The sequence below is a fragment of the Neoarius graeffei genome, chromosome 1 (assembly GCF_027579695.1).
Source record: "Neoarius graeffei isolate fNeoGra1 chromosome 1, fNeoGra1.pri, whole genome shotgun sequence".
Taxonomy (NCBI): Eukaryota; Metazoa; Chordata; class Actinopteri; order Siluriformes; family Ariidae; genus Neoarius; species Neoarius graeffei.
In genome coordinates this window covers 130,038,208-130,104,487 of record NC_083569.1, presented here as the reverse complement: position 1 = coordinate 130,104,487, position 66,280 = coordinate 130,038,208, and the positions used below count along the sequence as shown (strand labels likewise).

Genomic DNA, 66,280 nt, shown 5'->3' with positions numbered 1-66,280 from the left:
ACCATCCTTCCTGCTGACAAAGGAAGATGCACAGTGATGTGAAACACAGTGGACTACCACTCAAAGATGACCAGTCTCCTCAGCGACACAACCACCTATGAAACCTTGAGGCGGGATTCAGCCAGTTGTTACAAAAAGAAAGTTGTTAGCTGCCTGCAACAACTAGAAAAGGGACAAGCCATCAACCGATCTCTGTACTACAGATTGTACCCTGGGGAAGCTGTTCCTCTCATATACAGACTCCCCAAGATTCACAAGGAAGGAGCTCCACTCAGACCTATCATCAGCAGTATAAGCTCTGTCACCTATAACATTACCAAACGCCTAGCCACCATCTTGGAAACACGCCACATCACGTCAAAAACTCCCAAGATTTTGCTACTAAATTTGCAGGCCTCAAACGAGACTCAGATGAAATCTCTATTCACCTGCATTCCCACCACAGAAGCAGTCGAATCTGTTAGAAAATGACTCCTTCAAGACAGAACCTTACTGGATAGAACAAACCTCACCATGGACCAGATTTGCACCCTGCTTGACCTCTGCCTGACCACCACCTATTTCCAGTTTAATGAAAGTTTCTACAGACAGAAGCATGGGTGCACCATGGGCTCACTGGTGTCCCATAATGTGGTCAATCTTTACATGGAGAAAGTGGAACATAAAGCTTTGACCACTTTTTCAGGAGTTGCTCCCAGCCACTGGTTCAGATATGTGGATGACACCTGGGTTAAAATCAAAGCCCATGAGGTGGATATCAACATCAAGTTCACTCAGGAGGACGTCAGTGGGAATAATCTAGCCTTCTTGGATTGTGATGTACACATTAGACAAGACAGAAACCTTAGCATCGAGGTCTACCGGAAACCCACACACACAGACCAGTACCTACTCTTTGACTCTCACCATCCACTGGAACACAAATTGGGGGTCATTAGGACCTTGCAACACAGGGCTTAGAATATTCCTACAATGGTAGAGGGAAAAGAGAAGGAGCAGAATCACATCAAGAAAGCACTTCAGAACTGTGGGTATCCCAACTGGGCTTTCTTCAAGAGCAGAAAAAGGAACATAACGGACAAGGAAGATAACAGGAACAAAAACAAGAACATTGTCATTCCCTACATTTCTGGTCTATCTGAGAAATTCAGGAGGATCTTCTACAAACACAACATTCCGGTACATTTCAGACCCAGCAACACCCTGAAGTAGAAACTGGTCCACCCTAAGGACAGAATACCCAGACACAAACAGGACAACGTAGTGTATGCAATTCATTGCAGTGAAGATTGCACAAACTCATATATTGGGGAAACAAAACAACCGCTTCACAGGCGCATGGCTCAACACAGGAGAGCCAGTTCCTCAGGCCAGGACTCTGCTGTCTATCTTCATCTTAACAGCAAAGGACGCTCATTTCAGGATTGCAACGTATGCATTTTAGCCAGAGAGGATCGTTGGTATGAGCGAGGAGTTAAAGAAGCCATTTTTGTCAACCTGGAATGACCATCACTGAACAGAGGTGGTGGTCTAAGACATCATTTATCAGCCACCTACAATGCAGTCCTTGGCACACTTCCCAGACAACTGAATGCACACCAAAACCCAGCTGTTTTCAGTGACTCACAAGAGGACAGAGAGAATCAACAACCCATTGATCACCCCAACAACTTTCTAGGCCATTCACACCCAGCCCCCAGTGACCCACACCAACAGGATGACTCAACGACACCTTAGGATTGCTTTTCATCCATGAGAGGATAAATACCTGATACTCCCTATTAGTCAGACAGAACTGAAGAAGCCTTTTGGATGAGAGGTGAAACGTCTTCAAGAATCTTCAAGCAAGTCCAGTTGCTCTCTTTTACCATCCACAGAGATGGAGTAAAGGTTCACCACAGGACAAAAACAGGATATTCCACCTCCTACAGCCGCAGAAGCACAGGGCTTACACTGCTGATGAAGGGTGTGTGTGTGTGTTGTGAAAGGCTAAATGCTTGACTAAAGACAGCACACCTCTTCACTGTGACTTTGGAGTTGGCTGATTGGACTGGACTTGTTATTATTTCTCTCATTTACTTAATTCAAATAATTTTATTGTATTCATTAAAAATATAAAAGTAATATCCTCATACTCGACTGAGGAACAGTGCAGTGCATTGTGGGCATTCTGTACTTGCTCAGCTCACAGGAGCATGCCCTCCATCCAAGACCTATACTTGTCCGGAGTCAGGAAACGGGCAGGTAACATCTCTGCAGACCCATCACACCCTGGTCACAATCTGTTTAAACTTCTCCCCTCAGGGAGGCGATATAGATCACTGTATGCAAAAACAACCAGACACAAGAATAGTTTCTTCCCTCAGGCTGTCTCTGTGATGAACAGCTAAAATCCAGATTCATATATCAGTAATATCACTTGCAAAATATCTGGACACTCATACTGTCATTCTGTGCTCACTGTTACTTATATTTATACTTATTTATATTTACTGTTTCATCTTTGCGCTATGCCCCATATTGCACCAAAAGGGAAATCCTTTCTGTGATGAACAGCTAAAATCCAGATTCATATATCAGTAATATCACTTGTAAAATATCTGCACACTCATACTGTCATTCTGTGCACACTGTATACTTTATATTTATCTATTTCATACTTGACTTACTTGGATTACTTTGCACTATGCACCTATTGCACCATTTTTTTTGTGTGTATACGCTTTTTATCTGTTTTGTACTATGAGAGCTAAGTGAAACCGGAGTCAAATTCCTCATGTGTGTCCACATACCTGGCAATAAAAGTGATTCTGATTCTGATTCTGATGGTGCAGTGCATTGTGGGTATTCTGTTGTTTTTTTTCTTTTGTTTAAATCAGGGATAGTAAATGTTTAAATTGAGGATCAGGGATAATTTCTGATAATTTTATAGATGAGACAATCAATCAATCAATCAATCAATCAATCAATCAATCAATCAATCAATCAATCAATCAACAACTTTATTAAAGTGTCAAACTTATAACTGGCCACAAGTAGCCAACTAATTGGGGACACTAGCTATAAATAAATATAAATAAAATCTGAAATATATACATCTATCTATAATCTTAAATAAAAATGATGAATCTTAAATCTTAAATGTATACTATAAAACTTAGAAAGTCCTAACTGTTATTCTCAACAAAAAGAAAAAAGAAAAAAAAAGATCCTTGATTAAGGTAGACTGCCTTTCAGATTTTTCAAGTGTAGGTCATAAAAATAATTTTCCCGACACCCAATTATTTTTGTTTAGTGGCCCGAAAGCTACTAAATTCGAATCACAGACTTCCAATTTTATTAGGTTTTTAAAATAGAATAATTAATGAGTTTAGAGTCACGTGGCCCTAAATTCTCTGCTATTTTTTCCTGCTTCACTATAAACCAATTCAAGATACTACGTCATGAGTCACGTGGTGGGCTTTCCCTGTTCGCACAAGGCATTGTGGGATACAAATTTGAAACAGGAGAGAAAAATGGAGGATGTGAGTGTGTGAATGAAATGTGAAAGACCGACTACAGCAACGGAAAGCAAGAAGAAAAGATATGTTATATATGAAGGAAAGGAAAGACAGAACCAAACTAATAAATATCAGTGGTCAGCGAGCACCTCGGTGTGATCAGCTGTTCGTTTAGCGACAGAATGATGGAACTGTCAGTGCACGCTCAAAGGGAAACCTGTAGATGGCAGTAATGCAGCACTGTGGATGCCAGCTGCCGTAAAACCCAAAAGAAGAAGAAGGTAAACCTGCGCATGCGCACACGGACTTCCTCTGTCTGCTTGACTGCGCGAAGCGAGCGATTTCGTGCACATTATTTGCTTTAATTCCCTCAAATTAAATAACTTCCCAGCCACAGAATGGCCTGATATTTTGTGAGATATTACAGAAATAAACAGATATCACAAGGACCACACTTCAGAGGGAACTAAATTTCACCGATTTTATGAAATCAAAAGGCCGTCTCTCTTTAGAATGGAATATAAATAAATAGATATTAAATAAATATATACTCAGTTCTATGATGTTAAATATCTATACGATAAAGTCTTAATTCTATATTAAAATGTTCAATATATATTCCAAGTAAAGCTCATCAAATCTTCCAATGTAAATCTCAATATTAAATTCTATATTAATATGCCGAATGTTATATATTCTAGGTCGTGGTATCTGAACTTTGACATGCAGAGCGTGAAGCACAGCTTCCTTGTGCTATAGATATAAGCTCCTTCTTTCTCATGAGTGATTTAAAGTGCCATTCCACCATTGGATGTATTCTTTGGCATAAAATACAATATATTTTGACAACATATATAAATGGTATCACTAGATAGAGAAATCTTTTAGCTTCAAAATGATATATCAAACATAATTTTTTGACAACGACAAGTATATTAATTTTGCGACCAAAGTCACCTACCCTTTTAATTTCCGCGCGTGATGTCATCGGCAGGTTCCCCTTCTTGTGTACCACGTGACATGGCACATATTATCAGCAATGGCGGATAGAACGCGATAAAATTAATACCAATAAATCTAGCTAACTGAAAGATTAACTCAAAATTTTTCGCAATTTTTTTGGCCCCCATATACGAGGAGAAATGACTCTCTCACTTTGGGGGTTTCCTGGTCTAAAAATAGACCGACACGTGGTACACAAGAAGGGGAACCTGCCGATGATATCACGTTTCACTACCGCGCGGAAATTAAAAGGGTAGGTGACTTTGGTCGCAAAATTAATATACTTGTCATTGTCAAATTATGTTTGATATATCATTTTGAAGCTAAAAGATTTCTCTGTCTAGTCATGTTGTCATAAAATATATTGTATTTTATGCCAAAGAATACATCCAATGGTGGAATGGCACTTTAAAGGAAGATACAGAATTTGCTTTTCTATCATTACCATCTAGTTTTGACCACAAATATGGGCCAAAGGATCTCAGTGAATGTTTCTCATAACACACAGTGTTGAATCTGTTGATGAAATAGTCTGAATTTCTGAGACTGTAGGTACATGGTGATCTTGAGACAGTGATTTTGTTTTTTGAGGTTGACATTAACAATAAACACACCAGTATTTCTGAGTAAGACTCACTCAGAGAACAGATTTATCAAAATGCTCAAATGTTTACACCCCCTTCACCTGCTCTATTCATGTATTTGACATGACAGACGAAATTGATGCAGAAGAGAAATAAAGTGGAATAACATTCCTCCTTTACATCACATTTAGAAAGATCTGTTGTATTATTCTTGGGTTAGTTAACCAGAACCCTAACCCACACATTTACACTGTTTATTTTAGCTGCTTGTGAAAAACAGGAATATCTGAGAAACTGAAACGTGTTTCATCAAAACTTTTGCACTCATCTGTAGCTATAGAAAGCCAGAATCCACTTTTAAAAATAATTAAAAATTAAAAATAATTATATTAGCATTGTATAATTATACATACAGTGCTATATAATGTATATAATTAAGGATTCCATAAAAGTAGTGCCCTATGTAGTGAGCACTGTGTGATTTGGGACACTTTTGAAAGCACTGTCGCTGCTTCCTGCTTCAACACCTGCGTATTCTCATGTCACGTGGCGTTTTATGAGCCAATCGTGAAGGCGCATCCTGGTTGCCTGGAAACGGCTGCACCAATGAGAGTCGGGATTAGTGTTTATGAGGAAACGGAGGATTTCAAACGGACCTGTGTGACGGAGTGTAAACACCTGTAACTCGCGGATTAACAGAATAAAGAAATAAAAGCGTAATATAACAGTTTTATTTTAGTATAACAGGTTTATTTTAACGTGTTTCTGTGGATATGATAATCTACGGCGCTCCATCTTCATGGAGAAATAACTGAAGGTGAGGCGTACACCTGTGTGCTAATGCTAATGCTAATGGATTAGCAGTGCTCATGGACTTCAGGGAGGTGATGTGTGGCAGCTGTGTGGGATTCAGTGCTCAGTTTAATCAGTGTTCATTATAAAACCTGTCCTGCTGAATAACAGTGAGTCCTCTGTGATAGTGAGCGTCCTTAACCCGTTTAGCACTTCCTGTTTCCGGTTATAATCGGTGCTAAGATCGCAGCAGGTCCACTGAAACAACAGCCACAGCTAATCTCACTTAGCTGCGACACACTGGGTGCGCTTATCAACTAGCACACACACAGGTCAGGGTAATCAGCGCGCATGCGCAAGTGTTAATACAATATTCAGTATTCAAACTCATCTCATCTCATTATCTGTAGCCGCTTTATCCTGTTCTACAGGGTCGCAACATGCAAACTCCGCACAGAAAGGCCCTCGCCGGCTACGGGGCTCGAACCCGGACCTTCTTGCTGTGAGGCGACAGCGCTAGCCACTACACCACCGTGCCGCCCCGTATTCAAACTTTTGGCTAAAATCGCTCTGACGGAGCTCAGGTGTGTCCTGTTTATTTTGATTAACTTGAGATGTCGCCAGAACTTGGCATGAGTCCACCTCTGGCAAGCTCGCCTGTCGGGATGTGATGTAGAAAGGCGCACACCTGTGTGTGTGTGTGCGTGTGTGTGTGCAGGGGCGCCGCTAGAAATCTTGGGTCCTATGAAAGATTACAATTTAGCGCCCCCCCCCGGTAAAATTTTCAAGCTCAAGCAACTGAATTTGAAGTCTGTTTTTGGCTGCACTTCTACTTTACTATGCATGTGATCAGCTACCTAGCAAGTTTGGGTGATACAATTATTAGTCGGAGCCATGGGGTCGGACCCGGAATTTTTGGTTAAAGTTTTTTTTTGCTTTATCTTATAGATTTGAGGTAGCTCTTCAAGATTTAAGAGGGTGCCCGGTGATATCCCTTGGGCAATTTAATATATTAACCCTTTAATGCCCTATATGCCCAAATAATGGAAGAAAATACAAAAAAAAATAATATCAGTGTAAATACTGATATTAAATGCACCAAGTTGGCTGTATCTGATAGGCATTCACATTTTTCTCTATATTTGTCATTCAAATACATCAAATGTGGATTAATTAACCCTTTCATAACTTTTCCAAATTAGCGATTTTTATACAAGTATTACATAAACTCTACAGTTAATACAAAATAATGATCAATATCTATGTAAGAACTATACAGCATGCAAAAGAACTATATACAGCATGCACACACACACACACACACACACACACACACACACTAATGACCAATAACTATGTAAAAGAACTATATACAGCATGCATACACTCACACCAGTGATCCACTATGTAAACAAACTATATACAGCATGTATACACTCACACCAGTGATCCACTATGTAAAAGAACTACAGCATGCAATAGAACTATATACAGCATGCATACACTCACACCAGTGATCCACTATGTAAAAGAACTACTGTATATACAGCATGAAATAGAAATATATACAGCATGCATATACATTCACACCAGTGATCCACTATGTAAAAGAACTACTGTATATACAGCATGAAATAGAAATATATACAGCATGCATATACACTCACACCAGTGATCCACTATGTAAAAGAACTATATACAGCATGCAATAGAACTATATACAGCATGCATATACACTCACACCAGTGATCCACTATGTAAAACTACAGTATGCAATATATCAAGCATGCAAAATGGCATATACAGCATGCGCGCACACACACAAGAATAGCAAAAGATACTGATTTTCAATTAACCAAATTGGCTGTACAGTATTCACGCTTTACTGTCATTCAAATTAGTCAAACGTGTAATTGACCCTTTCATAAATTTGCAAAATTAACAATTTTGATACAAGAACTACAGTACATAAAGCATGTACGTGCATGCATGCATGCACACGCACACACATACACATGCACACACACTAATGAGCAATAATTATGTAAAATAATTACATACAGTATGCAAACACACACACAAAACACAAAAACTATTTAAGGAAAGAACTAAGAGTTCAGATGAAAAAAAAAAAACCTCTAAACCCTTTGCCATTGCTTAGTGTCTGTAAAAATATGCTTATGTACTGGATGCCAGCTAGTACAGAGGAGAATGTTGAGTAAACCTTACTCCCCAACGTTTTAAAAGTCGTGCTAGTCAGTGGAAGAGCAGTGTGGTTTGGAGTGGGGGTGAATCGGGGACAATGCCCTGAATTTTACTAGGGAACCAGGAACATTACTATTTCAACAGTCAATATCGTAAAAATAAGCAATCTATTAGCTTAATGTATTAGCTTAAGGAAACCTTACTGCCCAACGTTTTAAAAGTCGTGCTAGTCAGTGGACTGGCTAGTGCACATGACTCTCAGTCCACAAGCAGTGTGGTTTGGAGTGGGGGTGAGGGTAAGGTTAACAGACTTTTGAGATGATAATCGGGGACAATGCCCTGAATTTTACTAGGGAACCAGGGACATTACTATTTCAACAGTCAATATCGTTAAAATAAGCAATCTATTAGCTTAATGTATTAGCTTAAAAAAATCAGTGACTAGCATTTACTAGGTGAGAGTTGGGTGTGCTAGCCAGTGTTGTGAAACTATGGGTCTAGTTCACTGGTGAGCAGTGAGTACATGTCACTGCTCTTTCATGATTACAGTCAAATAGTTTCTCTGCTTAGCTTATGCGTGCTGTGATCTTTTGGGGGCAGTGTGATTGACAGAGTTAGCAAGATAGCTACACAAGTTGGCTTGAATTAGCTAATTGTGTCCCTCATATGCCCCTGCAGAAGTAAACACAAGGATGACAATGGAGTGTATGCCTAATAATTTAAGGCTCGCATTAACAACCAAAGTAATAGAGTAATAAAGGGCTTTTTGGTATAAGCCCCGCCCCCAATTGCATGGCCACACCCCCAACCATGGCTGGAACCCCACCCCCAGGCCTTAAACTCATCCTATTATGTTAACAAACACAAAAATAAGTATGATATATAGACTTTGGTGAACATAAAGTGAAGAATGTCAAAATGTCAGAATTTAGGCTATGACTGCAGCACATCCAACAATAAAGGGCCAATATCCGGAATTGCCCAAGGGATATCACCGGGCACCCTCTCTTATCTTAATGAGTAGACCTTGGACAACAACAAACAGCAAAAAAAAAAAACTTTAACCGACGAAGCCAGGTTCAGCCAAATTTGGGCCTTTGGCTCCCGGACTATATTTGGTATATGAACATTTTAAATGCAGAACTGTCAGACTGAATAGACTGTTGCCTTAAAATGAAAATTCCATGATATATATGAAAGATATATTTTTTTCTTTTATGAGCAACTATTATTAGGCCACTCAGTAGCCTATGGAGTTCATTCAATCCAAATGTCTGTCTCGTCTCGTCTTCTTCCGCTTTATCCAGGACCGGGTCGCGGAGGCAGCAGTCTAAGCAGGGAAGCCCAAACTTCCCTTTCCCCAGACACCTCGGCCAGCTTCTCGGGAAGAACACCGAGGCGTTCCCAGGCCAGCCGAGAGACATACGCTACGTTCACACTGCAAGGCTTAATACTCAATTCCGATTTTTTTGTGAAATCCGATTTTTTTGTGAGGTCGTTCACATTAACAAATATATGCGACTTGTATGTGATCCTCAGTATGAACGAAAAGCGACCTAAAAGTGTTCCGCATGCGCATTGCAGGATACGACGACGTCACACGCAGTGAGCATGGCCAGTGTTTACGGAAGTAAAACCGCCCGGTTGCGGTATGACTCATCCAATCTAGCTTGAATAGCTGCATCCCCCCAAATGGAAATCAGCTCCCTAACCTCTGCGTCCTTCCATTGAGAAGATTCAGAACCTTCACAGCCCGAAGCGTCCCTCGCATTGATGTCATGCGCAGGGGCGCAGATACGTTTTTTGAACTGGGAGGGACAAAAAACTGGGGGGGGGGGCAAAGCTGCCAGCAAACCAACCCCAACCCCGATATGCCTGTCAAACTTGTTGTTAGTAACCATAGCAACCAAGCTCGAGCTCGCAACCTGTGCAGTCTGCGCAGCTCAACCAACCGAATATCAGTCTTTGTTTTATGTGAGTTGTTGCAACTATGTATACACTGCCGTGCACCTCAATAAACCGAATGGTAATTAGTCTTTTGATTTTTCCGTGAGGTTTGCCTTATGCAAAGAAAGACAGCATAGACGTTTTTTCCTCCCTATAAGTGGGGGGGGGCCGAACGAGGTGAATTTAAATCTGGGTGGGACGAATCCCACCCGTCCCACCCTCTATCTGCGCCCGTGATTATGCGCCATGTTGTTGTAACTTTTTTGAGACCCGCTGCCTACTTCAGTGCAGAATAGTGACGTTTGTGGCTTGTTGATGACGTGTAAGTCGGATGAATGCGACCTGGCGGTTCAGACTGAAGTTGCATATGAAAAGAGCGGATAGGAATCAGAATTAGGACCACATATCCAAACGGCCTGGGTCGGATTTGAAAAAATCGGATCTGTGTCGTTCATATTGTCAATAAAAGATCGGATACAGGTCACATATGGGCGAAAAGATCGGATTTGAGTCACTTCAGCCTGCAGTGTGAACGTAGCCATAGTCCCTCCAGCGTGTCCTGGGTCTTCCCCGGGGCCTCCCCCCGGGGGGACATGCCTGGAACACCTCCCCAGGGAGGCGTCCAGGAGGCATCCGAAAAAGATGCCCGAGCCACCTCAGCTGATTCCTCTCGATGTGGAGGAGCAGCGGCTCTACTCCGAGCTCCTCCTGAGTGACTGTGCTTCTCACCCTTCTCTAAGGGAGCACCCAGCCACCCTGCGAAGGAAACTCATTTCGGCCGCTTGTATCCGCGATCTTGTTCTTTCGGTCATTACCCAAAGCTCATGACCATAGGTGAGAGTCGGAACGTAGATCGACCGGTAAATTGAGAGCTTCGCCTTTTGGCTCAGCTCCTTCTTCACCACAACAGACCGGTAAAGCGACCGCATCACTGCGGAGGCTGCATATCCTAGGAGCTATGTTGTCGGGGGCATTATGCCCCTGTCAGGGTTTCCCAAGGCAGACAGGTCCTAGGTGACAGGCCAGACCAAGAGCAGTTCACCAAAACCCCTATGGAGAAAAAACTGAGGACCGTGACGTCGCCCGGTATGATGCAGCCAGGGCCCCACCCTGGAGCCAGGCCCGGGGTTGGGGCTCGTATGCGAGCGCTTGGTGGCCGGGCCTTTGCCCATGGGGCCCGGCCGGGCTCAGCCCGAAGAGGTGACGTAGGCCCGACCTCCTGTGGGTTCACCACCCACAGAGGTAGCAGTAGGGGACTGGTGCAGTGTGGATTGGGTGGCAGTCGAAGGCAGGGGCCTCGACAACCTGATCCCCGGACACAGCGGCTGGCTGTTGCCAAATGTTTGTGTTGAGAGAAATTGCATGCATCACTGTATCAGTATGGATTTATAACATTCTGTATGCACATTATGGAGACTCCAGAGCCCTCCAGCAAACATCATCAATAATCAGGATTACAAAATGTATTCCTTTGTTTCCTCCATTTATTGACTTATTGTATGTGATCAAATGTATGCCTTGATGAATAACTACACTAGTTTTTTGATACAGTTACAGAGTGCACTGCAAGAAATCCACTGTGTTTTTGGTTTCTTTTAGGCATCACACATTTATTAGAAAACACAGCAAATGTTCAAATATTCAAGTTAAATACCGTATTTTCTGGACTATAGAGCGCACCTGTATATAAGCCGCATCCGCTCTATTTTTAAAAAAAAATTAAAAAAAGATATACAAGCCGCACCGGGCTATAAGCCGCAGATATCTATGTTGAAAAATTAGATATTTACTGCATGTACAGAACGATTTTGTACTGTAAATGTACATGTATGTACCTGAACAGATTCTTTCCGAACAGTGCCTTTTAACACGGCAGCAACTTTGCTGATTAAAACGGAACAGAACCAAGAGAAAATAACCGGTATTTATTTACCTTCATTTCTCCTGTGTTTGAAACCACAAGTCACTTTAATCATCTTCGCTGGATTTGAAAATAATTACCAGTTAGTAATTTGTCGTGCGTGTTCTATCTGCTAAAGATCTGCTAATTCTTCTTTGCATTGATTTTTCGTCTCTTATTTTTGATTCTACTTCCGGTTAGAGCGCCCCTAGCGGTGGAAGAAAAATCCACAGAATAGCCGCACCTTTGTATAAGCCGCATGGTTCAAAACCTAGGAAAAAAGTAGCGGCTTATAGTCCAGAAAATACGGTACCTAGCAACAGTATCAATAAATCCACACATGAACAATAGCAATGATATCTCAGCTAATGACCAGCTAATGTGCAAAATATTAAAGTTAAATACTTAACAATATCAACAAATCCACACATGAACAATGGCAAAACATCTAGACTTAATTATACAATAAAGATACCTATGAAAAAAGGTGATTTTTTTTTTTTTTCACACACAGTGTGATATCCGGACTTCATAATTTATCACACCTGCTCCTGCTTAGCAACTTCTAGAATGTTCACCTCTGCTGCGCACATAGAAAAACTGACAGCTGCTCTAAGCTCTGTGCACACACGGAGCTACACATTTCACTGTCCCGCTCCCAGAATCAGACTGTACCATTAGTAATATCATAAATATCAATATCATAAATAATTCAAGAAAAATGTTATAGCAAATCATAACCATGTATAATTTGCATATTTTAACAGATGAAATGAAATATTTTATTTCAAAAACTTACACAAGGCAATACTATTAAAATAATATTAATATCCCTCACAGGCCCCCCTGTCAGTGCCAGGCCCTTAGAATCGTCCTAACTACCCCCCCCCCCCCCCCCCCCCCCCCCCAGCGGTGCCCCTGTGTGTGTAAGGTCTCACGGTACAGGTCAGACCAAAACCCAAGCCATTCAGTCCAAGGAACACTCTGTAGACTTTCACGATCATGTTGTACGGCAACGTACAGTCCCTGTCGAAAGTATTGGAACAGCGAGGCCCGTTCTATTGTCTTTCCTAGGCACTGAAAATGTTTGGATTTGAGATCAAAAGATGAATGAAATTTGATGTTAAAAGGGATAAACCAGCATGAAGCTCACATCCAGCTTTCTCAGACACCCTCACTGTTCCACTGCACTTTTACAGGGACATTACTACACAGCCATTACACTCCTCCTGAGTATGACTCCCCATGTTTCGTGTGTGTTTCAGGACTGCTTTGGGTGTGTTGGAGATGGGAGATCAGTGGACCCCACAGATGACCGTGATGTCAGACCCATGTCTGGGTACACACACACACACACACACACACACACACACAGTTATGTTTCCTCTGTAGAGTGTATAATTTTCAGTGCTAAGGCAAATCTGAATCTGTGGCTTTGTTCTAAACATGCAGTATAGTGTGCTCCTGTATTTACAGTATAATTGCAGAATGAATATTCATAACCTCTCAGGATTTAGTGAATATTCTTACACTCATTAATGATTCATTAATATTGGGTGTGTTGGAGATGGGAGCTCCTTGGGTGTGGGTTGTGAAATCTCTAACACTGGATCTAATGATTTCCATCGTGATTATTTACTTTATCACAGTAATTGCAAAATTAATGGCAGTCGCTCTATTCAAATTAAATATCATACTACAAAAACATTTAGTTTTCCATTCTTCCTTCACCTTTATTTACTTATTTATATTTGGTTCTTTAGTTGCTTAAAATAGATTTTTTTTTAAAGCAGTGTATTCCTTGTTTATGTGCAGAAATGTTAGTAAATATTTCATACATTGCCATGCATAAATATTCACCCCTTAAAGGTAACTTCAACAAAAAAAGCTTCCCTTTGTTGGAGTGTCCACCCCCTTGTTAGAGCCACCTTTGTTTCTGGTTACAGAGGAAAGTTGTCTAGCATACATCTCTGTCAGCTTTGCACATCTGGAGCCTGATGTCTTTGTCTTCTTGGCAAAATTACTTGAACGCTGTCGGATTGGACAGAGGGCATTATTAGTGAACAGCAATTTTCAAGTCTTGTAACAGATTCTCCTTTAGCCTGAGGACTGTAATGTTCTAACACATTCATGTTCTTGGTGTTGGGTTACTCCAGAGTAGTTTTGGTAGTGTGCCAAGGATCATTGTCCTGTTAAAGGGCACTGGTACAGCATTTAACCATGATTGCTATCAGTAGTGTAAGTCCTAATTATAATAATGCACACAAGTCCAGCCATATGATTAGATATCATAAGTAGCTTTAAGTGCTGAAAAGTCCAAAAGCACGTCAGGCTTTTTGCACATGGGCAACCAATATGGCGTCCAGGGTGTGGTATCAAATCATTGATAGCCAGGTGGCGGAAGTTTAAGTGTTGCTGATCTAGACATATTTGTTGGCCTGGATTTAATTTTGCTCAGTGTAATGTACAAAGTCTGAGGATTTTTTTTTTAAATAAACCAAACCCTGATTGCTATTTTTCCTGAACTTTATCCCAGTATGATTTTGATCACGCCTTGGTCTTTATGATACTGTGTGTTGTTTTAGATATGTTTTTGAACTCTGGGTTCTTCCAGGAACAGGTGAAATAGTGGGGGTGAAAACTTATGCAACCACCACCAGGCTTATAAAACACTAGTCCAAGATTAATATTATTAAATGAGCCATAATTCCATCTGTATAAATATTTTATTATAGAACTTGCAGTCATAGATGTAGCACAAACGTGTGTGTGTGTGTGCGTGCTTGTTTCAGACCCAAAAGACCTGTCAAGCATTTCCCACATCAGTGTGTCCCATCATACTCATGTGTGTACACATCCTTCCACACACTCCTACAGTGTGCTGAGCGCCTTCTGTACTGAGAAGAACATTCTTCAGTGCATCACCTACATCAATCAGGTGTGTGTATGTGCACAGACAGGTACAACCCCAAATCAGAAACAGTTGGGATGGTTTGTTGAAATTAAAACTGAAAACAAGGATTTATAAATAATCTTTGGCCTGTCTTTCACTAAAAACAATACAACAGCACATTATTTGATGTTTTAGCTCATGAATTTAATTTTTTTCAAAATAAACACATTTCAGTTTTGATTCTTAGAACAGATTTAAAAAAATCGGGCAGGCGGAGAGGAGAGGTGGGGAGAGAGGCAGGCAGAGAGGAGAGGTGGGCAGGCAGGTGGAGAGGAGAGGTGGGGAGAGAGGCAGGCAGAGAGGAGAGGTGGGCAGGCAGGTGGAGAGGAGAGGTGGGGAGAGAGGCAGGCAGAGAGGAGAGGTGGGCAGGCAGGCGGAGAGGAGAGGTGGGGAGAGAGGCAGGCAGAGAGGAGAGGTGGGCAGGCAGGCGGAGAGGTGGGGAGAGAGGGGGCAGGCAGAGAGGAGAGGTGGGCAGAGGGGGGCAGGCAGAGAGGAGAGGTGGGCAGAGGGGGGGCAGGCGGAGAGGAGAGGTGGGCAGAGGGGGGCAGGCGGAGAGGAGAGGTGGGCAGAGGGGGGCAGGCGGAGAGGAGAGGTGGGCAGAGGGGGGGCAGGCGGAGAGGTGGGCAGGTGGAAAGGAGAGGGGGCAGGCGGAGGGGAGAGGCGGGCAGGAGAGGAGAGGCGGGCAGGCCAGGGGGAGAGGCAGGCAGAGGCCAGCAGGCGGAGAGCAGAGGGGAGAGGCGGGCAGGCGGAGAGGTGGACAGAGGGGAGAGGCGGGGAGAGGAGAGGCGGGCAGAGAGGAGAGGCAGGCAGGCCAGGGGGAGAGGCAGGTTGGCAGGCCAAGGGGAGAAGCAGAGGGGGAGAGGAGGGGCGGGCAGGCCAGGGGGAGAGGCAGGTTGGCAGGCCAGGGGAGAGGTAGGCAGAGGCCGGCAGGCGGAGAGCAGAGGGGAGAGGTGGGCTGGCGGAGGGGAGAGGTGGGCTGGCGGAGAGGAGAGGAGGTGGGGAGAGGCTGGCGGGGAGGAGAGGAGGTGGGGAGAGGCAGGCGGGCGTAGAGGAGGGAAGAGGCGGGCGGGCGTAGAGGAGGGAAGAGGCGGGCAGGCAGAGCGGGAGGGGGCGAGAGGCGGGCAGGCAGAGCGGGAGGGGGGCGGGCGGAGGGGAGAGGCGGGCAGGCAGAGCGGGAGGGGGCGGGCGGAGGGGAGAGGCGGGCAGGCAGAGCGGGAGGGGGCGGGCGGAGGGGAGAGGCGGGCAGGCAGAGGGGGAGAGGTCGGCCAGTGGGAGAGGTCGGCCGGCCGGCCAGTGGGAGAGGTCGGCCGGCAGGCAGGCAGAGGGGGAGAGGCCGGCCAGTGGGAGAGGCCGGCCGGCAGGCAGGCAGAGGGGGAGAGGCCGGCCAGGGGGAGAGGCCGGCAGGCAGAGGGGGAGAGGCCAGCCAGGGGGAGAGGCCAGCCAGGGGGAGAGGCCAGCCAGTGGGAGAGGGCAGCCGGCAGGCAGGCAGAGCGGGAGAGGCCAGCCAGGGGGAGAGGCTGGCCAGCAGGCAGGCAGAGGGGGAGAGGCCGGCCAGTGGGAGAGGCCGGCCAGCAGGCAGGCAGGCAGAGGGGGAGAGGCCGGCAGGCAGAGGTGGAGAGGCCAGCCAGGGGGAGAGGCCAGCAGGCAGGCAGAGGGGGAGAGGCCGGCCAGTGGGAGAGGTCAGCCGGCAGGCAGGGCAGAGGGGGATAGGCCGGCAGGCAGGGCAGAGGGGGATAGGCCGGCAGGCAGGGCAGAGGGGGATAGGCCGGCAGGCAGGGCAGAGGGGGATAGGCCGGCAGGCAGGGCAGAGGGGGATAGGCCGGCAGGCAGGGCAGAGGGGGAGAGGCCGGCAGGCAGGGCAGAGGGGGAGAGGCCGGCAGGCAGGGCAGAGGGGGAGAGGCCGGCATGCAGGGCAGAGGGGGAGAGGCCGGCATGCAGGGCAGAGGGGGAGAGGCCGGCATGCAGGGCAGAGGGGGAGAGGCCGGCATGCAGGGCAGAGGGGGAGAGGCCGGCATGCAGGGCAGAGGGGGAGAGGCCGGTTGGCAGGCCGAGGGGAGAGGCAGAGGGGCGGACGGAGTAGAGACGCGTAGAGACGCAGGCGGGTGGGCAGGCAGGTGAGCGGGTGGAGGGTAGAGCCGAGTGGGCAGGTGAAAGGGAGAGGTGGGCAGGCAGGCTGGCGGAGGAGAATGGTGAGCAGGTAGCCGGCTACAGGGGAGATGAAAGCAGTCAGGGGAAACAATGGGTGGGCAGACAGGAGAAGCAGGTAGTGTAACATAGCATATAAACAGTTGTCAGTTAGTTTCCAGGTGACCTGAGTGTGTATATCTGTTTGTGTATGTAGGAAGCCAGCTCTCTGGGCCTGTGTGGTGTGTGTGTCGAGTCCAGGAGTGGTTGTAATGCTCTGAGTGCTGTGCCTGCCTTGAACCTGCTGTATGAACTTCTCCAGCTGCACAGGAAACAACTGCGTACATTACAGGAGCTAGAACACTGTCAGCTGAAGAGCTGCAGTGACCTGCAGCACCTGCAGCACAACAACTCCCGCCTCAAAGTACACACAACTACACAACACAAACTGTCTACAGTAATCTACAGCACATCATCATGACAACAGACAACAGGGAACCACATGGAGCCATAGAATGCTGTGTTGATCCAATCCACTGGAGAATACAGAGTTGGGCTTGAGGGTCAGGGTCATGTGGTCAGATTATTCTGCATTTTTGCCCACTTGATGGCAGGAGCAAGTCAAGTCAATTTATTTGTATAATGCTTTTAACAACAGCACACAAAGCAGCTCCACAGAAAATTAAAGACTTTAAACATATGAGCTAATTTTATCCCTAATAAATGTATTTATCGCTGATGAACAAGCCTGTGGTGACGGTGCTGAGGAAAAATTTCCTCAGGCGACATGAGAAAGATTGCGCTTCCAAGCGTGTCTGTCTGCAGCGACTGCCTCCCAGGTGTTCATGCCAAGTGCCTTGAGGTCGTGTTTACAAGTGGTTTTGAAGCACAGCTGGGGTCAGAATTTTCCTTCTCCTAGGGGGACTGCCTTCCCAGGCTGACGAGCTCCGCCTGCCTGAAGCAACTGGTTTTAAGGTGCCAGAGACCCGCCTTTTGCCCCTTCTCCGGTCAGTAAGAGCAGTTCTGCTGGGCTTAGAGGCTAAGCCACATGAACAGGCCAGGAGTTGGACTTTGGTTGTCAGAGGCTATTTGAGTCGCATGCCGAATGGGAGCACTTCTTAGACAGTGGGAGCTTATAAATAACTCCCTTCTATAACTGTGTCCTGTAGAGTCACAAAGCACAACTGTGTAACCAGGAAATTCATTCCAGTTTAACATGAAGTCTGTTTTGTTGAACTTATAAACTGTTTATTGACAGAGACTTGAGCATAAAGCTGTTCATGACAACTGCAGTCCTACAGTTATCATGATGGTTGTAGTCCTCAGTCATCATGGCAAATCTAAGTGTCCAGAGCGTCTTCTAAGTGCAACTTTCGACTGTCCATATGGGACCATTTTCCACAGGAGCAATGCGATGAGACTCCAGCCAAAAGTAGAGCATCAGGATGGATCAGGCAGGTCAGAAGAGCAGGAGAGGTCCGCACCACTGGTGTCTGAAGATTGACCTGTAACTTGACGGGGGGGAGGGGGGAACACGGGTTGTTGGGTATGCCCAGTGTCACCTAATGGTTAAGAACAGTGTACATTTTGCACTGAGTGCAAGCAGGGACTCTGGCAAGACTAACTATGATGGTATAACTAAAAGGGAGAGCCAGAGAGCCTTCTATACCTCAAGTGCCCTTGACTGCTTATTTGCTCCAATTTATGTGTTTTTTATACTGTTTTATATTGTTTTTCAATTTATTCTATTTTTATTTATTGCATTGCCTATTTGCACCATGGGTCAGAGAGGTCTGAAATTTCATCTGTGATGTATGTCGAGCATGTATAGCATATTTGACAATAAACTTGACTTGACTTGACTAGAAGGTGTAACAGTCATGAGGGAGCCCTGGGACATACATTCACTGGCTAACTTATTAGTGACACCTGTTCAACTGCTTGTTGATGCAAATATCTAATTGGCCAATCACATGGCAGTAACTTGATACATTCAGGCATGTAGACATGATCAAGACAATCTGCTGAAGTTCAAACCAAGCATCAGAACGGGGTTAGGGTTAGACTTTTTGAACATGGCACGATTGTTGGTGCCAGATGGGCTGGTCTGAGTATTTCAGAAACTGTGGATCTACTAGGATTTTCACACACAATCATCTCTAGGGTTTACAGAGAATGGTCCAAAGAAGAGAAAATATCCAGTGAGCACAAAAAGGGTTCAAAAAGGACCCTTATGAAAGGTGCCTGTCGTGGCGGTAATCCCCAAACCTATTGGTGGACACCTGTGGTGAGGGGAGCAGTCAAGGTCAAGTCAAGTTTATTTGTATAGCGCTTTTAACAATAAACATTGTCACAAAGCAGCTTTACAGAATTTGAATGACTTCAAACATGATCTAATTTTATCCCTAATCTATCCCCGATGAGAATGCCCCGGTGGCAAGGAAAAACTCCCTCAGACGACATGAGGAAGAAACCTCGAGAGGAACCAGACTCAAAAGGGAACCCATCCTCATTTGGGCAACAACAGACAGCATGACTGTAACATTAACAGTTTTAACATGAAGTCAGTTTCGTTGATGTTATAAACTCTTCATTGATGGAAACTTGAGTACAAAACTGTTCATGACAACTGCAGTCCTAAAGTTAGCAAGTCAACTGTAGTCTTCAGCCATAAAAGCATTATTGTAAGAGTCCAGAGCGTCTTCCAGGTGTGACTTTCAACTGTCCATATGGGGCCGTCCTCCACAGGAGCAATGTGATGAGACTCCAACCAGACACAGAGCACCAGGATGGATCAAGCAGGTCCAAAGGAGTCCTATCGGGCTTGGTTAGCCTGTGGGTCTCCAGAGGCAGCTGACAGATACTGACAGGCCAAGCGGAATGCGGCTCTGACAGTCACTGAAGCAAAAACTCGGGTGTGGGAGGAGTTTGGAGAGGCCATGGAAAGTGACTTTTGGTCGGCCTCGAAGAGATTCTGGCAAACCGTCCGGTGGCTCAAGAAAGGAAAACAGTGCTCCGTCGCTATTGTTTACAGTGAGGATGGAGTGCTGTTGACCTTAACCAGGGACATCATCCAATGGTAGAAAGAGTACTTTTGAGGATCTCCTCAATCCCACCTTCATGTTGTCCGAGGAGGACGCAGAGTCTGAGGGTGCTTGGGAGGACTCTCCTCTCACAGGAGCTGAGGTTGCCGAGGTGGTTAAAAAGCTCCTCAGTGGCCGGGCTCCGGGGGTGGATGAGATTCGTCCTGAGTTCCTGAAGGCACTGGATGATGTTGGGCTGTCTTGGCTGACACGCCTCTTCAACATTGCATGGAGGACTGTGCCTCTGGGTTGACAGACTGGGGTGGTGGGTCCCCCTTTTTAAAAAGGGGGACTGGAAAGTGTGTTCCAACTATAGGGGGATCACACTTCTCATCCTCCCTGGGAAAGCCTATGCTGGGGTGCTGGAGAGGAGAGTCCGGTCGATAGCCGAACCTCAGATTCAGGAGGAACAATGCGGTTTTCGTCCTGGTCGTGGAACACTGGACCAGCTCTTTACCCTAGCAAGGGTACTGGAGGGTGCGTGGGAGTTTGCCCAATCGGTCTACATGTGTTGTGGACCTGGAGAAGGCTTACGACCGTGTCCCTCGTGGTGCCCTGTGGGGGTTGCTTCGGGAGTATGGGGTTCAGGGCCCATTACTGCAGGCCATTCGGTCCCTGTATGACCGGAGCAGGAGTGTGGTTTGCATTGCCGGCAGTAAGTCGGACTCGTTCCTGGTGCATGTTGGACTCCGCCAAGGCTGTCCTTTGTCACTGGTTCTGTTCATATAACTTTTATGGGCAGAATTTCTAGGCACAGCCAAGGGGTGGAGGGTGTCTGGTTTGGTGGCATCAGGATCATGTCTCTGCTTTTTGTGGATGATGTGGTCCTGTTTGCTTCATCAGCCTGTGACTTGCAGCATGTGTTGGGATGGTTTGCAGCCGAGTGCGAAGCGACTGGGATGAGGATCAGCACCTCCAAGTCCGTGGCCATGGCGCTGAGCCGGAAACAGGTGGAGTGCCTACACCAGGTCAGGGGGGAGTTGCTACCTAAAGTGGAGGAGTTTAAATGTCTCGGGGTTTTATTCACAAGTGAGGGTAAGGGGGAGCGGGAGTTGGACAGAAGGATCGGGGCAGCGTCAGCAGTGATGTGGACGCTAAACCGGTCTGTTGTGGTGAAGAGAGAGCTAAGCCAAAAGGCAAAGCTCTCAATTTACTGGTACATCTCCGTTCCCGCTCTCACCTATGGTCACAAGCTATGGGTAGTGACCGAAAGAATGAGATCGCGGATACAAGCGGTAGAAATGAATTTTCTCTGCGGGGTGGCTGGGCTCTCCCTTAGAGACAGGGTGAGAAGCTTGGTCATTCGGGAGAGACTCGGAGTAGAACTTCTGCTTCTCCACATCAAAAGGAGTCAGTTGAGGTGGTTTGGGCACCTTGTTAGGATGCCCCCTGGATGCCTCCCAAGAGAGGTTTTCTGGGCGTGCCTCACCGGGAGGAGACCCCGGGGCAGACCCAGGACACGCTGGAGAGTTTGCATCTCTCGGCTGGCCTGGGAACGCCTCGGTATTCCCCCGGAAGAGCTGGTGGAGGTGGCTGGGGAGAGGGAAGTCTGGGCTGCTCTGCTTAGGCTGTTTCCCCTGCAACCCAGATCCAGATCAGTGGTAGAAGATGGATGGATCCAGTGAGCAGCAGTTCTCTGGGTGAAAATGCCTTGTTTATGCCAGAGGAGAGAGGCCAGACTGGTCTGAGATATGAGAGAGAGAGAAAGGCAACAGTAACTCAAATAACCACTCATTACAACCAAGGTATGCAGAAGACCATCTCTGAACACACGTTGAACATTGAAGCAGATGGACTACAGCAGCAGCAGACCACACCGGGTGCCACTCCTGTCAATTAAGAACAGGAAATTGAGGCTACAGTTTGCACAGGCTCCCCAAAATTGAACAATGGAAAATTGTTGCCTGGTCTGATGAGTCTTGATTTCTGCTGCGATGTTTGGATGGTAGGATCAGAACTTGGTGTAAACAACATGCAAGCATGGTTCCATCCTGCTTTGTATCAACAGTTCAGGCTGGTGGTAGATGTTTTCTTGGCACACTCTCCTTAGTACCAGTTAGCATCATTTAAAGGCCACAACCTGAGTACTGACCATGTCCATCCCTTTTATGACCACAGTACACCCATCTTTTGATGGCTCCTTCCAGCAGGATAATGCACCATGTCACAAGGTTTAAATCATCTCAGACTGGTTTCTTGAACATGACAATGAGTTCACTGTACTCATATGGCCTCCATAGTTACCAACTCTCAATCCAATACAGCACCTTTGGGATGTGGTGGAATGGGAGATTCGCATCATGGATGTGCAGCTGACAAATCTGCAGCAACTGTGTGATTTGGTATTCTGTCAGTATGGACCAAAATCTCAGAGGAATGTTTCCAGCACCTTGTTGAATCTAAGCCACAAAGAATTGAGTCAGTTCTGAAGGCAAAAGGAGGTCCAACACAGTACTCTCAAGGTGTACCTAATAAAATGGCCAGTGAGTGTAATGCAGCAGCCACTCCACCATCAACAAACCTGAGTGAACGTGGGGTGGTGCCATTCATCCATCCGTTTACCAAAACACTCCATCTGAGAACCCTCCAGATCTACTCCTTTATGTAATGCTTGCTTATGGTGGTCCGTCGTGTTTGACGATGACGTTTGCTACTTGTGTTGGGGTTGGCAGGACCGCTGATGGCTCCGAAGTCCAAATTCAGACTCGCATCTTTTGCCACATGTGGGGCAGGGTATGCCATCACCAGGGCCTAGAGGTGCTCTTTGTAGTCTGGCATGTCTTACACTTCATCTTGGAGTTCTGGCATTGGTCCTTTCCTCTTCAAAGTGCAAGACACCTTGATGTGTGCTGGAGTGTGGTCTGTTGCAAGGTGTTCAAGTTGGTCTAGTCGTATGTTGCATGCATTTACATTTCTTCTGAGGTTGTCCTTATCTTTTTTTCTGTCCTCTAATGGAACGACGTCCGTCCCCCAGTTCTCTGTACAGCAGGCGCCTCAGGAGCCGGTCTTCTGGCATGCATATGATGTGGCCCACCCAGCAGAGTTGTTTGTTTGATTAGCATGGCTTCAATGCTGGTTGTCTGGGTTCTTTCCAGGATGGTGGTGTGTGGGATTTTGTCTTTCCATGCGATGCCTAAGATGGTTTGTAGGGATCAAACGTGGAAAGCTTCCCATCTCCTTATCTGGTGCCTGTAGGTGGTCCATGTCTTTGAGCCATATAGTAAGATGGAGAGGGTAATGGCTTCGTATACCTTAACTTTGGTGGTGGGGGACAGGTCTCTGTTTAAGAACACCCTGCCACTCAGGCTGCCAAAGCTAAAGGAGGCTAGGCAGATGCGGTTCTGGACTTCGTCTTCCGAGCTGCAGTCGGATGAAGGTATGCCTCATAGGAACCTCTCTGAAGGAACGCTTTATAGTTCCAAGTTGCCCATTTGGAATATTGGTAAGAGGTCTGCATCCTTTGGGATGGTGTGTATATGGGGTAAGACCACAGTCTTGTGGGTGTTGACCATAAGTCCGCCTCTGGAATAAGCGGAGCTGATGGTGTTGGTTTAGTTGCATCACTTGAGGAGTGGTGGTAGGGTAGCCTGCATCATCTGCATACTGGAGGTCAAATATCGTGTCTGTGGATGTTAGGGTCTGTGCTTTCAGTCTGGAGAGGTTGAAGACACTACCATCCAAGCGGTAGCAGTAAGTAATTCCTTGGTTGATGTTCATGTCTTGTCTCGCAAGGAGAGTAATGGCAGCCATATAGATGTTAAAAATGACCGGTGCCAAAACACAGCCTTGCTTAACACCTACCATTACTTCAAAGGAGTTCGAAAGGGTGCCACCTATGGATACTCTTACTGACATTCCTTCATAGAAGGCTTGTAGGATGGTCATGAACCTTGGTGGACACCCAAATCTTGTGAAGATGGTCCAGAACATATCTCTGTTTACTGTATCAAATGCTTTTGCTAAATCAACAAAAGCGACATACAGGTTCTTGTGGTGTTCTCTGCACATTTCCTGGATTTGTCTTGCTATGAACATCATGTCAGATGTGCCTCGATCTTTCCAGAAACCACATTGGCATTCTGGTAGGACTGACAATATTGGCGAGCTGATCGGGTGTGCAAGCATCACCCTTGCCAAGATCTCGCTGGCAATATCTAGGAGGGAGATGCCCCTGTACTTTTCACAGCTGGATTTGCAGCCTTTCCACTTGTATATTGTGGTTATTATGGGATCTTTAAAGCTTTGGGGTACGAGTCTGGTGGTCCAAAATAATGAGATGAATTTTGTTGGTTAGGAGGGGTCCTCTATATTTGAAGTATTCTTCTGGTAGTCCATCTGGTCCAGTCCAGTGGCTTTATGTTTCAGGCTTTGGCAGGCTTTGTGCACTTTGTCGTATGTTGGTTTCGTCAAGTTGGCCCATGGTTGGGAGGGTAGGCAGGTCTTTGAAGAAGGTGGGATCGATTGGGTTCATGCGATTCAGGAGTGTGGTTAGGTACTCGGTCCACCTTTTGTCACATCCATAACGGAATTTCGTCACATCCATAACGCTGACTTTTCCTTCCGAAACTCTGCATGAAATACAAAATATTTTAAACAAAGATTTTTTTAATATTCATCTTGGACCCCTCTATCAAATGGATATCTCCATTTCGACATTAGGTTTACGATTTCACAGTTTGATAAAAATGTACAGTCACCCAAGAAAAGTGATACTTTTTCTGTCACATCCATAACGCATCTTTTATTGGCATTTTCTGGCATGCCCTAGATGTACTATGGGAATTGTTCTTGTTCTATCACTTCTCCAGTATGGTACAGTCTTAAAATATGCAACACCTGTTTAAATACTGGGAGACAATAAAACATGCACTGGGTCGTTTGTTGCCATTTTGAGTTCAAGTGTCACGTCCATAACGCTGGAATTGCTCCTTTCCAGAATGCCAGGAGTATCCTTAATTAGACTGGTGCCATTTTTGGATCTAAGTGGGGCACGAATTGTTTTGGTTGGTCCATAGGCAGATTTCATGGCATTGTAGAAATGTTGCTGGTATCAGCATATCCCTGAATTTCGGTGGCTTTGTTCGCCCACCATTCATTCTGTAGTTTCCTGAGTTGTCTCTGGGCCTCTGCTTGAAATCTTTTGAAATTGTCGATAATAACAAAACTAATAGCAAAAGGCTTGACTACACAGAAATGTTTTCAACTGAGACTTAAACAGCGAGACTGTGTCTGAGTCCCGAACACTACTTGGAAGGCTGTTCCATAACTGTGGGGCTTTGTAAGAAAAGGCTTCGCCCCCTGATGTAGCCTTCACTACATGAGGTACCAGCAGATAGCCTGCACCTTTTGATCTAAATAGGCATGGCGGGTCATAAAGGACCAGAAGTTTGCCCAGGTACTGTGGTGAGACCATTCAGTGCTTTAAAGGTCATTGGTAGTATTTTATAATAAGTACGAAATTTGACTGGAAGCCAATGCAGTGCGGATAAGACAGGGTTAGCGACTCTCTTATGGCTGCCTGTTTCTGTTCAGGAAGAGTTTTAACTAGTGTATAGGACTGGATATTTCTCCTCTACTGGGTTTTGGGAAGGCTGACATTATGGGTTTAGGAGAACCTGGATTCAGGACATTCTTTAATCAGCAGAACAGGTCTGATGCAGTATCTCGGTGGAAAAGTGTTGATAGTATCTCATCAACCCTGTAGGACATGCAGTTAGGTTAATGTGGGGCGGCCTTGGGCTGAAGTGCCCTTGAACAAGGCACCCTAACCCCCAACTGCTCCCCAGGCGCTGTAGCATAGTTGCCCACTGCTGTGTGTGTGCGTGCGCGTGCTCATTGTTTACGTGCGTGTGCTCATTGCTTGCGTGTGTGTTCACTGCTTCAGATGGGTTAAATGGAAAGAGGAATTTCGCTGTGCTTGAGTGTGCATGTGACATTTGTTTTTAGTAGTGTAGGATGACTTGATATTTGTAGTTTGGCTAAATGGTCTTTATACTTCCTTCAGCTGCAGACCCAGATGCCCTTTTTTGTACTAGTAGCCAACGTGGCCTCATGTACCACAGCCATACCAGAATGTGCTATTATGATGTTCAGTTTAATTACATCTTTATTTACGTTTTCACAGTTTCAGTCTTTCACGATAGCAGAAGGTTTTTGTTTTAAAACTTCACTATCCAAGTGAAGATGTTCACTGCAGAATGGCTGACTTTCCTATAAATCCTCCCCACTATTTTTCCCCCTAATTTGATCTTGGCCATTTTCCACTTACCATCAAACTCTCCCCCATCACACGACTGCTACCAGCCTGAGAGGGTGAAGGCTTACATGTGCTTCCTCGAAGACATGTAAAGCCAATCATATTTCAAACTGCTGTTCATATTACGTCATAGGGCAGCGTAACACACTCGCTGTCTGCCATAAACTATGTGATCTCTTGAACTCCTGGCCACAGGTTATTTTGGCACAAATTCCGTGTGTGTGTGTGTGTGTGTGTTAGGACCAGCTGGAACACATCCGCAGGGAGAACGCTGGTCTTCATGAAGGCGAGCGTCAGCTGCAGCTGAAGATCAGGACACTGCAGAGCTGCCTGAAGTCTGAGAAAGAGGAAGTGGGTTTCTCACTGATGACACATTTTAAAGTCCATAAAAACACAAACATTATGAAGTGACACTTTTTAAAGGTTACTCCTCATGATCAGTGTATTTGTGCATAGGTACAGAAGCTCCAGAACATCATTGCTAGTCGTGCCACTCAATATAGCCATGATGCCAAACGCAAAGAGAGAGAATGCACCAAACTGAAGGAACGTTTAAACCAACTACTGGTGGACAAGAGGGACAAAAAACTTGGTACAGAACAAAATGCAATTCAGAAATCTGAGTAATGTTAATGAAGGCATGACTAACAGGGTAAAACGCTTCTGCCTAATCCCTGTTCCAACAGTGCAGAATCCTCAGCACATAGACATGTCCTATCCCCCACACCCTGTATACTAAATACTGTAGGATGATGTAATACTTCCATAAACACCACAGTGTGTTATTAGTGTTCTGTTTACATGGTCTGGACAATTTGTTGTGGGATTTCATGTGTAAGTGCTTTTGTTTTCAGATGGTGCAAATTTTTTTTTTAAATTTATCTTCTAAAGTGTGTGTGTGTGTGTGTGTGTGCACATGCACATGTAGCTATTGATGTGGTGAATTGTGTAAGTCGCTCTGATGGGAAGAGAGGAATGTGGAAGACGAGCAGAATGGAGGTGAGGTAAGGCCCTCTGCTTACTGAACGTCACTTCATTACTGATGTGTCCCAACCACAAGGGTTGAAGTGTGTGTGTGTGTGTGTGTGTGTGTGTGTGTGTGTGTGTGTGTGTGTAAGACATGAGGGTGAGATGTACCGAGCTCTGCTGAGTGATTATGAGGTCAGACAGCAGGCTCTGATGCAAGAGAATGCTGAGCTGAAGAAGCTGCTGCAGTACATGAAGAAGGACATGGTGTCTATTCTCAGCCCAAAGACACACTGCAGCAGGGCAGAGGACAGCCTGGACCAGGTGAGAGTGTGCGCACACAGGCTTTTATGGATGTCTTCATTACGCATCTTTGCCATCTTTCAGAATATTGTGTGTGTGTGTGTGTGTTTCAGGTGAACTCTGAGCCTGAGGATGAGTGTGAGGAATGCAGTAAAGAAAATCTGGATCAGATGTGTGTGGATGCACGAGAGCAGCTGACCAACAGCATACGTCTGCAGTGGAGAAGACTGAAGAACCACATGCACACACTTGACACACAAGGTGTGTGTGTGTGTGTGTGTATATACTGTTTCTGATGTGATGTTATAATAAATAAACCTGTGTGTGTCAGTGTCTCAAGAGGAAGTGATTTCTAGGAGAGACCATGAAGAAGCCATGCAGCACATCAAAGTGGAACTGCAGCAGTGTACAGAGTTTATACACACACAACAGCAGCTACTGCAGGTACACACATACACACACACACACACCCCTGCAGTTAGCGCAGATAATCCACACTCTGGGTGTGTGTGTGCACGCATGTGTGAGCAGCAGCTACTCTCCCCGTGTGATGAGGACACAGCAGCTCTGCTGAATGATGGATACACGCTGGAGGAGCAGGAACGATTGAAGAGCGAGTGGAGAATCTTCAGTGAGCAGAAGAAAACCTTCGAGAGGGAGAGAAAGAACTTTACTGAGGCTGCAATCCGTCTGGGGCATGAGGTGTGTCTGTCTCTCTGACTGACACACACACACACACACACACACACACACACACACACACAGGCCAATAACTTCATTGAGAAAATAAAATTGTTTGTGTTCCTTACAGAGGAAGGTGTTTGAGGAGGACCGGGCCATGTGGCTGAAGACACAGTTTCTAAACATGACACCTTTTATGGAGCGAAAACGACCTGCCACCTCTCACAGCCAATCATCTCTCAGTGAGTGTTACACCTCTTCGCTTTCATAGCCGGTCGTCTCTGAGTGAGCATTGCGCCTCTCGCAGCCGGTCATCTCTGAGTGAGCGTTGCGCCTCTTTGCTCCGCCCTCCCACCTCTCACAACCAATCATCTGTGTCACACCTTCACTCCACCCCATATCTCGATCACTTCACTTTTGCAGCACTTAAATCTGCCCCCACAGCCAATCATTACTCAGGGAGTCTTTTAACACGTGTGTGTGTGTGTGTGTGTGTGTGTGTAGATGCTGAGCCTGAAGCCAAAGTAGGGTCTACTCCATCTTCCTCCGTCAGTGGTGTGTCTCATCAGGAGTTCTCCACCCATAAATCTGCCTCCCTGGATCTGCCCTCCACTGCTGAGCCTTACTGCACGCTGCAGCATTGTCCTAATGCCAGGTCACACCACACACTGCTTTATTATTATTATTGAGTTAGTCTCCTGTCTTTTGCGTATATGTGCTATGTTTCTTCCATGTTTTATTTTATTTGTAATGATTTGTTATGTTTATCGTTCCTCTGTAAAGCCTCGGTCACAACCGGACGTACGATTTTTTTGGCCATGCGATTTTTGGCGTTTCCCAAATCGTTGCGTTTTTGTTTTTTTTTTGTTTGTTTTTTGTTCGTGGAGAACGTAGTTGTGGTAACCATGAAGGAGTAAGATCACCGCGCACCCAACGTAAAACCCAGAAGTCGAACGTGTGTACCACGCACAAAATCTGAGGCTGCTTGGACATACAGCTGTCGCTTCATTCGCACAGCCAACGCACCTTCAAACATGCACTAATCGTACTGACCGTGCGTTCCATGCAGGCTTCGTATGAAGGTTGCAAAAACTGCGCACGATCTGTACGTTGTGCGTACCAACGGCGTTCGTTTGTCGCACTGCGGTGATTGGAGAGGCCTCGGGACGAAGAGCCACAGGGCTCGGCTTTAGTTTCGTTTTCCCATCGGCGGCTCCAGCCCCACTTTGAACGCCCGTAGTTCGGGCAGGGGAGGTCCCAGCTATATATTTCGGCATACTTTGGTTTCTCACTGTGAAAATGGCAATCCCTCCGCAAAGATTTCGTCTCAAACTCCTGGCCTGCTGGCCACTGTCGTGGTCTTCATCCTCCTCCTCACTGCTCCTTGTCCTCTCTCTCTCCTCCCTCTCTGCCGCCGTCTCTCTCTCCTCCGTCTCCGACACCTTTTCTCCTCCTCTTCCCTTTTGCCTTCGGCATATTGAATTGAAGCGATGCAATGAAATTAAATTAAATTGGGTTTTCTCTCAATCAAAGCCTACGTGTACAAATGGCCATAGGCACCCCTGCAGCTTTATATACCCGAGTTTTCGTGCGATTGACGCCCTCTCGCCGTACGGCCAATGCACGGCCGACTTACTTGACACGCATGGATGACATACGAAATATCTGAACGTGCGTTGGCTGCACTAATTACATATGTGGGGCGCACGACACACATACGGAGTCCACAAGTGCGACGTACGAAAAAAATCGACATTTTGCCCAAACCTGACACCAGCAAATCGTACGAAAGACGTATGTTGGCCGTACGGAAGACACACGAGGCCGTAAGTTTGTCTTGCAACCTGAAAAAAAACGTAAGCGCCCATAGAGTTTGTTTGACATGACAAAGAACCTCTGCAGCCGGTCTACGGCTCGAAAATCAGCACGTCACACGCGCGCCCTCTGTGCGTTTCTTTGCGGTTTTTGCATGTAGACCGGCCGTAGGAGCATGTACAGCCGGTTGTGACCGAGGCATAAAGTGTACTTGAGTTGGTGAAAAGTGTGATATACATTCAACGTTGTTGGTGTTGCTATTATAGTAGTAGTAATATCCAAAAGTTTCCTTTGTTCCCATAAGCAAGTTTGTTTGTTTTCTCCTGAATTTTTACCTAATTCAGTTTAATTCAATTTTATTTAGATAGTGATTTCAGCAGTGGACATTGTCACAAAGCATCCATCCATTATCTGTAGCCGCTTTATCCTGTTCTACAGGGTCGCAGGCGAGCTGGAGCCTATCCCAGCTGACTACGGGCGAGAGGCGGGGTACACCCTGGACAAGTCGCCAGGTTATCACAGAGCTTGTCACAAAGCATCTTCACATTAATCCGGGTCTAGATTTATATTTACTGATTTAAATTTAATGAGCATGCGAAAGTTGACCTCATTGGCAGAGAACTGTCTGGAGGAATAGCTGGAGTTTATTATAGTGTTATGAGGTTGTGAAATTTATTATTAGATTGTGAGGTTAATGTTGTGAAGTGATAGTTATGGGGTTGCGAGGTTAATGTTATAAGGTTGAGGTTAAACTGTTATGAGCTTGCACGATTGTGTTGAGGTTGTGATATGAGATTATACTGTTAGGTTAGGAGGTTGTGTGGTTATAATGAGGTTGGAAGTTTCATGTTAGGAGGATGACATAATTAGGTTATTTTGTTGTGAGGTTGTTATATTGTTGTAATGGCTTTGTCATTATCTAATAGCCCAGGTACTTTAAAACCTTGTCCTAATCAGATAAGGTCGTTTAATGTTGATTGGCTGGTGGTGCACTGATTAGTTATTGCATCACTTCCTGTCTGTATTGTAGTTTGTTGTATTTTTATTTTTTTTCTGTCTGCTGTGTGACCCTGCATTGATGTGCAATTTATTAATAATAAAGACGAGGATCTGACGCATGTTTCCTCTCTCCTCAGGAGTTGCAGCAGACGCAGCAGCAGCACTGAGACTTCAAGTGACCCATCCGCTGCATATACACACTGAAAGACACCCCCCCATACACACACTGAAAGAGTGCATATACACTCCACACACAAACATGCAAAGAGAGAAAACACTACACAAACACATTGAGAAAATTCTCTCTCTCTCTCTCTCTCTCTCTCTCTCTGAACTGATGCACATGTACACACTCCACACACACAGTAGCTTTAAACCTGACACTCCCTATTCCGTTTACATGTTTATTGATCAAACACAACAGCTGCAGGTATGAATGCTAAGTAATTACTTTTATGAAGATAATGCTACTACTTTGTTGTCATGCTAATGCAATCAAATGGTGATATTTTTGAATAAATATGAGTATTTAATGCCATTGTGTCATATATCAGAGGTATGGGGGAGGGGGGTTATGTTTGCAGTAGTTTTAGTACTATAGTATTATATTTGTAAAGTTTTTCCTCCGGGGGGGGGGTTAATTATTATAGAAGGGTTTTTTTTTTTTTAATGAGCTGCACACTGCTTTATTAAACACTATTTGCATTTATGAAAAATGCACTACATTGGTGTACTGTTTAGTGGTTGTAGCAGTGTTCAGCACAGTAGTGTGTGATTTAGGTTGATTTATTATATGGCAATTTTTTTGTATAGAACAAGCGAAATAAAGGATTTATTTATGTAAATGCTGCGCAGTAGTGTTTTTTGTGCTGTTGCTTCATCTGGTGTTTAAATAGTACAGGATGAGATAAAGGAAAAAAAAATAAGGTTGATTTCCTGATCACTCCAAACAGGTTAACGCATGATGACAGGATGTGTTAAGTTAGCTCAACAAGAACAGGGTTCACTTGACCTGAGAATGTGATTACTGTAGGTACCATACATCCACAGATAGGGGGTGCACCTTTTTATGGCGTATTCACACCTACGTTGTTTGGTCCGGACCAAACGAACCAAATTTCCCTTGGTCCGGACCTTTTGGGTTGGTCTGAATACAAACCACCGAACTCTGGTCCGGACCAAACAAGCGGACCGAGACCGAGCTGCAAGGTTGGACTTGGTCCGTACCAAAGGAACCCTGGTGCGGACCTTTTGGAGGTGTGAAAGCAGACCGGCCCTAATCCGACAGTTTTGCTTTTTTGTACCTCGGGAGCTTCCGTCATTTGTCGAGCATTATGGGAAACAGAGTCTTGACACTCCACCGCAAAGTGCAAACACTGTTTCAGTTGTCAAGGGAACCTTACAACAGTCGTTCAGTCATTCAGACCAGTGGTAGGCTAGACTACAGAGTACAAAAAATGAGTAGGGGGCAAACGTGGGCCGAGGAAGAAACGCGTACCCTTGTGGATATATGGGCAGATGTCCACATATCTGAGCTTTTGGAGAGAACACACAAAAATGCCGACGTGTTTGCTGTATTCAGTGAGAAAATGAAGGAGAAGGGGTTCACGCACTCCCCAGAACAATGTCGGCTAAAAGTGAAGAAACTCCGTCAGACCTACATTAAAATCAGGGACATTCTTTCAAAAAGTGGCGGTACTAGCGACGCAAAAAAGAAATTCATCCATTGCGTGAAGAGCCAGAACTGTCACAACATGACGTGCGCTCATCAGCGCTATCCTCCATAGCCGCCTTGCCCTTTGTCGTCGTCGTTGATAAATTACTTGTACAACAGCATAGTAATCGCACAATTGTGAAAACAGTAAAAACTGGAAAAAACATATAGCTTTGATGACATTAAAAAGAATAACAGCACGGAAAACCTCCATGACTACTTTTGAACTTGACGCTTTGTGCGCGTGTCGTCTCTGACCAATAGCTGAACGGCCTCAGGGCGCGTGGCTTTGTTGACAGATTTTGGTCCGCTTACTAAAATGTACAGTGTGAAAGCGAACCGCACCAAAATGAAAAAATAAAAACATTTGGTTCGGACCAAAGCAAGTGAACTATCGAACTATCCCGGTCTGAATACACCCTTATTAAAGTACTTTTCCAGCAGCTGTGAACCATTAGAAGGACTTTACCAGCTTTTGTTCTCTCCCTGTCTTTTGGTCCAACGAACAACCGGGATCAACTATAAAAGAGCTCAGCTCTCTGACTGATGGCCGTGTGTGATCATGCTGAAAAGAGGAGCCTACTTTTCTCTCAGTTGAGATCTGAATGAGCGAAACGCTCACCTCTCCCAATGCTGTAACGTCAACTATCATGCAAGTTTTGTCTTTCTTTGTGCTGTGCAAGTTTAACTTTTAACAGTAAGCAAAAGGGCTGCTTTCAACTTCATTGGATGTCTGGACCTCCATGAGTCATGAAGCCAACTGAACTTCATCAGGAAGTGAATCCATGGACAGAACAACCTGCAAAATGAAGATAAACTAAAAGATGGGGTTCAAAGTTCTACTGTTTTGAGCAATTTGTAGTTGCGAATCAGCATTCTTTTAAACAAAGGAAATTGTGCACTGCCACAAACCTATTTACTCCTCTGTTTTATCCAAAAGTCCAGTGAGGTCAGTAATCCCTGTACGAAGTGTGTTACAATGTACACACTTTTACACAATGTTAAAAGTGAGGTTAGTGTGGTATTTACATGCCATTTAGCAGACGCTCAGACCGATGTACAAGTACAAAAGTCAGGTATACAAAGTGCTGAAATTCTAGATGAAAATCTTTGAGTGCCAACTGAACAAGTGACAACAATACCTCATGTAATATTCTGTTGAAGTACCAATACTCAAACAACCAAGGAAACAAACCAACTGTATAAAGTACAACAAAATGGCACACTCAAAACGACTAACCCCAGGCTAGACAGTACACAGTCTGGGTTGGTAGACCAAAACACAGTTACACAGTGGGTAGGGAAGAAGGGGAGAGGTGCAATCTGAAGAGGTGAATCTTCAATCTGTTCTTGAAGGTGGTCAGGGAGTCAGCAGTTCTGACCTCAGTGGGAAGGTTGTTCCACCAACGGAGAACCAGGACAGACAGCAGTCTTGAGTGGGCTGAGCAGGAGCGGGGAAGAGGGGCCAGGCGGCCAGTAGAAGTGGCACGTAGGGATCTGGCTGGTGTGTAGGGGTGGAACAGGCTCTGGAGGTATGCTGGACCTAACCCCTTGAGAGCCTGATAAGCTAGCACCAATGTCTTAAATTTGATACAAGCTGCGATAGGTAGCCAGTGCAGGTCAGCAAGCAGAGGGCTGACATGGGAAGAACAAGGGAGGTTGTAAACCAGATGAGCTGCAGGGGTCTGATGGCAGAAGCTGGAAGGCCAACAAGGAGAGAGTTGCAGTAGTCTAAGCAGGAGAGGGTTAGTGCTTGGACCAGGAGCTGAGTGAAGTAGGTGGTAAGAAAAGGGTGGATTCTTCAGATGTTGCAGAGGAAGAATCTACACATCCAGGCCACTGCAGCGATGTTCGCTGAAGAGTTTGTCATCGAGAATGACCCCAAGGTTCTTTGCACTGGGTGAAGATGATCTAGAAATGTCCCCCAGGATGATGATAATATCCAGAGATGGAGAGGATGGAGCAGGAATGTAGATTACCTCCATCTTGCCCGGGTTGAGCTTCAGTTGTTAGTTGTCCATCCAGCTCTGGATGTCACGCAGGTAAGCAGAGATGCGAGTGGAGATCTGTGTGTTAGAAATAGGAAAAGAGAGAAACAGTTGGGTGTCCTCGGCATATCAGTGGTAGGATAGACCATGAGGAGAGATAATCGAGCCAAGAGACTGAGTGTAGAGGGAGAAGAGAAACAAACCAAGGACTGAACCTTGAGGGACACCAGTGGTAAGTGGGCGTGGTTCTGATACAGTATCAGACCAGATAACCTGGAAGGAGTGATCGGAGACTTAGGACTTGAACCAGTCTATGGCTGTCCCACAGATCCCTAGAGCTGATAAGGATGACAGGAGGATGGGGTGATCAACAGTGTCAAATGCAGCAGAAAGATCAAGGAGAATCAGGACTGAGGAAAGGAAGGCAGCATGTGCTGCATGAAGTGCCTCACTGACAGAGAGAAGTGTAGTCTCAGTTGAGTGTCCGGCTTGGAAGCTGGACTGGTGAGGATCCAGGAGGTTGTTACATGAGAGAGAAGAGGAGAGTTCGTTAGCGACAGCATGTTCATGTTCAAGGAGTTGTGGATGGCTATGATCTTTTCCTCAAAAAAAGGTTGCGAAGTCCTCTGCAATGATGGAGGACTAAGGTGTTGCTGGTGGAGAGTTCAGAAAACAGAAAACAACTGACAAGGGTTGGAGATGAAGGTATGAATTTTGGAGAAATAAAACTTGATCTTGGTCAATCTGAGTGAGGCTGTGAACTCAGCAAGGAGGGACTGGTAGCAGGACAGGTTGGCAGGGACCCTGGATTTTCTCCACATCCTCTCTGCTGCACATAGACCGATTCTGTAGGAGCAAAGTGTTTCAGACATCCAGGGACTAGGAGGGGAAGCTCTTGCTGGCCTAGAGACAAGAGGAGATAATGTGTCAAGTGATGAGGAGAGAAGGGAGATCAGGGAGGATGCAGCAGATTCAGTAGGGAGACTGGTAAAGGATTCAAGCGGGGGGAGGGAGGCAGTGACAGAGGAGGTAAGAGGGGAGGGAGAGAGGGAGCAGAGGTTACGATGGACTGTAACAGTGGGGCAGGGGGGTGATGGGTGGTGAGGAACAGGGAGGGAGAATTTAGGAAAATTCCATATCCTGCAGCACTGCCTCTGACTGTGAGGAACTTGTTGGGGGGGGGGACTCAGTAATTCCCTTCTGTTGTAGCTGTTTTCAAGATTTCAGTAACACTCTAGGTTTTCCATCAGAGTGACTGGCATAGATTCTAGCCAACTGTGTGCAATAATTGGGAAACACCTGCACATGGGCATGTTACCTGCTTACAGTGTGTAGTATTGATGTCTGCATCATCGTTTATGAATTAACCAACTTCATATCAAATCATAATGCCAATGCTAACTGTATAGGAAAAAAACAGATACAGTTCTGGTGAGGTAAGTTTATTGTACCACCTGATGACTGCTGTTACAAACTTGTACTTTAGCTGTGGTTCTCAGTAGCACCTTCTGATTAATGCTAAATTACATTCTATGATAACAACAGCATTGCTAACATACAGTAATATCGCAAGATAGTGATTTTTTTCTTTAGCTAAACATTAATAGCTAGATCGTTAACACCCCCTTAAGATAAGGTATTCAATATAGCTAGCTAATGAGCAACACATTAAGGGGTAATCATTGATGTAGTTATTTTTGTTTGGGTATCTAGCAGTCATTCTATCAAATAAAGTTTTAACTGTAACTAAAATTGGGTACGAAAGAAGTAGATGTTATACAGAGAGCATAAGTAGCTGAGGTTTACATATCCTAGCTAAAGATGGTAACTTGAGGGTCCATTCATAAAGATGACATCAAGGGAACCATTTTCTCAAAATAGTTGGCTCAGTGGTGAACCTCTTGGCGGCCATCGTGGCGTACATCCTCCTCCTCTTCCACCTCATCTTCCTCATACTCTTCTGCTTCTTCAGCTGTGGCATCCTGGTACTGCTGGTACTCGGAGACGAGGTCGTTCATATTGCTCTCTGCCTCAGTGAATTCCATCTCATCCATCCCCTCCCCCGTGTACCAGTGCAGGAAAGCCTTTCTGCGGAACATGGCAGTGAACTGCTCTGAAATACGTCGGAACAGCTCCTGGATTGCCGTGCTGTTCCCAATAAAGGTGGCGGCCATCTTTAATCCACGTGGTGGGATGTCGCACACAGCTGTCTTCACATTGTTGGGGATCCACTCAACAAAGTAGCTGCTGTTCCTGTTCTGCACACTCAGCATCTGCTCATCCACCTCCTTCATGGACATCCGACCACGGAAGATAGCTGCCACAGTAAGGTAGCGCCCGTGCCGCGGGTCACACGCCGCCATCATGTTCTTGGCATCAAACATCTGCTGTGTTAGTTCAGGAACAGTGAGTGCACGGTACTGCTGGCTCCCCCTGCTGGTCAGGGGTGCAAATCCAGGCATAAAGAAGTGCAAGCGAGGGAAGGGAACCATGTTGACTGCAAGCTTGCGCAAGTCTGCATTAAGCTGCCCTGGGAAACGGAGGCATGTTGTGACACCACTCATGGCAGCAGACACCAGGTGATTGAGATCACCATAGGTGGGTGTCGTCAGTTTAAGTGTGCGGAAACAAATGTCGTACAGTGCCTCATTGTCAATGCTGAAGGTCTCATCTGTGTTCTCCACAAGCTGATGGATGGACAGTGTCGCGTTGTAGGGCTCCACCACTGTGTCGGACACTTTGGGCGATGGTGTGACACTGAATGTGTTCATGATGCGATCAGGGTACTCTTCACGTATCTTGCTAATGATCAGTGTGCCCATTCCCGAGCCTGTGCCACCACCCAGAGAGTGAGTGAGCTGGAATCCCTGCAGACAGTCACAGTTTTCTGACTCCTTACGTACCACATCCAGCACTGAGTCCACTAGCTCTGCACCTTCAGTGTAGTGACCTTTGGCCCAGTTGTTCCCAGCACCACTTTGACCTGAAACAATGTGGAAAAAAAAGTTATTAATCACACCCTCTTTATTATTTTATTCATGATTTACACAACCTTTGCCTCCATTCTCTAATTCTTTTCATGGTGATAACAGTTCAAAGTTTGATTAATATGATTGTGCCCTCTACATTCCAACCTCATCTCATCTCATCTCATCTCATCTCATCTCATCTCATCTCATTATCTCTAGCCGCTTTATCCTTCTACAGGGTCGCAGGCAAGCTGGAGCCTATCCCAGCTGACTACAGGCGAAAGGCGGGGTTCACCCTGGACAAGTCGCCAGGTCATCACAGGGCTGACACATAGACACAGACAACCATTCACACTCACATTCACACCTACGCTCAATTTAGAGTCACCAGTTAACCTAACCTGCATGTCTTTGGACTGTGGGGGAAACCGGAGCACCCGGAGGAAACCCACGGGAAGAACACGGGAAGAACATGCAAACTCCACACAGAAAGGCCCTCGCCGGCCACGGGGCTCGAACCCAGACCTTCTTGCTGTGAGGCGACAGCGCTAACCACTACACCACCGTGCCGCCCCTACATTCCAACCACACATTAATTTTTGTTAACCTATTTTAAATGTTAGGTAATGCTGCATTCAGAATCTGGAACAGTTTGATCCAATCATTGTCCCCATTTCTGGCTCGACAGTCCTGTCCTAAATTCAATTCCTGCCCCTGACTTGGCCTGTCTTCATCCATAATCCAGTATCTGGTATTGGTAGCATGTCTGTCTTTGTCCTGTCTGCATGTCCTACAAGATGGTTTGTAAATATCAATTATCTCTTCTCTGTAAACTGAGCCCAAAGTAACACACACATCATAAACTAGTTTGTTGATTTGCTTAAACATAAAACAAGAGGACTGTTTGAGAAACAAACAGGAACTTACCAAACACAAAGTTATCGGGCCTAAAGATTTGTCCAAATGGCCCAGACCGGACTGAGTCCATGGTGCCAGGCTCCAGATCCACCAGGATAGCACGGGGCACAAACTTTCCCCCTGAGTGAGGTGAGAAGGACAGGACTTAGTGTTGGTTATAATGAGATGGAGAATGCAGCCAGTTAGTATGACTTGTTGGGGCCCACATGAGTTGATCATGGGCCAATTGGTTTCCACATGGGCATGGCAATGGGCTCTGAGTGGGTGCAGTTGGGCTGCCCAGGAAAGATTAAATAATACACTATATGGCCAAAATAATTTTGTGAAAACCTGGCACCGATATGTTCTTGTTGAACAGCCCATTCCAAATTTATTCCCCTTTCCTGTTATCCATCCATCCATCCATCCATCCATTATCTGTAGCCTCTTATCCTGTACAGGGTTGCAGGCAAGCTGGAGCCTATCCCAGTGATCAGGGTACACCCTGGACAAGTCACCAGGTCATTGCAGGGCTGACACATAGAGACAAACAACCATTCACATTCACACCTACAGTCAATTTAGAGCCACCAATTAGCCTAACCTGCATGTCTTTGGACTGGGGGGGAAACCGGAGCACCCAGAGGAAACCCACGCAGACACGGGGAGAACATGCAAACTCCACACAGAAAGGTTCTTGTTGGCTGCTGGGCTCAAACCCAGGACTTTCTTGTTGTGAGGCGACAGTGCTAACCACTACACCACTGTGCCACCCCTTTCCTGTTATAATAAGCGCTATTCTTCTAAGAAGACTTTCCACTAGATTTTAGGGTGTGGCTGTGAGGATGTGTTCATTCAGCTAAAAGAGCATTAGACACTGATGTTGGGCAAGGAGGTCTGGGGTGCAGTTGGTGTTCCAGTTCATCCCAAAGGTGTTCAGTGGGGTTGAGTTCAGTCAGGGCTCTGTGCAGGACACTTGAGTTCTTCATTCCAACCTTCACACACCATGAATTCATGGAGCTATGCTTTGTGCACAGGGCCACTGTCATGCTGGAACAGGTTTGGGTTTCTTAGTTCCAGTGCCAGAAAACTGGAAAGCTACAGTGTATAGAGACATTCTACACAAGTGTGTGCTTCAGACTTTGTGGGAACAGTTTGGTGTGAACCACATATGGGTGTGATGTTCAGGAGGGCACATACTTTTGGCCATATAGTGTACCGTATATGGTCTATGAAGGGGCAACTCAGAAAGTCTATATATGTACAGTATATTGGGTCCACATAAGCCCTTGTTGGTCTTGTTTGTTTAATCAGAAACTTAATCTCTACTCTGCAGTATTTCAGAAGCAGATTAAACTGATTGTAATGTTATATTGCATTTATTAACATGCATTAATGAGCACTTTTTCCCCCACATTTTCTATTTTTCTACTTCCTAAAATCATAATTATTCACGAACATATTAAAATAATCCTTTTATGATATCCACAAATACTGCAGATATAAGTGTTGACAGGTTTAGAACAGGACTGATGGGTTCTACTGGGGCCCTTGGTGGGCAACTTATTTGATATACTTTATTTCAGAAGATTTCAGATTAATACCCCAAGAAGTAACATTAATGTGACACTGGTTTTCACAAAGTTTTAACTTTATTAAAGATAAATGGAGCCGAGTGAGTGCTGCCCCTTCCCCACAGAAAAACACATGAGCATTGTTGTGCGCTCTCTCTCATATTTCTACAATTCTGGGTAAGACAGCTCGCTAGCAGCTAACTAGCAGTTTAGTCCTAAGGTTATACCTATCAATAATGAATTAAGTTGAGATGTAGAGAATATCTGCTTCTTTTTGAGTAAAGTTTAACATGTTAAATTTGGCATACAGCTCAAGGTTCCCAACTTTCTGGGGACTCCTTAATTTTACACCCATTTCCCATGAAAACATGTTGGCGAGAAAGCTCCAGTTTCACGTATATCTGTGTACAGCTGTGTAGAAAACTGATGAGCTTTTGATGTCATTTAATTATAAAAATTACATGTAGACTGTTGGCATGTAAGAGAAGACTGCATTCAATTCATTGTTGCAACCTGTAATTCCTTGTAATTTGGCCAGTAGATGTTCTTTCTTTGATAAGAACAGTTTATACTCAAGTCTCCATCACTGAACAGCTAATACCTTCAGTTTGGTACAAGAAACTTAAAACTATAATGATAAAGTTCTTTTTAACATGTGTAGCACTGCTTGACCTTGTAGTATACACTTGGAGAAGTGAGTTATTTATAATCATGCTATCTGTTATCACCCAGATGATGATGGGTTTACTTTTGAGTCTGGTTCCTCTCAAGGTTTCTTCCTCGTGTCGTCTCAGGGAGTCACCATCTGCTCTGACGTGCTCGTTGGGGATACATTTTGTACATTAACATTTAAAATGTCTGGATTTCTGTAATGCTGCTTCGTGACAATGTCCATTGTTAAAAGTACAATACAAATAAAATTGATTTGAATTAATTTCCCAACATTAAACCAGGAAAACCCAAAGATAATACCCCTCAATTTGAAATTCCTACTTGTCAACGTGGGTTAGTCTTCTCAGCTAAAAGCTCCTTCCCTGTTTAAGGAGTGATGTCAAATCAATATGGTTGCTCACAGCATTAGATGATAACAAAGAAGCACTTTCTACTTATAAAATAATTATACTGTATATATAAGTTTCAAGCCCATTGGAGACCCATGTGGGCCCAACATGCACATGCTGGTGAGTTGGAGGTGCAGCTTTACTGAAAAAAATGGAATGTTGCTCAGTTTGTACCTGTAGCATTACTAACAATATGATTGTCTCTCTGCCCGCCTATCTCTCCACCTGTCTGTCACTCAGGGAACTGGATAAGCTGACTCAGGACCAGTGCACACTAAAGGCAGACATGTCTTTAAGAAAGAAAGAGCAGGAGTGACTGCTCAATAAATGATGAACAGCAGCAGGACAGAGGTGTGTGTCTGTGTATCTGTATCTCTGTTTGATCATCTATAGTATATATAGTATCTATGTTTATCTGATGATGGTGGTGTTGATAGAGGTGACGATGGTGGTTTTGGTTGATGGTGGTGATTATGACCTGAGGCCTCGCTGTAGTACACGTTGATCCTCTCCAGCTGCAGCTCGCTGTCTCCATTGTAAGTTCCGCTGGAATCGATGCCATGTTCATCACTGATCACCTCCCAGAACTGCCACACACGATAATTAATAAGACTCATTCATAGCAGTGGTTGGTGTCAGTGTGTTCTTTCTTTCTGTTCTCAGTGTTCTGTGGTTCTGACAGAATAAAACGAGTCCTGAGCATCATCTCTGAAGTGCCGTTACTGTATGCAGTGCTGCAGCAGAGAGATGATGCACATTTATTTAGGTGACCTGAATATCATCTGTCAGGATGAAGTGGCATGTTAATGACGACACTTTATATTGCTGTAAGTGTTATGTTCCTAATTATTTGTAAGCTTACAAGCCCAGTCATTTAACATTTTATTCTAATTTACAAATTAGTCAGTTAGAGGTATTATCTCATGTGATGTTAAAGCCACAATGCACGTTAGTGGAAATGCAAGGGTTTATAAGCTCATCTAGCAGGGGTCTAATGTGGTTTCCAACATCAAACACAAAGGTCAGTTAAATATGTACCACCCCCACTAAAAACACAAGGAGCTGTGTCAGAGAGAGAGAGAGAGAGAGAGAGAGAGAGAAGACAAAGAGAGAGATGCACTCACCTTTGCTCCAATCTGGTTTCCGCACTGTCCAGCCTGAATGTGCACAATCTCCCTCATTCTGTCACTGTTTTAATGATGTGTGTGAATGTTTAGATTCTCTGTGCGTGTGCGGTAAATATGTGTGTGTTTAGCCAGTGCTGCCCCTCCTCACACTGATCCACTCCAGTCTCAGCAGCAATGCAGCTCTTTTCGCTACCTACAGCAACCTGTAATCTGATTGGCTGGGCTGCAGTGACCTCATCACCAATCATGAGAGAGCAGGTTGATGCAGTGAAGTACTGCAGAGCTGCAAGGAGTGAAACACACACACACAGTTAGTGATAAGCACTTCACTACAGTCAGTTCCAAAATTACAGGTGCTGTTCATTTAAATAAAAAAAAAAGGTGCAATAATTGATATTTTGAATTCAAACCCATAAGGATGCGATATAGTTTTATTTGTATTTGATGCATTGTGAAACTGTAACAGTTTCCCTGATATGGGTGGAGTACAGACGTACGGCAAGCAGGAGATACCGTAATGTTTGCACACACGTTTGTTTAAGCTTTTCAGCTTCAGTTGCTCACTCTAGGACACATGCACGTACACACACACACACAGAGTCGTGTTCTGATCCCAGGCTTTCTTCTCTGCTCTCCCCCTTTCTTTATGCTCCACCATCACTGCAACAAACACACACACACACACACATACATTAATTGACGACAGGTGTAACGACCTGGCCACTCACCTTCCCCGATCCCACCCTCTATTCACAAACTGACGCTTGGCCACACCCCCGCTGCCACATACCCCCACTGACTGACTCAGGCTGGGGAGCCGTCCGGCCTGCAGCAGACTCCCCCCCTCCCCCCCGACAGGACAGGAAGTCCTCCACCACCGTCTACACCCCCGGCCTGTGGACCACCTCAAATTTAAATGGCTGGAGGGCGAGATACCAATGGGTGATCCGTGCATTGGCATCCTTCATGCAGTGGAGCCACTGGAGGGGCGTGTAGTCCGAACAGAGGGTGAAAGGGCGCCCCAGAAGGTAGTATTGAAGGGCAAGGACCACCAACTTGGTGGCCAGACATTCCTTTTCGATGGTGCTGTACTTGCTTTCATGCTTCGAGAACTTGCGGCTGATGTACAGCATGGGTTGCTCCTCACCCCCCCCCCCCCCCCCCCACCACCACCACCTTCTGGGACAGAATGGCCCCCAGCCCTCTGTTTGACACATCCATCTGTAAAATAAAGGGGAGAAAGAAGTCAGGGGAGTGTAAAAGTGGTCCCACACACAGTGCAGCTTTTATTCTACTGAAAGCCTGTTGGCACTGCTCTGTCCACTGAACTGGATCTGGTGCTCACTTTTTAGTGAGATCAATTAGCAGGCTGGTAACATCCGAATAATTAGGTATGAACCTAAGAAAGTAGCCAGCCAGCCCCAGGAACTGTCTCACCCCCTTTTTGGTCTTGGGCAGGCCGCAATCTCTGCAGTCTTGTTAATTTGGGGACGCACCTGCCCATGACCCAAGTGGAAACCCAGATACTGTACTTCCACCCACCCAATTGCACACTTTTTTGGGTTAGCTGTGAGACCTGCATGCCTCAGTGACTCTAGGATGGCCCTAAGGTGTTCCAGGTGCCGCAGCCAATCATTGCTATAAATAATGATGTTGTCAAGGTACATTGCCACATAGGCAGCGTGAGTGCAGAGGATCTTGTCCATGAGCCACTGGAACATAGCAGGAGCCCCAAATAACCCAAAAGGAAGTGTGACAAATTGGTGTAACCCAAATGGTGTGGAAAAGGCAGTTTTCTCTCAGGGATAGAGAAGTCAAGGGGATCCACCAATATCCCTTCATTAGATCCAGTGTCGAATAAAAGTGAGCAGTGCCTAACCGATCGAGCAACTCATCAATGCGAGGCATTGGGTATGCGTCAAATTTAGACATTGCATTGACTTTTCTATATTTCACACAGAACTGGACAGACCTGTCAGTCTTGGGAACCAGGATCACTGGGCTGCTCCAGTCACTGTGGGACTCCTTGATTATGCCCATTTCAAGCATGGCCTTGAGTTCATCCTGAGCCACCTTTTTTGTGTTCGGGTAAGCGGTCAGGGCAACTATGCGCCATCACCCCCGGAGGCATCTCAATGTGGTGTTCTATGAGGTGAGTGCAGCCGGGAAGAGGCAAGAACATGTCAGAAAATTCCTTCTGCAACTTGGCTGCCTCCATGAGTTGGGCTGGTAAGAGGTGGTCTCCACAAGGGACCAGAGTGGCTTGAGATGTTACTTTTTTTACCTCCGGCCCCAGCTCCGCCTTCTCTGGAAGTATTGATGCCAATGCCATGGAGACCCCCTCGTTCCAACGTTTTAACAGGTTGAGGTGATAAATTTGCAATGACCCACCCCTATCCGTTCACCTCACCTCATAGTCAACGTCCCTGACTCGCCATGTGACCTTGAAGGGCCCTTGTCACTTGGCGATTAATTTGGAGCTTGATGTGGGCAATAATAAGAGTACCTTGTCTCCTGGTGTGAACTCTCTAAGGCGCGTGCCCCTGTCATACAGCCAAACTTAACGTTCTTGTGCCTGCTGTAAATATTCCTGGGTTAAGTGCATGAGGGTGTGGAGTTTTGTGCGCAGGTCAAGAACATACTGAATTTCATTCTTGCTAGGTGAAGGTCCCCCCTCCCAATTTTCTCATAGCACGTCCAAAATGCCATGTGGCTTATGCCCATATAATAACTCAAATGGTGAAAAACCTGTGGAGGCTTGCAGGACCTCTCATACTGCAAATAACAGGGGCTCAAGCCATTTATCCCAATTACGTGCATCCTGACTTACAAATTTCCAAATTAAGTTTTTGAGTTTTTGATTAAACCATTCCACTAAGCCATCTGTTTGTGGGTGATAGACACTGGTGTGGATAGACTTAATTCCCAACAACCCATACAGTTCGCACAGTGTGCGTGACATAAGTGTAGTGCCTTGATCTGTCAGGATTTCTTTCGGAATCCTGACCCGGGAGATAACATGAAAGAGCACTTCCACAATACTGCATGCTGAGATATTGCGGAGAGGCACCGCTTATGGATATCACGTTGCATAGTCCACCAGAACTAAAATAAAGCAATATCCATGTGCTGACCGATCTAATGACCTGACGAGATCCATACTAATTCTCTTAAAAGGGGTCTTGATTAGAGGGAGAGGGCATAAAGGTGCTTTTGGAGTGGCAGTAGGATTTACTAATTGGCATTCACGGCATGCCGCACACCACCGACAGACATCCCCGCAAATCCCTGGCCAATAGAAGCAGGCTATTATTCAGGCTAGTGTTTTATCCTGCCCTAAGTGTCCGGCCATGGGATTAAAGTGAGCCACATGGAATATGAGTTCCCTCCGGCTCTTGGGGATTAACAACTAGGTTATCTGTTCACCAGTTTGAGTGTCCTGTGTCACTCGGTACAACCTATCCTTAATAATAGCGAAATATGGGAAGGCCAGTGTCATGCTTGGCTGGAGAGTTTGACCATTGATTACTCGCACTTGGTCAAATGCATGATGCAGAGTCTCATCTTGCGAATGCTCTAATGGGAAATCCTCAAGGGAATCCCTGAGAGAAGGAGGAGGGGTGAGCTGCTCCTCACTCTTTGTATTGCCCTGACACTGTGCTGACATAGACGGCTCTGTGACAGCTTCCCCAGTCAATGCCGTATCAGGATCTTCCCATGACGTACTAATGCAGGACCCACCTCTTACCATGTGTTCCATCAGTTCTTTGAACCCTGTCCAATCAGTCCCCAAAATCAGCAAGTGGGTGAGATGAGGATTAACCACTGCCTTTATTCTATGCTTTTCTCCCTGAAACAGAATGTGGACGGACACTAATGAGTAGTTGTGAACATCTCCGTGCACACACAGAACCTTCACCATGTGCTTTCCCCAGTGCCTCACCTTGCACCAGGCTTTGGTGGATTGAGGTCTGATTACAGCTGGCATCCACCAATGCGTGATACGTATCCCCTTGCACAGTATACGATACGCTCTGGCCTGATCAGGGAGGTCTCTGGCATGTCAGGGATCCAGACCACCACTCCCACCTCCATCACGGAGCACTGACTCTGAAGATGTCCCGGCTCCCCGCAGCACCAGCACACCAGCCCAGGCTTCCCCTTTGCACCCGTGTTATGGGTGTCACTCAGCTGAGGGGGAGAAAACACAGACAAGGAAGGGAAAAATGGGAGGACAGCACGGGTGCGTCGGGCAAACACACACAAACGCACGCACACACACACACACACACACACACACACACACACACACACACACACACACACACACAAACGCACACATTAATTGACAACAGGTGTAACGACTTGGCCACTCACCTTCCCCGACCCTGCCCTCCATTCTGCCACTACCATCTGCATCCCCAGCATTTGAACCACCTCAAACTTGAAAGGCTAGAGGGCTAGATACCAACGGGTGATCCGCGCATTGGCATCTTTCATGCGGTGAAGCCACTGGAGCGGGGCATGATCTGAACAGAGGGTGAAAGAGTGCCCCAACAGGTAATATCGGAAGGTGAGGACCACCCATTTGATGGCTAGACACTCCTTGATGGTGCTGTACTTACTCACTCACATCGAGAGTTTGTGGCTGATGTACAGCACTAGGCACTCCTCCCCCTCCACCTCCTGGGACAGAATGGCCCTCAGCCCTCTGTCTGAAGAAGAACAACTTTATTCATCATGCATACACTTGTGAAATTCCTCACTGTATTTAACTCATCTGAAGCAGTGAACACACACTTGAGCAATGAGCACACACACATACCTGGGGAGCAGTTCAGGGTTAGGTGCGTTGCTCAAGGGCACCTCAGCCTAAGGCTGCCCCATGTTAACCTAACCACGTCTTTGAACTGTGGGGGAAACCAGAGCACCTGGAGGAAACCCACACAGACACAGGGAGAACATGCAAACTAAATCTGTCTGTCTGTCATGCACAGTTATCTGGTATCTGTCTGTCATGCACAGTTTTTGTTTTAAGAGATGTCTTAAGTGCGTAGTCTCTCTGTTTCATCAGTGTCCATATGTTTTCATCAAGCCATGGTAGAGGGTTCTTTTTGTGAGGTTTTTGTTTAACCTTTTTCATAAACTGTGCCATAGTGTCCTTTATCACCCTCATAAACTCCTCACAATTTTTGTTTGCATCACTATTGACCAGATGGTCACACCAGTTTATTTGATTTAAAGGTCCCATGGCATGAAATTTTCACTTTCTGAGGTTTTTTAACGTTAAAATGAGTTCCTCTGACCTTCTTAAGTCACCCCAGTGGCTAGAAATTTCATAATGTGTAAACCAAACTATGCCCACCCTTTGTCAACATTTGAGAATGGCGCGTCAAAATGGCGCATTGATAGGCTCTTCCCTTTACTACATCAGCAAGGGAGATGATCCCCACGCCCCCCCTCTGGATTCCCACCCACTGTATGAATTGCCTGCCCAGCTCAAAAGTTACGCTGTACATGGATGTGACAACACAGAAAGGAGTCTGTTTTTACTGCAGATGGGAGAGCCCCTGAAGACGCAGTGGCTTAATTTTATTTACTCCAATAATATGCCGTTGAGTCTACCTAAGACGGTGTATGTTTATCGGAAGCATTTTCCTGATGAATGTTTCCACAACTTGGGACAGTACAGGGCAGGTTTTGCACATCAACTGTCACTGAAGCCTGGGTCCGTACCAAGCATCCCTGCCGCATCAGCCACAAACACCGAACAAGTAAGTGTATAACTGGTCGTTTTGCCGTGTTTTAAAATCGGTGCCACGTAAAAACCAGATCTATACATGTTTGTGTTGTGTTAGTTATTCTAGTAGGACATATTATTAACTGAGACAAGTCAAACTTTGCTGCAAGAGTTTTCAGAGGCCTTTGTTTCGCTTTGTCAAACCAGTTTATATTAAAATCCCCAAGTAAAATAGTTTCAGTTTTTGAATTACATTCTTTCAGTATGTCCCTTAGTTCATCATAAAAACCATTGCAGGATGATGGTGGCCTGTAGATTCCTACCAGTACAACAGACATTTCTGGAGAGAGGATTATTTTCAAGCCAATACATTCCAGGTTGTTTACAGAAACCCATTTTAACTGATTGCATTCGAGGTGTTCCTTCACATAAAACATTACCCCTCCACCCCTTCTCACAGTCCTGTCCAGTCTGAAAATGTTGTATCCTGGTATATTTAAGCCAGCCATTGGAGAGTTGCTGTGTAGCCACGTTTCAGAGATAAATAAAAAATCCAAGTTTGAGTCACTTAACAAATGCTGAACTTGATCACTTTTTGGTATAATGCTTCGGATGTTTATGTGACCACCGAGTAGTCCCTAGGGCTTACATTTTGGGTCCCAAATAATCTTGGCATTATTGAGAGTATGATATAGCTTTATAGAGTTCTGTTTTTTAAAAATGATCTTAAGTGAAACTCTAGGTGTAATGCCATTATCATATAAACGTTCTGACCTGATAGGATGTGCTTGATCTGGAGTCACAGTGTGCTCTGCTTGGAATTTGCTGACACGATATGTGGAGAGATGTTGGGCTTGGTGACTTACAGGGGAGCGCATAGATCCTCCGAGTACTGGAGCTTGGTTGTTGTCATTCACCAACCGTGAACGCCTCAGGTGTCCAGTCCGAGGCTGCCGCTTACTCCCCCTCGCCTGTGAGACAGCTGGCATCCTGGTGCCAACCCGCACCGTTCCCGCTTTGGTGTTCTCTGGTTGTGGAAATCTCTCCACCGGTAGGGCTAATTGCACCACCTCGCCTCCAATCCGTGGCCCCGGGTCGCTGCTGGTTTGCCTCCCCTCCACTGCAAGGGAATCCACTTCTTCTAGCATCCTAGCTGCCAGCGCTTGAATGTTTTGGCCAAGTTGTTGTACTGAGCTGAGACCCAGTGACCCGCCGGTCTGAGAGATCCCCACAGGCATACCTCCAATGCCATCCGATAGTCCCGGGTTTTCAGCTGGTGGTAATGGGCCCAGGTTTAGCTCCAGGTCGCTGTTGGTTAGCCGTCGTCTGGTTACCAACTGAGGTCGCCTAATCTCTGCTGCATAGGAGGCCCCAGCTAGCATCCTGGTTGCTAGCGCTTGAGTGTTTTGGTCTGGTTGCTGTAACAAGCCATGTCCCAGACCTCCGCCCACCGGATAATTCACCTCAGGTATTCCACCCCCGCCGTCCAATAGTCCAGTGTTACCAGAAAGAGGTAAAGGGCCTGGGTTTAACTCCACATCGCCAGCCAGAAGCAGTGTCACCACAAAATACACATTTCTGATAAAAGTCCGGTTTGGGCCTGTGTCCCATTTGATTTTGGGAACCCTGGCACTGCCATTTTTCAGAAAAGTTGAGTATAGTAGATGTTGATTACCATTCGCAGGAGAGCAGAGTGAGGTGCCGTTACCGGTGGTAACTCGATGTTTGGTAGCGCACACGAGTACAGCTATGCACAAACCTACACAAAAACTGAAAATTATTCGCTGGTTACGTTTCAGTTTATGTACCCCTGTTGAGTTATTAGGAGGCTGACAAGGCAGCTTTCGCAGTGCATTCTTAGCACCTGTCCAACTTCGAACGCACTGACCTTGGCTACCTGCCGCCATCTTGCTCTCACACCTTCTTCCTGCATGTGCATTCTGTGCTACGCACTTCCTGGTTTCCGAGTTGTTTGCAATGAGTCTTTTTTCCGCGAGTGTTGGTGTTAATCATTAATCTTTTTAATTTTTTTTCTACAAATAATTTTCCAGTATCCTCTTTTATTGTACTTTCCACTTTCGCTTTCCTTTTTCCATTTTTTTTCTTTCAGAAGAATGCCAAGACCAGAAGCTTTCTTTTTTCTCCTCCTGCATAAAGACCACGAGTGGAGGCCATCCATATCGGATCTACTTTAATATCAACAGATCTTCAATTAAGGTACATGAATCTTTTCATCATGGCACACCTTCTGCCTGTTCAGTGTGCTGAGTGCAGGATGTTTAGTCGTTCTTCCTCTGTCACTAGTCACAGCTTTATTTGTGATAAGTGCAGATTAGTTAGCTCTCTGACAGAGAAGATTGCAGTTTTAGAAGCATGCATACAGGTTTTAGAGAAGGCCAGTGAGAATGAGAACAGTATACAGTAGTTTCTGTAGGGGAATGTCTGGATGCCGTAGGTGGAGTTAGTAATCCCCCAACTCCTATTCTATTAAGCTGGTGTCTGTCATCTGGTTTTGCAGAAACATACAACTGTGTGTCATCAGCATAACAGTGGAAACTAATACAATGTTTATGAATAATTTCACCCAGAGGTAGCATATATAAAGAAAAAAGCAGTGAACTGAACCTTGTGGAACACCAAACTTTACCTCAGTATGTCTAGAAAAATCACCATTTACATCAACATACAACGTACTGGCTTGTGTTGCTTGACCTTAGTGCAGCATTGATCATTCCATTCTTCTGTATAGACAAGAAAATGTTGTGGGAGTTAAGGGAACGGCCCTCTCCTGGCTCAGGTCTTATTTAACTGATCCAGATGAGAAACACCAGCTTAATAGAATTGAGGAATGTGTAAAGGACATTAGACACTGGTTGCTTATTAACTTCCTTCTGCTTAACTCTGACAAGACTGAAGTACTTGTACTCGGACCACATGCAGCTAGAAGTAAGTTTTCAGTTTATTGTAGAACAAGCATAAGTACAACCCCGATTCCAAATAAGTTGGGACAAAGTACAAATTGTAAATAAAAGCAGAATGCAATAATTTACAAATCTCAAAAACTGATATGGTATTCACAATAGAACATAGACAACATATCAAATGTCGAGAGTGAGACATTTTGAAATTTCATGCCAAATATTGGCTCATTTGAAATTTCATGACAGCAACACATCTCAAAAAAGTTGGGACAGGGGCAATAAGAGGCTGGAAAAGTTAAAGGGACAAAAAAGGAACAGCTGGAGGACCAAATTGCAACTCATTAGGTCAATTGGCAATAGGTCATTAACATGACTGGGTATAAAAAGAGCATCTTGGAGTGGCAGCAGCTCTCAGAAGTAAAGATGGGAAGAGGATCACCAATCCCCCTAATTCTGCACCGACAAATAGTGGAGCAATATCAGAAAGGAGTTCGACAGTGTAAAATTGCAAAGAGTTTGAACATATCATCATCTACAGTGCATAATATCATCAAAAGATTCAGAGAATCTGGAAGAATCTCTGTGCGTAAGGGTCAAGGCCGGAAAACCATACTGGGTGCCCTTGATCTTCGGGCCCTTAGATGGCACTGCATCACATACAGGCATGCTTCTGTATTGGAAATTACAAAATGGGCTCAGGAATATTTCCAGAGAACATTATCTGTGAACACAATTCACCGTGCCATCCACCGTTGCCAGCTAAAACTCTATAGTTCAAAGAAGAAGCCATATCTAAACATGATCCAGAAGCGCAGACGTCTTTTCTGGGCCAAGGCTCATTTAAAATGGACTGTGGCAAAGTGGAAAACTGTTCTGTGGTCAGACGAATCAAAATTTGAAGTTCTTTATGGAAATCAGGGACGCTGTGTCATTCGGGCTAAAGAGGAGAAGGACGACCCAAGTTGTTATCAGCGCTCAGTTCAGAAGCCTGCATCTCTGATGGTATGGGGTTGCATTAGTGCGTGTGGCATGGGCAGCTTACACATCTGGAAAGACACCATCAGTGCTGAAAGGTATATCCAGGTTCTAGAGCAACATATGCTCCCATCCAGATGACGTCTCTTTCAGGGAAGACCTTGCATTTTCCAACATGACAATGCCAAACCACATACTGCATCAATTACAGCATCATGGCTGCGTAGAAGAAGGGTCCGGGTACTGAACTGGCCAGCCTGCAGTCCAGATCTTTCACCCATAGAAAACATTTGGTGCATCATAAAATGGAAGATACAACAAAAAAGACCTAAGACAGTTGAGCAACTAGAATCCTACATTAGACAAGAATGGGTTAACATTCCTATCCCTAAACTTGAGCAACTTGTCTCCTCAGTCCCCAGACGTTTACAGACTGTTGTAAAGAGAAAAGGGGATGTCTCACAGTGGGAAACATGGCCTTGTCCCAACTTTTTTGAGATGTGTTGTTGTCATGAAATTTAAAATCACCTAATTTTTCTCTTTAAATGATACATTTTCTCAGTTTAAACATTTGATGTGTCATCTATTTTCTATTCTGAATAAAATATGGAATTTTGAAACTTCCACATCATTGCATTCCGTTTTTATTTACAATTTGTACTTTGTCCCAACTTTTTTGGAATCGGGGTTGTATGTATTCACATTCAAGAGTGTGTTGTAGCTAAATGATTGGATGATGATAATTTAAGAAGCAGAGTTGTCTGTGATAGAAATATTTGTCTGGCATGCTTGAAACTGGAACACACTGTTCTGATCGCTACTTGTTTTGGTTAGTTAAATCCTTTGACCAGTAATGTCTTTCTTCTTTTCATAAGATTATGATCCTGACAGGTGATGTAATGGTACATAAAGTCTCTCTTCTTTCATAGAGTAGTGTAGTCCAAACCAGTGATGTAATGCTTCATCACATACATAGATAACTTAGCTTCATCAATCACATCATCATCATCATCATCATCATCATCATCATCATTCATTCACATAGCTACAACACACTCTTGAATGTGAATATATACTCATGTTTGTCCTAAAATAAACTGAGAAACATCTCTGAGCAGCTGTGTCTGTATCAGTAACTGTTTACTCCCAGATCGATCCGTGAGGCAGAATCTCTTAGGTGGCAGAGGTCTACATTCCAAGATCACACTTTGTCAATTCAACCTCCTTCAGTACAAACAGATCAAAACCAGACAGTTTTTTTTTTTTTTTTTTTTTTGGGGGGGGGGGGGGGGGGGGGAGGTCGTCCTGGATCTCCATGTGGAAGGTAAGAGAATTTATTTTTTCATTAAGTCCCTGGGGTTCTCTTCTTCTGGTCTGGAGATCTGAAATCTGGTTATCCCAATTGCACATATACATGCATCATATAAATAGTCCGATGATGTTTCGTAGGGCCTTGTCAGATTTGATCTGTCTGATTTGTCCAAGTGATCCTTACCTCCGAGTGTTTCTGGGAATAAGGTGGTCATTGAGTCTTACTCAACCATGTATATTCTAAAGCTGCCATATACTGTGTGGATATGATCTCAGTCGTGTTCCCAGAAACAGGTTGAGAGGTTTACACACTTAAAGCTGAGAATTATTTCCTAATATTATAATTTGTTGAAATTTTACCCATCAGTCTTGGCTCTGAGCCGACTCTTCCTGCTGAGAAAGAAAAGAAATGCTGTCCACTTTAAGCGAGCTGTAATGTTTGAACAGTTAAGAATAAATTTTAATCAGCTTCTGATCTCTCTCAAGTAATAGCTGTTAAACAACCTCAAAACGGCATGGAATAAGCATGCTTCGGAAGGCAGGCATTTCATGGTGCTTTTCATAATAATCTTTTAAAGTGTATGTAATGCCTTTTTCTAATGCTTTAAAATGAATATGGATCATTAGCAATTACCAAAATGAATTAATAAAGCAGGGGGAAAATAATATAAATTATTTGTTATTTTATTATCAAGTACAAAACTATCGATAAATCACAGCTTCTGGATCCCAGAAGAAGGCAGCCTTGCCCCAGGGCTAATCTCGCATGACGTCATGCATGGAACCCCGGTTATCTGGGTCATTTCTGTTCATCTGACTCTGTGCTTTTTACTCACTGAAATTGGATATTGTTGTAGGAATCTTACAAAAAAATAGCAATGGGAAAGCGCTGCATTGTGTTTAGATGTTCAAATTCCAATACAACAGGACATTCAGTTCATGAATTTCCAAGACAAAACACAAATCAAAGCAACAGCGGGTGAGGTTTGTACAAATGAAGTGGGCAGATTTCGTGTCACCTACTAATAATAAATCTGATTCATCAAGTGTTTACCACCACCAGAACAACCACATGGGAATTATTGGAGCAAAAAGAAACCCATTGATTTAATAAATGACATTTGATCTGACATTTGGACAGTTCGAAAAAAGGATAATTCCAAAAATGAAATGGAGCTTGCCATTGAGAAAGCAGAGGCAGCCAGTGAGAAAAGGATCATAAAGTGCACTGAGAAAGCGGTGGAGGCTCAACTTACTAAACTGTTAAATGCAAGGAAAGAAAAGCTTAGAAAGTTGACCAGCAAAAGAAATTGCATTGAACCTCTCATGACTGATTATAGAAACATCACGGAACTGCAACAACTTAAATCTGTGTTTGATGATGTCATAAGTGAATTCACAACCTTGCATTATTCAGCACAAGAAACAATGACTGAGGAGGAAAAACAGAGTGATCATAAAGACTGGTATTTACCAAAGTTGCATTAGATTAGATTAGATTAGATTAGATTAGATTAGATTAGATTAGATTAGATTAGATTAGATTAGATTAGATTAGATTAGATTAGATTAGATAAAACTTTATTGGTCCCTTTGGGAGGGTTCACTCAGGGAAATTAAGATTCCAGCAGCATCGTTACAGATAAACAGAGAAAAGAAATAGAGAAAAACTTCTAGATAAATTAAAATAAATTAAGTATTTACATACAAAAGGACTTTTTATGACTCTGTGGTAGCATCAGCGATTTTCTACGCTGTGGTCTGCTGGGGCTGTGGAAGTTCAGAGAGGGACAAGAAGAAACTTATTAAACTGGTCAGAAGGGCTGGCTCAGTCTTGGACTGTCCTCTGGACTCCATTGAGGTGGTGGGTGAGAGGAGGATGTTAGCCAAGCTGACCTCTATCATGGATAACCCCTCTCACCCCCTACATGAGGCTGTGGGGGCTTTAAGCAGCTCGTTTAGTAGTAGACTGCTACACCCACGGTGTAAGAAGGAGAGATACCGCAGGTCATTCATACCTACTGCTGTCAGACTGTAGAACACCCACAACTTGTAACGTCGCACCAATAACCTGTTTGTCATTATATTTGCACTACTTCACCACTACTACCTCTGCCATCTCTCATCGATGCAATTATTATTATGTGCAATTAATATAGGCCTTAAACTATTTTTATGCATACTTATATTTATATATATATAAATATTATTTATGTATATATGTGCATATATATACAGAGTCTACCTGTAATGTGCAATTTTTCCGAGCCTCTCAATAAGGCAATTTTTCTATACTTTTTCATGGTAGATAATGCAAATAGCCCTCTGTATTTAATTCTTCATTTGTCTAATTTTTATTTCAGTTTTATTTGTTATCTGTTTAACATTTTCTTGCTACTGTAACACGTGAATTTCCCCGATGTGGGATGAATAAAGTGAATCTAATCTAATCTTTCTTAGGTTCAGTCTCTCGGATGTTTCCAAAGAGTGGGTCTGATACAATCTTCACGTGTCTTTCGATGAATTTAACAAGATCAATAAATCTGGCTCTTGTTTTATTACTCTCATAATGATCATATGCAGCCGTCCTCCATCTTTCTCTAAGCTTAAAGGGAAGTTTTGATACCACTTTTTTCATATTTGTAGGATTATTCAACTCTTCTACAAATTCCACATCCTGCATGGTGTTACAACAGTCCTTGAGAAACAATGCATAGTCACTCGATCCTCTCCTGTCTTCTGTTTTAATAGCATTCCAGTTAAGAGTCTTTTCTAAGCAGGCAGCTGCTATAACAGGTCATTACCAAAGTTCTCTTGGAGCAGTCTTTTTGCTTCCAGGTAACCTCTTTTAGGATCCATATACTAACAATTTTGAACAAGCTATCTGGGATGTCCTTCAGTAAATTGCTCCAGAGAAAACAAATAGTCACAAAAGTTGTCAGTTTTGCCTTTGATAACATGTTCAAATGTATGTATGAAAGTGAGGTACTGCAGTGGATCTCCTTTGAACACTGGCATTTCTCTTCTTGGAAGCAGAGCATGTCACTGTTCCTTAATCAACAGTTCAGTGGTCTCATTTTGTCTTGTCATAATTTGGAATAGCTCACCTCCTTTCACATCATCCTTTTGTGTTGTATTTGAGTGGTCAGCATGTCTCAAAGTGAGTCCATCTGAATTCATTGAGTGGTGAGATTTGTGTTTGTGGCTTGAAGGCCTCCTCTGAGGCTCCATGTGTGAGGATTTTCTTTGCATTTCCAGTCCATCACCACTAGGAGCATCCTGATCCAATTTCCTCAATGAATGTTGAGATGGGTACAGTCCTTTTGAAGATGATGCTCCACAATTAGCATCCTCACCACAGCCACTGCCATCATCATCATCATCATCATCATCATTTTCCACTTCTTCCTTGGGGTTGAACCCTTCTGTCATTACCTTGTTTTACAGCAAAGTCTCTTTCTTCCAATTTTTTTTCATTGTCTGCATTTTTGCAGTAGTTGCAGCAATATCAGTTTCAAGGGCTAATTTTTCCTTTTCAGCTTGTTGCTTTGCCTCTTCTCTTTCCAAAGCATGTTTCTTTTCTAAAGCAGCAGCTCGTGCAAGAAGTGCTGCCTTCTCAGCCTCAGCCTTTCTGTGGGCAGAGGAAGCTGTTGCGGGCTTGCTGCTTGATGAGTAGTGACCACTTTTCCTGGCTCTACTAATCATTCCAACAGAAACTGCAGAAATATTCTCCTGTCGAGTTTCAGTGGAAGGTTCAGGCATGTCTCCATGACTACTGAAGACCTGCACTGCTGAACTGGGTGAACCACTCCAACACATCTTCAACCTCAGCCTGCAGCTGGGGAGAGTTCCAACCCTCTGGAAGACATCATGTATCATTCCAGTTCCCAAAAAGAATCAGCCCAGCGAGCTGAACGACTTCCGACCGGTGGCACTCACTTCACATCTGATGAAGACGTTGGAGCGGCTCTTCCTCAGCCTCCTCAGACCCCAGGTACAACATGCCCAGGACTGTCTGCAGTTTGCGTACTGGGCAGGTGCTGGTGTGGAAGACGCCATCCTCTACCTGCTACACCGAGCCCACTCGCATCTGGATAAGGGAAATGGCACAGTGAGGATCCTCTTCTTGGACTTCTCGAGTGCCTTCAACACCATCCAGCCCCTACTGCTTCAGGACAAACTGAACAGGATGCGAGTGGACCCCTGCCTGGTCACCTGGATCTCCAGCTACCTCACTGACAGGCCGCAGTACGTCAGGCTGAAGGACATCACGTCTGACACTGTAATTAGCAGCACTGGAGCACCCCAGGGCACGGTGCTGGCCCCTCTTCTCTTCACCCTGTACACCACGGACTTCTGCTACAACTCAGAGCTGTGTCACATTCAGAAGTTCGCCGATGACGCAGCCATCATTGGGTGTATCAGTGACAACAGAGAGGAGGAGTATAGGAGCCTGGTGAGGGACTTTGCTGTGTGGTGCAACAGGAACCATCTGCAGCTCAACACCTCAAAGACCAAGAAGCTGGTCATTGACTTTGGGAGGTCCAGACCAAGGTCACGACCAGTTCTGATTGAGAGAGTCGAGGTGGAGGCTGTGGATTCCTACAAGTACCTCGGGCTGTGGCTGGACAGCAAGCTGGACTGGACTTGCAACACCACTGTTTTAACCACTGATTAGGGGGCGCGGCTCTGCTGCTGACCCTGTGTCTCACTTGTCTGTTCGTCCTCAGCGTTTTTATGTATTTGAGTGCGTTTTATTGTGTTTTAGCGCGGTTGAGTGAGTACAAGTATGTTTTGAAGTTACTCTAACTCATATACACATCGTAATGATCATGAACTTTTCTGCCTTATATATCGCTCTGATAACTCTCCTGACAACAACACCCGAGGCAAACGCCGCCAACAATGGGCCCACTAACCACGGTATTGCCCTTCCTCGCATTGCTTATTCCAGGGATTTTCTTCTCTCTTGTCGGCCGATGGCAAGAAACTTGAGTGCTGGATTTATATTTTCACATGGATTACTATCATTGAGGATTAATAAACCAAAGAAGAAATGCGGATCCAGAGGTGGTGTTCGGAATCATTTGAGGAGACGCGGCAGTCGGCATCCTTTGCCAGTGACCACCCTTTCGAATGTAAGATCCCTCAACAACAAAGTGGATGAGGTAACACTTCGTATCAAGTATGAGGAGGACTTTCGATATAGTAACCTTATCTGTTTTACAGAAACATGGTTGAAGCAGGACTGTCATTTTAGCGTTGATGGATATACCATAATTAGATCCGACAGAGATCAGGCTATGTCACAAAAATCTATTGGAGGTGGTCTCTGCATTCTGGTTGATAATAAATGGGCGACGCAGTTCACTATTTTAGAAAAGATTTGCACAAGAGACTATGAGATTTTAATGGTCTCTTTCACTACGTTCACACTGCAGGCTGAAGTGACTCAAATCCGATTTTTTTGCCCATATGTGACCTGTATCCGATCTTTTATTGACAATATGAACGACACAGATCCGATTTTTTCAAATCCGTCCCAGGCCGTTTGGATATGTGGTCCTAATTCCGATTCCTATCCGATCTTTTCATATGCGACTTCAGTCTGAACTGCCAGGTCGCATTCATCCGACTTAGGCTACGTTCACACTGCAGGCTGAAGTGACTCAAATCCGATCTTTTCGCCCATATGTGACCTGTATCCGATCTTTTATTGACAATATGAATGACACAGATCCGATTTTTTCAAATCTGACCCAGGCCGTTTGGATATGTGGTCCTAATTCCGATCCCTATCCGCTCTTTTCATATGCGACTTCAGTCTGAACCGCCAGGTCGCATTCATCCGACTTACACGTCATCAACAAGCCACAAACGTCACTATTCTGCGCTGAAGTAGGCGGCGGGTCTCTCAAAAAAAGTTACAACAACATGGCGCATAATCACGGGCGCAGATAGAGGGTGGGACTCGTCCCACCCAGATTTAAATTCACCTCGTTCGGTCCCCCCCCACTTATAGGGAGGAAAAAACGTCTATGCTGTCTTTCTTTGCATAAGGCAAACCTCACGGAAAAATCAAAAGACTAATTACCATTCGGTTTATTGAGGTGCACAGCAGTGTATACATGGTTGCAACAACTCACATAAAACAAAACAAAGACTGATATTCGGTTGGTTGAGCTGCGCAGACTGCACAGGTTGCGAGCTCGAGCTTGGTTGCTATGGTAACCCACAACAAGTTTGACAGGCATATCGGGGTTGGGGTTGGTTTGCTGGCAGCTTTGTCCCCCCCAGTTTTTTGTCCCCCCCAGTTTTTTGTCCCTCCCAGTTCAAAAAACGTATCTGCGCCCCTGCGCATGACATCAATGCGAGGGACGCTTCAGGCTGTGAAGGTTCTGAATCTTCTCAATGGAAGGACGCAGAGGTTAGGGAGCTGATTTCCATTTGGGGGGCTACAGCTATTCAAGCTAGATTGGATGGATCATACCACAACCGGGCGGTTTTACTTCCGTAAACACTGGCCATGCTCACTGCGTGTGACGTCGTCGTATCCTGCAATGCGCATGCGGAACACTTTTAGGTCGCTTTTTGTTCATACTGAGGATCACATACAAGTCGCATATATTTGTTAATGTGAACGACCTCACAAAAAAATCGGATTTCACAAAAAAATCAGAATTGAGCATTAAGCCTTGCAGTGTGAACGTAGCGTTACACGTCATCAGCAAGCCACAAACGTCACTATTCTGCGCTGAAGTAGGCGGCGGGTCTCTCAAAAAAAGTTACAACATGGCTTTGATGTTCCTTTGAACGGAGGTTGCAGTCACTACCCCGCAGAACGCCTGAGCCAAAACCCTTGCCCTCTTCCTTCTCAACCTCCTCCTTAACATCAGGCTATTGTGCATGTTCTGGCTCCGTCGCAACAACAACTGCATCATCGTCAGGTACTCCATGCTGGCTACTGTCATACACAGGAAACTTTAGGTTACTTCCGTAAACACTGGCCATGCTCACTGCGTGTGACGTCGTCGTATCCTGCAGTGTGCATGCGGAACACTTTTAGGTCGCTTTTCGTTCATACTGAGGATCACACACAAGTCGCATATATTTGTTAATGTGAACGACCTCACAAAAAAATCGGATTTCACAAAAAAATCGGAATTGAGCATTAAGCCTTGCAGTGTGAACGTAGTGTTTTAGACCATTCTACTTACCCAGAGAATTTGGGCAGCTGACTGTCATACTGGTTTATGTGCCTGGTCCTAATAACAAGGAAGCAGCCGAGTGCATATTAAACTGTTTTAACAATGCACTCTCTCACTCAGCTGACCAACCTGTTTTTATTTTAGGGGATTTTAACACACACTCCTTGTCAACCTATCTTCCAATGCTACAACAATATGTAGACTGCCCAACTCGCGCATCTAATATTTTGGATCACTGTTATGGCAACATAGAACATGCTTATAAGGCGCTGTGCCGCCCACCTATCAGAAGGTCAGACCACAACGTCATACACTTGTTGCCGAAGTACAGACAGTTAGTGAAGCGCGAAAAGCCCACAGTAAAATTCGTCTAAGTGTGGAACGGGGAGACACTTGATAAATTAAAATGCTGTTTTGAAACTACATGCTGGGACACATTCATCGACTCCTGTGAAAACCCCCATGAGCTAACAGACTGTATTATGTCATATGTACAATTCTGTGAAGAATTGGCAACAGAGACCAAAAGAATTGTCATATTCCCCAATAATAAGCCCTGGCTGTCCAAAGACTTAAAACGTGCCTTAATGACAAAAAGACAGCTTTTATAAGGGGTGATACAGAGAAAGTGAGAGAAATAAGGAGGGAGTTCAGGGGAAAGATGCAAAAAGCAAAAGTTGATTTTAAAAATAAAGTGGAGGAACAATTTTGCACAAACAACCCTAAACAAGCATGGGAAGGGCTTAATAAAATGATGGGCAGAGACCAAAAGGAACCAGTGGACATATTCATGGACCTCCCCTTCTTAAATAAACTTAATGATTTTTATGGAGGGGCGGCACGGTGGTGTAGTGGTTAGCGCTGTCGCCTCACAGCAAGAAGGTCCTGGGTTCGAGCCCCAGGGCCGGCGAGGGCCTTTCTGTGTGGAGTTTGCATGTTCTCCCCGTGTCCGCGTGGGTTTCCTCCGGGTGCTCCGGTTTCCCCCACAGTCCAAAGACATGCAGGTTAGGTTAACTGGTGACTCTAAATTGACCGTAGGTGTGAATGTGAGTGTGAATGGTTGTCTGTGTCTATGTGTCAGCCCTGTGATGACCTGGTGACTTGTCCAGGGTGTACCCCGCCTTTCGCCCGTAGTCAGCTGGGATAGGCTCCAGCTCGCCTGCGACCCTGTAGAAGGATAAAGCGGCTAGAGATAATGAGATGAGATGAGATTTTTATGGAAGGTTTGATTCTTTTGTCAACAAAGCCAAATGTAATGCGGTCTCTATCAATACTCCTCAAACCACCACAATCCACTTATCAGTGGAGGAAGTCAGACATTGCCTCGTAAAAATAAATCCACATAAAGCGCCTGGACCTGATGGCCTCCGTGGAAAGGTACTGAAGGCATGCGCTAATGAACTATCAACAGTTTTGACCCATCTCTTTCAACTTTTACTGTCCACCTGCACTGTGCCGAATATGTGGAAGTCATCAATTATCAAACTGCTTCCAAAAAAACCTGGGTCAAAAGAACTGAATGACTTTCACCCAGTTGTCTTGACCCCTATTCTGGCAAAATGCATGGAGAGGGTTGTAATCAAACATCTTATTGCATCCCTGAATCCACATCTAGACCCTATGCAATTTGCTTATAAGCCTTATAGAGGGACTGAAGATGCCACTCTCATCCTGACTAACATGGTCACTAAACATCTGCAAAATGCCAATGCTTATGCACGGATTTTATTTATTGATTTTACTGCTGCCTTTAATACAATGCAAATCTACATACTACTGCAGCGACTCATAAACCTAGGGGTAGATGGAGGGTTGGTGCATTGGATCAAGGACTTTTTAACTGACCGTCCACAGCGAGTGTGCATCAGGGACATGGTCTCAAATGAACTAGTTCTTAATACAGGGGCTCCACAAGGTTGTTGTCTTTCCCCTGTGCTGTTCTCTGTGTACACAAATGAAATATCACTTCACTGTAATGATTTTAAATTAGTGAAACATGCAGATGATATGACTCTAGTGGGACTCTTTTATCAGAATGACAGCATATCTGACTATGTTGATCATGTTTTTAAGTTAGAGCAGTGGTGTAAGACAAGCTCACTTTTACTCAATGTATGTAAAACCAAGGACCTAATTCTTAACTACATGGGTGTTCCATCACCATTTCTATTATCCAACCAAACAGTTGAAATTGTCAACTGCTTTAAGTACTTAGGCACATACATTGACTGCAAGCTGAACTTCACAGAAAATGTTGATGTTATATGCAAAAAGGCCAATCAAAGGTTGTATTTAATTAGAAAGCTGAAAGGCTTTGGGGTAAGTCCTAACATCTTGGAGAGGACATATGTAAGTCTAATAGAGAGTGTCCTTACCTATAACATCTCTGTATGGTATGGCCACCTCACCCTATCCAACAAGAATAGGCTGTCCAGAGTTGTGAAAATGACAGGAAAAATCATAGGACAACCTCAAAAACCACTGGACAATCTATATACAGTGGTGCTTGAAAGTTTGTGAACCCTTTAGAATTTTCTATATTTCTGCATAAATATGACCTAAAACATCATCAGATTTTCACACAAGTCCTAAAGGTAGACAAAGAGAACCCAGTTAAACAAATGAGACAAAAATATTATACTTGGTCATTTATTTATTGAGGAAAATGATCCAATATTACATATCTGTGAGTGGCAAAAGTATGTGAACCTCTAGGATTAGCAGTTAATTTGAAGGTGAAATTAGAGTCAGGTGTTTTCAATCAATGGGATGACAATTAGGTGTGAGTGGGCACCCTGTTTTATTTAAAGAACAAGGATCTATCAAAGTCTGATCTTCACAACACATGTTTGTGGAAGTGTATCATGGCATGAACAAAGGAGATTTCTGAGGACCTCAGAAAAAGTGTTGCTGATGCTCATCAGGCTGGAAAACATTACAAAACCATCTCTAAAGAGTTTGGATGCCACCAATCCACAGACAGACAGACTGTGTACAAATGGAGGAAACTCAAAACCATTGTTACCCTCCCCAGGAGTGGGCGACCAACAAAGATCACTCCAAGAGCAAGGTGTGTAATGGTCAGCGAGGTCACAAAGGACCCCAGGGTAACTTCTAAGCAACTGAAGGCCTCTCTCACATTGGCTAATGTTAATGTTCATGAGTCCACCATCAGGAAAACACTGAACAACAATGGTGTGCATGGCAGGGTTGCAAGGAGAAAGCCACTGCTCTCCAAAAAGAACATTGCTGCTTGTCTACAGTCTGCTAAAGATCACGTGGACAAGCCAGAAAGCTATTGGAAAAATGTTTTGTTGACGGATGAGACCAAAATAGAACTTTTTGGTTTAAATGAGAAGCGTTATGTTTGGAGAAAGGAAAACACTGCATTCCAGCATAAAAACCTTATCCCATCTGTGAAACATGGTGCTGGTAGTATCATGGTTTGGGCCTGTTTTGCTGCATCTGGGCCAGGATGGCTTGCCATCATTGATGGAACAATGAATTCTGAATTATACCAGCGAATTCTAAAGGAAAATGTCAGGACATCTGTCCATGAACTGAATCTCAAGAGAAGGTGGGCCATGCAGCAAGACAATGGCCCTAAGCACACAAGTTGTTCTACCAAAGAATGGTTAAAGTAGAATAAAGTTAATGTTTTGGAATGGCCAAGTCAAAGTCCTGACCTTAATCCAATCAAAATGTTGTGGAAGGACCTGAAGCGAGCAGTTCATGTGAGAAAACCCACCAACATCCCAGAGTTGAAGCTGTTCTGTACGGAGGAACGGGCTAAAATTCCTCCAAGCCGGTGTGCAGGACTGATCAACAGTTACCGCAAACATTTAGTTGCAGTTATCGCTGCACAAGGGAGTCACACCAGATAAAGGTTCACATACTTTTGCCACTCACAGATATGTAATATTGGATCATTTTCTTCAATAAATAAATGAGCAACTATAATATTTCTGTCTCATTTGTTTAACTGGGTTCTCTTTCTCTACTTTTAGGACTTGTATGAAAATCCGATGATGTTTTAGGTCATATTTATGCAGAAATATAGAAAATTCTAAAGGGTTCACAAACTTTCAAGCACCACTGTAGGACTGCAGTTGATAGGAAAACTATGAACATTTTGGACGATGATACCCACCCTCTTCACTCTGAGTTCGAACTACTCCCCTCAGGGAGGCGCTACAGGGCACACATCGCAAGAAAAAACATATACAAACACTCATTTATACCAAATGCAATTTCCATGGTCAACAAGCAATGAAAAAATTAGACAGGTGTAGGCTGGAACTGGTGTTGACCTTGTATATGATGTGTATACTGGGAGGGGTGACTGGGGTGGGGGGTGGGTAGAATGATCTATGTATGTATTTATGTTTTTGTGCAATGGTATGAATGTTTGTTTATACGTGTTCTTATAGTGAGACCAGAGACAAATTTCATGCTGACATGACAATAAAGTTTATTCTATTCTATTCTATTCTATTCTATTCTATTCTATTCTATCACTTATACAGGAAGGGACAGAGCAGACTATACTTCCTTAGGAGGCTGCGGTCCTTTAACATCTGCAGGAAACTCCTGTGGGTGTTCTATCAGTCTGTGGTCGCCAGTGTCCTGTTTTACACCGTGGTGTGCTGGGGGGGGGCAGCACATCCAAGAAGGACACATCCAGGCTGGACAAACTGATCAGGCGGGCCGGCTCTGTGGTCGGCATGAAGCTGGACTCTCTGGTGATGGTGGCAGAGAAGAGGACTATGGACAAACTACTGAACATCATGGATGACGCCAGTCACCCTCTGCACACCGTCATCAGCAACCAGAGGAGCCTGTTCAGTGACAGAATGCTCCTTCCCAAGTGCAGGACGAACAGACTCAAAAACTCCTTTGTCCCTCACGCCATCAGACTGTACAACTCCTCTCTGGGGGGAGGAGGGGTAACAGGAGGACAGAGGATGGGAAGGAGCAGTAGCCTAGCCTAACAAGTAATACCGGACAATGTGCAATATAAAGTGCAATATAAAGTGCAATATCTTTCCTGCTTCCCCCCCCCACACACACCCTAACCCCACTTCTCCCCCCTTTCCCCCTCCCCCGTCCTCTCTTCCCCATATCTTATTCTTTTATATTTGTATATGTAAATACTTAATTTATTTTAATTTATCTAGAAGTTTTTCTCTATTTTCTTTTCTCTGTTTATCTGTAATGATGCTGCTGGAATCTTAATTTCCCTGAGGGAACCCTCCCAAAGGGACCAATAAAATCTAATCTAATCTAATCTAATCTAATCTAATCTAATCTAATCTAATCTAATCTAATCTAATCTAATCTAATCTAATCTAATCTAATCTAATCTAATCTAATCTAATCTAATCTAATCTAATCTAATGCAACTTTGGTAAATACCAGTCTTTATGATCACTCTGTTTTTCCTCCTCAGTCATTGTTTCTTGTGCTGAATAATGCAAGGTTGTGAATTCACTTATGACATCATCAAACACAGATTTAAGTTGTTGCAGTTCCGTGATGTTTCTATAATCAGTCATGAGAGGTTCAATGCAATTTCTTTTGCTGGTCAACTTTCTAAGCTTTTCTTTCCTTGCATTTAACAGTTTAGTAAGTTGAGCCTCCACCGCTTTCTCAGTGCACTTTATGATCCTTTTCTCACTGGCTGCC

At 44.7% G+C, this 66,280-nt stretch overlaps 2 protein-coding genes across 6 annotated transcripts; one reads left to right on the top strand and one right to left on the bottom strand.

Moving 5' to 3' along the window:
* Positions 1–5,715: 5,715 nt before the first annotated feature.
* On the top strand, positions 5,716–31,955 carry ssx2ipa (synovial sarcoma, X breakpoint 2 interacting protein a). Of its 3 annotated transcripts, XM_060917571.1 has the most exons (14): positions 5,716–5,903; positions 13,196–13,269; positions 14,723–14,868; positions 17,225–17,431; positions 26,587–26,697; positions 26,803–26,938; positions 27,275–27,350; positions 27,465–27,636; positions 27,729–27,876; positions 27,947–28,059; positions 28,147–28,317; positions 28,427–28,538; positions 28,801–28,951; positions 31,248–31,955. In XM_060917571.1, the coding sequence occupies exons 2-14, from the start codon at positions 13,218–13,220 to the stop codon at positions 31,312–31,314; spliced, it is 1,662 nt and encodes a 553-aa protein (XP_060773554.1). In that variant the 5' UTR covers positions 5,716–5,903; positions 13,196–13,217; the 3' UTR covers positions 31,315–31,955. The 3 variants fall into 3 exon arrangements, with proteins under 3 accessions (XP_060773554.1, XP_060773536.1, XP_060773545.1); XM_060917553.1 differs by having other exon boundaries at positions 27,947–28,317; XM_060917562.1 differs by lacking the exon at positions 5,716–5,903 and adding an exon at positions 6,220–6,462 and having other exon boundaries at positions 27,947–28,317.
* A 4,743-nt stretch (positions 31,956–36,698) lies between these two features.
* tubb2 (tubulin, beta 2A class IIa) lies at positions 36,699–42,494 on the bottom strand. Of its 3 annotated transcripts, XM_060917471.1 has the most exons (5): positions 42,438–42,494; positions 41,792–41,900; positions 40,766–40,774; positions 38,709–38,819; positions 36,699–37,795 (listed from the first exon to the last, which is right to left on the bottom strand). In XM_060917471.1, the coding sequence occupies exons 1-5, from the start codon at positions 42,492–42,494 to the stop codon at positions 36,699–36,701; spliced, it is 1,383 nt and encodes a 460-aa protein (XP_060773454.1). The 3 variants fall into 3 exon arrangements, with proteins under 3 accessions (XP_060773454.1, XP_060773465.1, XP_060773475.1); XM_060917482.1 differs by lacking the exon at positions 40,766–40,774; XM_060917492.1 differs by lacking the exons at positions 40,766–40,774; positions 41,792–41,900 and having other exon boundaries at positions 38,709–38,811.
* Between the last annotated feature and the right edge of the window lie 23,786 nt (positions 42,495–66,280).

Bases quoted from the DNA above. Each gene is read 5' to 3' on its own strand.
- tubb2 (XM_060917471.1), bottom strand. From the start codon at position 42,494: ATGAGGGAGATTGTGCACATTCAGGCTGGACAGTGCGGAAACCAGATT. The intron at 41,901-42,437 runs GTGAGTGCATCT...CGTGTGTGGCAG, and splicing joins GAAACCAGATTGGAGCAAAG to TTCTGGGAGGTGATCAGTGA. The intron at 37,796-38,708 runs GTAAGTTCCTGT...ACATTGTTTCAG, and splicing joins GCCCGATAACTTTGTGTTTG to GTCAAAGTGGTGCTGGGAAC.
- ssx2ipa (XM_060917553.1), top strand. From the start codon at position 13,218: ATGGGAGATCAGTGGACCCCACAGATGACCGTGATGTCAGACCCATGT. The intron at 27,877-27,946 runs GTGTGTGTGTGT...TGTGTGTGTCAG, and splicing joins GCACACACTTGACACACAAG to TGTCTCAAGAGGAAGTGATT. The intron at 28,952-31,247 runs GTCACACCACAC...CTCTCTCCTCAG, and splicing joins CAGCATTGTCCTAATGCCAG to GAGTTGCAGCAGACGCAGCA.